This window comes from Symphodus melops (assembly GCF_947650265.1).
Source record: "Symphodus melops genome assembly, chromosome: 18".
Classification (NCBI taxonomy): Eukaryota; Metazoa; Chordata; class Actinopteri; order Labriformes; family Labridae; genus Symphodus; species Symphodus melops.
Genome location: NC_136708.1, coordinates 19,380,227 through 19,441,174, shown reverse-complemented (window position 1 = coordinate 19,441,174; position 60,948 = coordinate 19,380,227). Strand labels below are relative to the sequence as shown.

Sequence of the window (60,948 nt, the reverse complement as noted above, 5' to 3'; positions counted from 1 at the left end):
CTGAAGCTGGTCGTTCTGTTGAGGTGCAAAGCTGTTCTTTATAATCTATTCATTCTCTAATTGATCTGACATGTGGACAGAGGGAGAACAACACCTTTAAGATGGACTGGTACATGACTGTTATTGTATAAACGAACACATTAAAACTGTGTTGACAGCGGTCCCGTACAGCAGCACTTCAAATCTGGTCAGACACGTTCAAATATATTGGTGGATGTAAAATATGTTGTGTTCGATTGAAAGAGCGGAAAACAAGATCATATAAGATAGGCATATATAACAATTGTTGTCTGCAGTGACTGAATGAGCGGTGAAAAAACATTTACTGTATGCCTACCGGAAAGTCAGATATTACATCATCAGTGCAGCATCCCACGCCTTTTATGGGCAGAAAATCAGATCCTCCAAGGTCTAAGATTGCATCAACTAGCATCTGTTCATTTAGAAAAAAAAAAGCTGAAATGTGCAGAAAACATGTGAATCCTCTGTAACATCTGCAAGCCAGAAAGATGTCTGCATCATTTAAATTGTGCTTTTTCATTTGGCAAAGAGGAGCCGCCATGCCCTCCCCCCCTCCCCCCGTGCAGTTTGTGCTCATGGGGTCAATATCTAATCAGACCTGTTTAATTTCTTTGCACCAGGGACTTCCTAGTCCCCTTTAGCCAGCCTCAAGTGTACCCCTCAACGGACTGCAGGATTTTTCACTTCTGCATTGGCTTCACTTTTCAGCATCAGAGGTTACTGATTGGTCCAGTATCAGGATATCCTAGCGTGTTTTAACTCCTCAGCCTAACCCTCAGTTCATTACAGTGTTTCAGACTTTCAGTCTCAGTTTTGGTCATCAGCGTGGGCCATATACCTGGGTGTGAGGCACTGAGTAATAACAAGAGATGGTGACACTGTAGGAATCAGCTAAATGGGTCTAAAGGTTTGACTTATGAAGATAAAAAAAAAAAAAACGTGCAGTTTGAATCCCCATATTGAGTGAGTTCAAGTAAGTAGAGGAGCCTTAAAAGAAACAAATCAATTAACACTGACTTCTATCAAAGTTAAATCAGGAGTTATTACAGAATATTTATGTTACAAAAAGGTAATTCAGCAATTTAGCCATGCAGCTAATAAATTTTACTCCATGGGAACTAATAGGATAAAGTGATCTGTCATTTGGAGCCAACAAAACTCTAACTGTTGAACATTGTCTAAAGTAAAACAGACTTGTGTCCTGAGTCCAGAGAGAAGCAGTAGGGGAATTCCAGCTGTTCGAGGAATAACAATGATTTCACGTTAACTGCCCTCCCAGTAAAAGTGAGATCATTTATGATGTTTGCTTTTATCGCTGCTTATCGCTCTTTACCTCCTTATCGTTATCATTACAACCAGTGTGGGATGCTACAGTAGCAGCCGAGCAAAACAAGTTGAACTCTAGTCTGGGTTATCAAAATGAGATTACTAACTTCTACCTGAAAGGAAAAAAAAAATTGTTATTCTCCTTTTTGTGAATCAACTATTTATTCATCAGTTCATCTGAGTTTTGTTCTCACATCAGAATGGACTAATGCTGTTACAGTATGCAGCTGTCATGGTTGCAGCCTGATAGCGCCCTCTTGAGGCAGAGTACTTCACATGACTATAAAAACCCTGTTTAAGGACAGAGAGGTGGTTTGATTGGGAACAGGTTAACCCCAATGTATTTGTATAATGCAACTATAGATAGTGAAAAAATAATATTTCTGTTAACAAACCCCTGATGAGAATTATAAATGTTATAACAGGACTTTAAACTACCCTGATGGGTGCTGTTGATTTAAAAAAAAAAAGGGTAGTTCAAGTGCATTAAATAGTTTGTTCCTCAAAAAAGTCTCAAACTGTCCCTAATTCTAGCACACTAAAATTTGGTCTTTTGTTAAATATTTCCCCCTTGCGGCACCCCTCGGTCCCCAAACTGCCCCAGCTACGCTTTTCTCTGCTGTGGTGGGTTGCAATGCACGGAGAGACCACAAGATGTCGCCGTCGATTCAGTAAGAATCAGGTAAACGCCCAGCGCAGGTAAAGCCTGGACAAAGAGGGTGAGGCGATTTCAATAACAGGATGTAGCCACTTATTATATAGCCTGTGTTACTTTGTAGGCTACATAAGATATCATTTAAAATAGGCCTGGCCTACTCTTGTGTGTTATCCCTTTTGGTTGACCAGTTGTGTCATTGTAACTGAACCAAAGAAATAAATGGACTTGAACAAAGCTTGTTGCTGTTGCGTTTATCAGCCAAACTTAAACTCCATATCTGACACACAATAGGCCCAGATGGACAACAGCAAAGTGGGCCTACTGTAGGTCATGTATTAGACATTATGAAGCTCCCAAAAGAAAATCAAAAGAGACTCACCCTTTGTCTTTAACTGCAATTGAATCAGGGAGGAATTGTTCGATGTCCTTGATAATAAGCCTTTACATTATAGTATACCCTATAGTCCAATCCAATCCAATCCAATCCACTTTATTTATATAGCACATTTAAACAACAAAGAAATGTCTCCAAAGTGCTGTACATATAATCATAAAAACAATTAAACAAAAATTTCCAAGGTGACTCCATAAATAAAACAATAAAATCAATCAAGTCCGCCTTGCTCTGTTTTTTTTTTTTTTTTTTTTTTGCAGACATTGGGGATGCCTTGTGCCATTCAGAAATTGGCCTTTTAATAAATCATAGTGATTACTGTGGGCTGTAGGTCATTGGGAGGATGTGAGGGTTCTGGGTGTGGCTGCAGAGGGGCGTGTCGCCACACCTGAGCTCTGCGCGCTGCACAGAAAATGAAGCAGCAGGTCCGGAGCAGCTGTCATCTGTCAACAAACGCCACCCGGGGACGTGCTTTTTCACTCGACAACTTTTTCATTTGATTTTTTTAGCAAAGTATAAAGTCGTTTAAAGACACGTCCTCCCCTGCCCCCCCTCGGGGTACATTAACCTGCAGCCGGCAATGGCGAAGAGTTCGTCCAGAAAGTCTCTGAAAAGTTTGTTCTCCAGGAGCGAGGCCAACCTGCGCGACTCGGAGGCGAAGGATGTGGACAAAAGTGAAGGAGAGAAGAAGAGATTTCGGTTCTTTAGGTTCAAGAGGAGGTCCACCGGTTCAGTCCCAGTGAAGCCGGGGGAGAGCCAGCAGGTGTTTCTCAGGTGTGTTTGCAGAACGTCGTGGACATTTACTTCAGTTTGCTTGTTTTCATGCCTGCACACATGTGTCATATATGGCTTCTCGTTGGAGGAGAAGAAATGTCTGCAGCAGCTGCAGACGCAACAGATAGTTATCACATTGAATTAATTTCTATAACCTACAGCGACTTGAATAATGTTAACCCTTTCTTATCTTTCTTCTTCACTGCCACACACCTGCCTTGCACAAACCTGTCTGTAGGTTATCTTGTTTGAAGTCGTGGGCTCAGCAATGTGCCCAAATTTCACCTGAAGATTCTGTGAAATGAGGTCAATGATGGATGTTAAGGCTCACATCCAGCATCATTAGAAGTGCAATAGCTGTCGATTATTCAACTGACAAGCATTTAGAGAGACCTCAAGGACATCTCTGTCTAGACAGTGCTACTGAAAGTAGTAGTGGGTTGTGAAGTAAATCATTATTTTGCAAACAAGCGAATGGAAATACAGTGCAAATAAGCAACATGTAGTTTTCTGGGAGCTTGCAAATCCTTCATGGATTTGCAGTTAAGTAATCTTTGAAAAACAAGAAGAAAGTGTCCTGAATGTACTGGTTTTATTGGTCATGTTTTAAATATTGAATATTTTATCTTTATCAGTTTCATAAATTGCATAGGTATAAAACAGAAAGATTATCCTGTCCGGCTTCCCAATACAAATATTTTATGGTTTGGTATAGTAGGCTTCTCAACACCTATTTCTTGGAGTCGTAGTCAGACGATCTACTGAAATAAGTTAGTTTTTGGGACATTGTGTCGGATATCCTTAACTATTTTCTAACATTTTAAAGACCCTGTTTCATGGTGTGCCTGTAGGGTAGTAGCTCTTGCTTGCGTCTCATTGGAGGCTGCAGAACTCCAAGCAGGTGGCTTGGGTTCAAATCTGACCTGTAGAAAAACAACAGTTGATTAATCATCAATATCAGCAGAACTTCCACAATTTGCTCCAAAGTTACACATAGTGGCTGTTCGCTAAAAGAGAATGGGGACTGAAAGAGTTTCGTATGGTTGTAAAAACATGTATGCTGCAAGACAGGGTACCAGTTTGGCCATCAGCACTTTTAGTCATGTGAACTGCTTTAGGCAGTTAGGCAATAAAGTCATCCCTCTGAACAGAGCCAAGAACACCATCTGTTAACTATGATAGACAGGGCCCTCAAACAGGTAGGCAAACAATGAGGCCTTAAATGAACCTGAATAAAGACGTACGTTTCTCAATTTGTCATAATATATATTTGTGATTAGCCTAACTGAAATAGACTCAAATAGGTAAGTGTCAATACGAATTAGAGAATCCCCAGTATTGCCGGTGTGTTGTACCATTTCAATGAAGAAGAACGCCACACAGTAAACAAAGGAACGTGATCTCTAGGAAGGTCGAATCCTCCAGTGTCGCCCATGAGGAAGTGCAATGTGCTGACATTTATTGGGGGGAAAAAGCCTGAAATTATCTTACAGTTATTTTTCTCGAAATCCAAGGAGAAATGTAAACAAAGGTTGTTTTACTTTATTTCTGTTGTCTAACAGGAAGTGACGATTCTTTTGACCAATCAGCAGATTGCAGTGTCTACCTCCAGCCTTTAGTCACATCGGTATGATTTACACCCCGGCAGAATGTGTACTGCACTGAACCGAACTGAACTGCATGGACCACTTGGTGGAAACAGGTCTTAAGTTCATCAGTGCCATTCTGCAGACTGAACTGATCCACTACAGTGATTATTCTTGTGATGTCATTGTCACATGTGAAAAGACATACAAATTAGGTTCAATATTTTTTGGGTTTTGGTTACTGTAAGAAGTTGATTAAACATTTAGATAATGCATCATCTGGTCTTAATTTACATAGATAGGTTAACTTTTCACATTGCGTACTTTTCACATGACGGAAAGTGGGACATTTTTAAAACCAGTTTAGTTCGTCTCTTCAGCTGTGACCACCACAGTTGTGACCACAGTGATCACATATCTCACTCTGACCTCAAAAGAATATCACTTTTTAAAAACTGTACATTAAAATTGCTTAAAACTGTAGTCTTAGGACTCGAGCCAAATCCCAAATAGCAGCAGGCAAACACACACAGGTGTGTTAATATAGGCTAACCTGGCGGCATGTTAAGCTACAAGCTAGCATGCTAATGCTGCAAGCTAACTTGTTAAAAAAAATACTTTTTCCAGACAAACTGAATGTCCATATAATTTCAATCACACAAAAGAAAGCAGGAACCAATATACTGTAAGCATGGGGGTTAAAAAGTGAACAGTAAACAGCTCCAGCTAGCTTGCCAGTCTAGCATGTAGCAGCATCATAAAACATAAATAATGGTACTGAAAAGTTTTGCTTTATTGAAGTGCAAGTTAGAGTATGTAGACAGAGGGATGATGTTGCACACCTACTGTATGCAGAACATCTTTTAAGTTCAAGTTTGTGACCTGAATTGTTTACAAAGGGGTGAAGACACAGCACTCTATTCTAACCTCTCAGAATAACATGAGCAAAGTAAATAAACTCACAGGTGAGGCAGTGAGTTTGAGCAAGTGTCATGCTTGGACAGGGTAATCATGTTCGCTCAGACCAGACCGAGTGACAGCCTGTGTTTGTACAGGCGATGAAAACTAAACAATTGATGGGTTGAAACTGCAAGAACCGTCTCTGCAAACAAGGGCCGCACACAGGTGTTACACAAGGGTAGAGTTTGAACATAGGACAGTTTGTTATTGAAATAAATGAAAAGGTGAGGACAAGTTCCATGATGTTATTAATTTTAGGACAGGAGTATGCTATGACACATTGAAATATTCTATTTACCTTAATAGCCTCTCACCGGCTCATTGTTTATCACATTCACTTCTTTAAGGTGATCATTAGCTATTAAATTAGCTGTATGAATGCAGTCTGTAATTGTTGACCTTGTAGACGATTGTCCCTGATCAGAGTTAAATCCAGACATGGAGTAAATCTGTTCTTGTTGTTAGTTAAGGATTAAGTTTAAATCCTCGTCCAAGGTTTTATCATGCAAAGATTTGAGGATTAAATAGTCTGGCGTCTTAAAGTGAATTTGTTTGTTTTGATGGCAGCATTTCACACAGTTCAAGAGGATGTCATTGTCGAAAGGGACATATTTGAAACTTAACCTCTGCTGCTGTATGAAATTACAACAGTTGTCTTTCCGAACACACCCAGAGTTTCAGTATGTGGAAAGGTCTGTTGGGCTCTCGAGCTGAGTTATGGATTAATGGATGTGCTTTAGAGAAACCTGCCGCTCCACATGCCAACCGCATTTTAATGAAGCCACTAATCAATGACACAAATGCACACACATACCGTCATTGTGCAAAACGATACACATTGGTAACATCTTCTAGTCACAGCTGAAGCTCAGATTGCAACTGGGTCTACATTTCTGACATTATTCAGAACAATCACAATGACTCACGTCATTGTGGAACTTGTGATCTTTGCATAGGAAGAGATAGACAATGATTACATGAAGAGAGTTTGCTTTAAGTCCATAGCAGAAACATTATGACTGATGAACTACTAGGCCTGTGCAATTCATCGCGACAGAATGCAAAAGTCTGATTTTTTTTTTTTACAGTGAATTTGAAAAATTAATCGACCTTTTTAGCAAAACATTTTTAACCTATGAAGTGGACTTCTGGTTATGGTAATTGGAATTGAGTTTATAAAGTGGTCAGAAGGCTTTACGAGTCTAATTCGGAAGGTTGAGGCGTGAACCCTCGACCTTCCGGTTGAGAGACATCTCTGACAACTGAGCCACAGCTCCCATAAACATGATGGCTACGCATTCATACTATAATGATGGTTTGTATTGAATTGTCTAGAAGAAACATGTAGCAAGCACAGGTATTGTGTAAAACAAGAAGAACAACAGATAGACTGATGTAATGGCACATAATGTGGTCGGATCTTTGTTCCCCCTCTAATATCTCGCTTATTTTGTGTAGATGTCACAGAGGCATAAACATAAGACCAGGTCATCCCACTGATTTGTAGACATTGGAGTTAGTAGCCTCCAATGTCAAGGTGTTACAGGGACAAGACAGGATCGCTGTAAAATGATAGAAATGGCCGATCAGAACAGCACTGTGTGTGAGTGCATGTCTAAATAGTGCAGCGTGTTTAAACAATTTGTCTGACATCCTTCCTGAGGTGGAATTTTTGCTTTACTTTTCTATTGTATGGTCAATATGGACAGGCCAGTTCAATGTGAGAGGAATTCATAGACATGAGGTTAGGGAAGGTAAAAAGCTTTGTTTTTAATATCAATGGTGGCTGGTAGTAACACTGGTGTACGGTACATTTTTTATCAGTCCCATTCAGTCTATTGTTCCCTTTTAAAGGGTCTCATTGATCGCAAATGCCTGGACCTTTAAGTATCAGTCAGACGTAAGGTATAGAGGATCCTCCATCTCTGCAAACAGTATGAGGTAACTTATTGACTAAATATTTAAATGCAGCAGTTTTGCAGGTTTCACCAGTTTGCAAATGATTCAGGAGCAGTGAGCATTCATGAGCTGTCTCTGCAGGGTTGTGTTTTCATCCATGCAGGAGAGCCATGACTATCCTGCATGATTCACTTCACAGAACGCCAGTGCATGCTGCGGTCATCCTTTGGTTGTTTATATGTCCAAGGCGTTGTAGCTGCAGCGGACTGAGGTGACGAGTTTTGACAACAGTTAGTTTTTTTGAGACGCTTCTGTGATGATTGTAGCCCATCTAAAAATTCACTAGTCAGGCTCTCCTTTGAAAACAGCAACATTAAGTTGCAGTTAAAGCCCAATAAAAGAATTCCACTGTGGTAATGACATACTTTTTCCTAAACAAAGTATAAAACAACGTAGAATGACCTACATAGTTATGTGTCATCTCTTGTGTTCTGGTTAAGCATGTCCCACATGCTTAAAAACAATGACACGTTTTACTAGGCACACCAAGGGAACAAATACTGTTTTAGTTCTATCTTTAAAAATGTTATTATTACTCGTAAATTTCAATGGGACATTGGAGTCCAATTTCATCCAACAGGGTTTCAGGGGACAAAGTAATTTAACTTTTACAGAGTTTAATACAATTGGTTAGCCTACACTTTCTGTCTCTACAGTAGATGTAGCTATAACTTGCAGTTATTGTAGGTAGACTGGAAAGAACAGGGAAACAGCTAGCTAAGTTTAAGACAACACCTTCTGTAAACTATTACTCATGAAATGTATTCAGATGTGGCTAGGAGGATTTTTAAAAAGCATTTGAGCAGAGCTAGCTTGCCGTGTTTGCCATGTTTACTGTCCGTATGCTCGGCTAACAATTAGCTGATTCCTCCACATAGACAACAAACTCTTCCTGCTAGCTGACTGATATGTAGAGCCAATAGTAGCCCATCTGAATACTGAAATCCTGTGGTGTGACTGTAGCAAGAGCATGCTAGTTTGTATAGCTTATGAATGCAAATATGCACGTTTCACTGCACTTAGGCCTGACTTTAGCTTCCTCCTCTCCACTCTTGTCTCACCCAGTCCTGTTCTTATGCAAACAACCATTCTCACATTTTAGTACACTGCCAGAGAAAGCAACAAAGGCACTTCTATCTCTCAGTTACATCCTGTTGAACTAAATACTAAATCAAGACGCGCATTAGATTCTTTTCGTAAGAATATCAGGTGTTGCGAGTTCACAGAGTTGAAGCCTGTGTATGTTCCTGGGTACCCTACGTGTTGACATGTCAACAAACATCCCCCGGGGACAAAGATATGACTCTTCCTGTTATCTCTGGCCGTCTAAATGAAAACAAAAGAGCTTTTGAGTCTCCGACTCTGTTTATCAGCTGACTTCTTTAAGGGATGCTGTTTTGCACAAGGAAAGACAAATACAGACATCACGTTCTGTTTTGTGTCTGTATGCGTTCGTAAGTGTGTTTGTCTATCTGTTTTTTGTCTGTGGTGTGTCTATCTGAACCCACTTTAGTTTCCCACTCCCCATGGTGAAGCTGCATTAGGCTTTAAACGTGGAGTGGTCCGAACAGCTGACACCAGTGTAGAAACAGAAAAAGGTCAAAGATTTTCCTATAAAATAGAGAATGAAATCTTGTTTGCCTACTGTGTGCACACCTGTCAATATGCATGGTGTTTAAGATGACATTTGTCTTAATTATGAGGCTGCTACTCATGTGTGCTTGTCATTTGGCTTCCTGTTTGATCCAGTTGCACAACGGAAAACAGCTTTTGTGTTTCAGGTGGCCTTTGTAGCCAATATTTGATGTGGTGACAGCGTGTCATTATTTATGGTGTGTCTCTGTTGACTCTGAAGCTCATTCGGCCTCACACTGGTGCCCACTTCATAAACTATGAGTAGGAGGAAGTAAAAAGCCATATTTCTTCACAGAAAAGGACGGTTAAAGAAAAGTTTTATTTTTGCTTGTAGATGCTTATGCCTTGTTTTGTGCAATGCTTGTGTAACTACTGATTCTGCCATCTTGACCTAAACCAATGGTTTGTGTTTCTGCATTGTGGTGGTTACCATGCTGCTTTTCAAACTATACCAGATCTGGAATAGAGGGCGGGTGTCGGGTGGTTTAGAGGAGTGAATGGTTTTTCAATGCCCTTGGTTAATTTATTTAGCTGGCAAATTAGCTAGCTAACCCGTCTATTTACTACAGATTAAGATTTGTGTTTTGTGTTTGTAGCTTTCCAGAGCTTTTAAAACTAAAGGAAACCAGCTTGTTGAACTCGGCACTCACTTACCCTTAAACACCAGTGGGAGCCAATATCTGCAGAAGAATTAAACTTGTTTACAGCCTGGTACAAAAAAACTACATTAGTCTGATAAGTTATTACCCCTCTTGGCACCCCTTGTAAGAGGGTAATAAAAAAAAAGCATCCTTTTTATTTTCTGAATGATACGTGTCGTCCTTGGTTAGATGCTCAGCTGACATGATTGACAGGTGGGAGTGAAGTAACAAGTTTGTCGGGAGGCTTGAAACCCTCCTCAGCTCCAGCTCTCTGCCTGTCGTTAGGTTGACTGAAAGTTAAGGATTATTATTTACAGTCTATGACAATGAGTTTTAAAGGTTATGTGGCTATAACCCTGGAGTTCACTGCTTGATTTCAAGTCACTTGTAATGTAGCTTCTAGCTAGATTTATTATTAACCCTTGAATTGGTCTTGCATGGGTGCGCCTCTGTTCAAGTGGTTAGTTTGGGCGCCTGTAGAATACTATAATCCTCAAAATACTCTAGTCCTCAAAGCAGGCAGACTGGGTCTGGGTCTCTCTTTAACTCTATCTACTGTCCTGTCTATGAGATAAAGGCACAAAAAATAATGAAAGAGAAGAAAAGTCCATTTTGCTTAGACTCTGTTCGCTTGAACACAATATCACTCTCTGCACAGCCGGTTGTTTTCAGCATTCCTAAAGCAATGATTGACTGCTTTATTTTGGTAGGTGGAATATTTTCCCTGCACCGAGGATTCTGCGATGGGATGACATGTGTCGAGATGTGTGACGCATGTAGTTTCCCTTATGCACAACCTTGATCTAACTGTATACTGTGCTGTACATGGACCAGTACAAAAACGAAGGGCTTCAAATGTTTTACCTATCTGCACTTTTTAAATGCACTTTCCTTTTTCTTCCTTTTTCTGCGAGAGTCTTTTAAGTATTCTTAAATATGTTTTTACATAAAAGCAGTGTGTAGAGACTCCACTAAATCCAACTCTCTAACTGTGTGCCCCTCAGTCCTGTCGTTTCTGGCAAAGAGGATGGAGAGGCCTGGGCTGAAAACAACCTCTCGGACAAGAAGAAGACTTCTCTGTACGCCACTGCACCCAGATCGAAGGTCAGTCCAGCAACTTTCTCAAGTTGTTATCAAAATGACCAACAGTCCCCCCTCTTTGACAACAACAACAAAACAGAAACCCATGCAGGGTTTCTGTTTTTTTTTTTTTTTACCTGTTTTTACAGTGTATATTTGTTTTCAATGATTGCCTCCAGGTTTGTTTTTTTTACTAAAACATTGAAGGTTTAGCATCATAGACACATGCTCTCCCCTCATTTCTGTCTTGTTTAGAACAGTCAATATTTACTTAGCATTAAGGAACGTAATTTGGACAACAAATTAACTGGCTCCGCCCCTTACTACTTGATGGCAGCCTGAGTAGTGAGAGATGCAAGGTCACAGGAGGAGCACTGACACAGTCAAATGATGAGGTGTACATGCAAATCAGTGATCATAGATGTAAATATGCAGTGACATTGAAGAGAGCTGTCAGTGTCAATTGCTATATGGTCAGTTTTGTACTAAGCTGTTCCGGTGCATGTACGTCCATACAATCTGTGGAACTACCTGATGAAGGCAGGAGGCTGAAAGCATTAGTTGCATGCCCTTACAAAGTATTGATGAACTTTGGTAACCTCTTGAGTTTTCCTCAGATCAGGTCAGTGTGAGAAACGCAAGAATTAAGAATAAAATAGGTCAAGCTAAAAATGAACCTAAACTCAGTTGTTGATTTAAACATTCGTGAGCAAGCAGGAAAGAGACACTTATGTCAATGAATCATCAAGGTCAGTGACTAGAGCTATGAATCTGGCCAGGCTTCTGACAACAACCTTTTTTTTTTTTTTGAGTCCTATTTGAGGAAGTCATCAAACTTATCTAACATAAAGCTGACCATTGTTTTGAATTCTGTATCTTTCCATTACATGCACACAATTCTGATCATTATTATAGTTTTTCCTCTTTAAAGGTTTGTATATAATGGGCCTTTTGTTTGGGTGAAATACATGTTTCTATTTTAATGTGACATGCAGACAGCATTTACATTTTTGTCATGCAGACTATGTTCAGTCATCCTTGGCATCAACATTAATCAACGCTTTAATTACAGGTTATCATTATGACCGCAATCATGAGTAATCCAAGTATGCCAGCTATTCTGACAGACTCGGCACTCGAAGGTTTCTAAAATACTGCTTAACACCTAGCTGAGGTCGCCCCCTTGTGGTGGAGTATTACCTGTTTTCTGATCAGTTCATTGCGCTGGAGTAGGAGCTCCATGGCCAGAGGCGTTATGCTTTCAGGCTGTCAAATATTTCTGTCCACCAAAAGTCCTTTTTGTGTACGCAATATCTCAAAACCTCCTGGAGGAAATATCAAGTTTATCACAAAAAGTACTCTAACTCACCGAGTAGAATTTGTTCAGGTCAGCTAGGTATCTACATTAAAAGTGTTTGTGAACTACTTGCAGCAAAAGGTTTGAGGGATGGAGTTCAACCAATGGTTAATACACTGAGGACTTCTCGTCTGTATGGAGCGCATAATCTGTACTCGGCTGTTTGGATTTTCAACATGTAAGGTGTTCCTGTTTCCAGCACATTTGTAGTTGGAGCTGTATTGGCCATTTACATATCAACAGGCTCTGGTGTGTGCAGGAAAAACAGTCCGTGTGGACAGCAATAAAACAGGCAGTTATTCCATGCTGATAACCTGATCACAGAAATCGATTCTGACGAAGGTTATTTTGTGTAAATAAACAAAAATCTGCATAAAAGACAAGGTGACGTTCTGGATCCAAAAACATTCATCTTGAGACACAAATCTGCTCGACTCAGTGTCACAAAGCCAATCAGCTTTTAAATTCACTGACTGCCTGGAATGCAGACGTGATGGAGCCCACCTCAAGTCAACAAAAGTACGCTTCAGAAGTCGGTTTCTTCTCTTCTTGATGAAAGACCTGACAAAGCTTTACAGATTATTCTTAACAAATCTGCATCGTAATGTTGTTATTTTGGCAGACTTCTTTTCCCTCAATTGTTAGAAATCGAAAGGAAACTGATTCTTTTTGGGGGCTCATAACGCTGAAGTGAGCTATGGACTCGAGTCACACGACTTCAACTCAAAATTTCAAAGGTTAGGACTTTTGATTGTTCGACTTGTCTGTCTTTACTAGGGACTCCCCTCGAGACAATGACCTTGTCCCACTTCTGTCCAGCTGTCTCGAAGACTACAGGATGATTCTCAGTTAAAGCATGATTTAGCACATTTTAAATTTACAATCATCTGTTGTCTGTCAATTGTTCCACCTTAAAATGTACGATAAAAATGGAATCACAGAAATCTTTAATCATCTGCAGTATTTCTTTGAAAATATTTGTTTGGGTTTGTGAGTAACTGGGGCACAATACTATTTCTCATGCTTGTAGCTTTCTCTTGGCACCTTTACGAACAGGTCAGAGTGAAACCTGTCTGGACCAGAATAATCCTGGGGGCTAATTGTTGGGTCTTTGACATGGGAAAATGGCTCCATTATGGGGAAAATTTAACGGTTTCTGCATTCCAGCTATACGCCTCAATCTCCCTCAAGGGCTTGCAACATTATGAACCTCTTACACTCACAAGCATGCACTCACGTGAAACCTTTGTCTTCATTAATTGAAAAGGAAAACCGTATTGTTTCTAAAAAAATTTATTTAACTACTTCTGGACATTATCAAAACTATTATCATTTTTAATAAATTTCACCCACAATAAGAAACGTTTGAGTTCAGGTTACTGCAACACATATAACTACCTGTAGAGGGCGCCAAAACTCCAAAAACAGCACAAACAAAACTCATTGTGACTGCTCAGTCTGATGGGATTCAACGCAGTTACATAATGGTTGCATACTTCATAAACATATTTAATACCAACATCTTGTATTCCGTCCAGAAGAGGGCGCCAGAGCTCAACTAAACAACAATGTTGAGGTGAAGCTCAATTACAGTGTGATCTGACTGCCTCGAAGCTGAGACCTGTGTGACACAATGGCATGGAAATATAAATAGTTGTCACTTTCAAATTATGATTTGTAATTCAGCTGTGTTGCAGAAGCTATGTACAGTTCAGCATATGAGTTTGAAATCCAGGAAGTGTATTTTGTAACTGTGACTTCTGATAGCACACAAAATACAGTAATGCTCAAATAGCACAAGCTAACCAAAACATTTGACGCATGAACATGCAGACTGGGTTTGATATAAGAGAAGGAGAACTGTAATTAAAAGCAGGCATGTAGTTGTGTTTGTTCACAAAACCACAAGATGCTGAATGATGTACAAAGCTTTTGCAACGTGTGTAGCGGTGACATGGGTACTTCAAAAAAGTGCATGCTTTTTAAAACGGGTGTTTGGACAAACTTATTTTAAACGTCCAATAAACTGTGCTTAACACTTCCCTGTGTTGTTCTTAGCTATCATGTCACCTCAGGGGATGCATACTTCATTCCGCCCATCCATTGTCTATACTGCTTTTACCGTTCGGGGTCACGGAGGGCTGGAGCCAATCCCAGCTACCATTGGGCGAGAGGCGGGTTACACCCTGGACTTGTGGATGTATACTTTTAATATCAGAAGTATGTTGTTGTGCAACAATCCTCAATGACTCTGCTGGTGTTGAACTATACGCACCGTCAGAAGAGAAGATCTTATGAATTTGTTATTCTTTTTAGTAGCAGTTTGATCCACTTGAGATCAGGTTCACGACCAACAATGAATTATCTTGTTTCTTTTCCCTGCAGTGTTGCCTTAGGACCTGTAGCACATGCAGTCTTAATTTTTATTTATTTATTTTTTTTTCTTTTTCCTTGAAACTGCTCCCTTCACAATGACCTCGAACCTTCATCTCAACAACACACAGCCTGTAAAATGCCAAAATGTATTTATGATCAAACAAAAGAGCCGTGACATTTACATCTTTGTGTGGGCTGAATTCCACTCGCCGATGTCGGAGACATTACGTCATAATAACCATCCGTCATTATTTAAAGTCTAAAATGAAGACTCAAAACGATGCACAAAATAGACGCATGTTGCTTAACTTTTCACCTTTTGATAAGCGGATCAGCAACTTCTCTTTTAAAGGCCCTTTAGACAGGTGATGGAGCTGCTGGATTCACAGTGCTACATTTACAAAGAATGTTGTGTGTGGCTGTTTATCTTTCCATTAACAGACCTTTCATCTCTGCTTCGAGTTAGTGTTCTTATGCACAAACAGATTGACTCTAAAAGCATCTTAGTCGGCAGAGTTATTCTGTCCACCCACCCCAGACTCGACTTAACACTCTTTGATTGTTGTCTATTGCTTCATCTCATACCATCCAAATTATCCATCATAGACGGAGGTATTTAAGCAGGCACACCCTGTTTAAAAAAAAAAAAACCATGGCAGTGACAGACATCCATGTGTTGTCATCGTCCTTTGTCATCGTCATTCAAGAAAACATGCATCCGTAATCACCGGAAAAAAAACAATCCTTTTCATCATTTCAATCAGGGTTTGCCTGCAGGAGCACACTTTAGTATCTTATAATCAAACATGTTATAAGGAAAGCCTGGGTGATAATAAGTGCTCTCCTAAGGTTTTAGGACATATGAAAATGTGGTCAAATATTAAAAAAAAAAAAAAAACGGGAATGACAATGTTATAAAGATGTTTTGTACCTTTACCTCAAGATTTTTGTTTGAAAACAAACCAGCAAGTTGCTCTTTTGTATATGATGATTAACTATCCCCCACACTGGCTGCAATTCTATGATACACCAGAGGCTTCATTATTGGGGCACTGATGGCCTAGCAGTGATGACCCCATGTACAGAGGAAACAGAGCCTCTTGAAGGTCAAGTCTCAACTGTGTTCCCATTCCTTCATGTTATTCCCTACTGTCTCTTCATTTTCCTACTCTGTCCACTGTCCTATCAAATAAAAGCTAAATGCTTTAAAAAAAAAAACAGCTTCATTATGTGCAACAGTTCACAATAGAAGAAATCAAATGTAGTATCTTTCAGGGGCCAAAGTTGGGTAAATCTTCACAAATAGCAACAAGGTTTAGCAGATCACGTTGGACTTGTCACTCATCAGGGTGGAGCAGCTTTTACTGCTTGGAATGAAGTTAGGGTGTAAACCATTTTGCTTGTTTGTAATTCTTGGAATAATTTTTCTTCATGCAACATCCTCATTCTTACCGATGAAAGAGGTAGTGTTTGGTGTCAGGTCATAGTTATTTAGTCAGCGGTAGAGTTTGTTAGATCCATCATCGTTTAAAAAAAAAAATGACAGGAAGAGATTTTCATAGACAGCAGGCCATAAAAATTACAACTCCATAAATCTCATCTGAAGTGTCATAAATCTTCAGAAGCGTTTGACATAATGTTTATATTCAGGAACATGAATATATATGTACTTTTCCTCCCTCTTCTCCCTGCATTTCTTTTTCCCATCCCTCATTTATCCTCTCTCTTCACCTCAGGGTAAAGAGCTCAGCTACTCAGAAATGGACCTCCGTAAGCCCAACAAGTTTGCAACCTTGTCTTTTGGTCTCAAGAGAAGGAAGAAGAGGGATGAAGAGGGTCTGTCTAAGAGCGCTTTTGGCCTTCAAAGCAGCGGGATTGAAGAGCAAGAAGAGGTAACACTCTTCCTTATCTCTCTCTTTTCTAACTTGGGAAATGTGGTGCCACTTATGCAGCTTCATGTTCATTATTTTTTAACATAGCCTCTCTGATGTTAATATAAAATCTTTATAAATGTTTGTACCACTAGTTCAGGGTTAAGCGTTTGTTTTTCTGAGATTAACACCGAGGAAAGTCTTTTAAAAACCCAGAAGGTTGTTTTTCACATCCACTGCATTTTGACGTTTCATCTCAGACATTTAAAAATACACATTAAATATGTCCTGGACAATATGCAGCATTTTTTTTAAAAAAATGGAAAATAGATTGCATTACAATAATTTTCCATCATATTATATCTATATTTTTCAATCTTCATATCTGATTTACTTATTCTGAAATGTATCTGAAAACATCAATATAAAGTTTTAAATAGGGATGCCCCGATTAATCCATTCAACATCGGTATCAGCCAATATTAGCTGTGTTGACAGACATTGGCATATTGGAGGATAATGTGGCATGATCTAGTGTCAGTAGTTGATGGTTATGTTGTGTACACCAAGTTACTCATTCAGAGAAAAGGTTTTTAATTTGGCAGAGGAAGTCACCCATGGAACAAACTCTAATTTGTTTTCTTTGGCAAACTGGTGGCATTGTGGGAGTCTAACATTGAAAGACATCATAAAACAAACATTGTGAATTGGCAAAATTGTTATTTCAAACATCTTGTAACATTGTTACAACTCTAGTTTTAAATTATCTCCTGTCAAAGTATCCTAACAATCAATTTGTCTTTCAACTGAATTGTAATCAATACTTTTCTGTCAAAAATGAATAAATGGAAAAAAAGGTGCCATGATCGTTTCCTTGTAAAGTTTGTCCCTTTTTAAACTGCATTGTCCCCAAAACTATGAAACTATTACTGAGTTTTAACTCATACTTTATATGTCAGGTCTCCAGGATCACTGGAAAAGCTCTAAAACCTAAATGTGACTTACATTTAGCAACAAACGGTAGACAGATACAGCTAGCTGCCAACTGCTGTTAGCTTAAGATGGCTGAAACTCAGAAGAGAACCATAAAAAGAGTCAATATTTGACTTATAATCATCAGGTGAACATGCGCCGAATGATGCTGCGGGAATGTTAAAAGGCTGTTAAGAGTTTTTTAACTAGTTTGCTAACCAACGCAGACATGTAATGACTGTGCTAATTGGAGGGGCGAAAGAGGTTCAGCAGGTTTAGGGATTCCTTTGAACCAGTAGTGGGTGTTGATTAACAACCTTAAGGGATTTTGAAACACCACCAGCGACATTTATATATGGTGACATGATACTCTGTCCTGTGTCTTGATTGCATGCTTAAAGGTCTGGGGATTTTTATAATCTAGACAGGGTCCTTATCGCTACCACTATTAGTGACTATTATTACCTCAACATTACAGTTTTTCTCCTGACATTAATTATGAAAACATACAGTTTTTTTGGTCCGATTTTGAGCACATCACAATGATTTCAACCTTTAATTACTATTTTCTAACTGGGTTAGCTACAAAGTTTGGGTGAGTTTTTTTCAAACAAAAGACAGTCGAAGGTGACTTCATTTTGGTGTATTCAAACACTTTAAACACAATCAACGTGTGTTTTGGCACCAGTGATTTCATTTAATCACTTTATAGATTTATTATACATTTTTGTTGTTTTTAAAATGCAGAACCAGGTCCTGTTTAGATCTGGGTTTAAATCCCCATCCTTACATGCAAAAAAAATGCTAATGTAAGAAAGCTTATCTAAGTCTGGAAATTATATGTATTTCCATAAAGTAAATTTAATACGTGTTACTGTAAATTCATATCTTCTAGCCTCCTGCAGACCTCAGTCAGATGGAGTTGGATAAGGACATCAAAAATAAAATCAGTAGATCTCAACCTGTGCTTGACGCCACCACTAAATTTGACATTCCCTCTCCTCCCCCTGTGGGCCCAAATCAGTCAGATTCATACTTCACTCTACCTGAACCATCCAAGTCATCTGGCTCTATAAACACCCAACCAGAAGCAAAGACACCTCAGACAAATGGTTCTAATTTTCTTGAGATACATACAGAACCCCTAAAAGCACCGATTGCGACCATTCCTGAGCTGCAGATGGATAGTTCAGACGTATCACATGAGAAAGAGAATATTCCTGTTCAAGTCAACTTGGCGAAAAGTGACGCCAGTTCACCTGCCCTCGTAACTCAGACAGAACCCACCTCTGCTATTGATAAGCAGACTCTACCAACCCTCCAAGCCAACATGCCTCCAATGGGGCTTGGCACTTCAGATATCAAGGCAGCAGCTGCTGACTTAGTCCCTCCAACTAATGGCCTGAGTGGCAATGATTCCCTTATGAACACAAAAACAGATACATCTCCTGCAGTATCCACCAGTATTACATTACCAAATCATCAACCATATGCACCTGATGCAGCAGGTAATGAATCCAAAATGAATACCACTGCTGCAGAGACAACTCCCAACCCAGCCACCGCAGATTTGTCTTCTGTCCTCCAAGAAGTCTCGGCTTATAACACCAGGAGTGCTGTTTCCAAAATTGCAGACAGTTCCACCAAAACCTCAACTGTTAGCGATAAACAGAACACCAATCCTGTCAATCAAAATAAAGTTTATGGAGATCTGTACGAGTCACTCTTTCCCCAGAACTTTACCTCAGAGGTATTGTCATCGCTCTCGACCCCTCCATCTCAAATCCGGACAGAGGTACAACATCTCAACACTGAATCCGAAACTCTCCAAACCTTCGATGAATGTCGCACAGAAAGAAGTGCCTTGTACTCTAGCCTATCAACATCATACTCTGCCAACATGAATCCAGCCTTCAGTGAGATAATGGTGACGTCTTCCAGCAAGAACTACAAGCTCACTTCCTACGAAATGTCTACTACTTATGAGCTTCAGAGAGACTCGGATATCAACAACAGATCTCTAACATCCTCTCTAAGCTCCAAACCAGCTGACGGTTATACAGTCCCTTACTCAGAGCTTACACGCTCCCTTTCAGAGGTAAAATCAGACAGTGCTGGCCTTATTCAAGACACTGTCACACCAGCCCTTGTGATCCAAAGCTCTGCCCCTCCTGTTTCGGACTATGTAACATCCCAGGGGACTGATACTCAGGTTACAGATCCCAAACGGAGAGTGATCCTGGTCAAAGAGTTAGTCACAGATGAATTGAGCTCTGTACCTGGCGGTACCTCTCTTGGGCTTGAAGAAAAAATTGATTCAGCTAAGGGTCTTGATTTGAAAATCGAGACAGCGAGGACATTTTCTGCTGTTTCCCCTGAAGAGATGAGTGGGTACGAAGGGCCGTTGAGTCCAACATATCTGAGCGTGGGATCTGACGCTAGCAGTGCCATAGACGTCTACTACAGCGCCGAAGAGGACAACATACAGGACAGCGTGGATGGAGATTTGTTCACATTGGATAAAAAAGAAGAAATTCGCTTGGTTGAAAGGGCGAAAGAGATCATTGGACTGCAGGCACAGAATCCACAGAAAACAGAGATGGAAGTAACGGATATAGGAAAAAAGGAAGAGGGAGGCCTGAAGGTGGAAATGGTAAAAATGCTGAATGAGGGAACACCTGATGAAAAAAACAAGGATATCCACAGCCAAACTGAGGTGTATCAACAGAGTTCCGATACCTGGACGTCTGGGTTTCTTAAAGACAATAATGCGAAGATGTATGAGAAAGAAGTCACAACTATAGTGCTTCCAAAGGCAGCAGAAGAGGTTGTTGGGCTAGGTGAGGAGTTTTCAAAGCAGGGAGGGATTGCAGAAAGAGACAAAAGGCAGACAGACGAGAGGGGGCGAAGGGTGGTGATTGTGAAAATGCGGAGTGAGGAAAGCAATGAGGAACTGAGCCAAACTGAGGTGCATCAACAGAGTTCAGAAACCTTGATATCTAAGTTTATTGATGTTAATAATCTGAATAGTCCGGAGGAAGAAGTAGTCATTACAACATTATCAAGAGCGACAGGAGACTTAAAAGAGGTTGTTGGGCGTTATGACTATTCAGAGCAGGGGAAGATCGAAGAAATACAGATAAGTCAGACAGATGAGTTAAAAATGCAGAATGAGGAAACAAATAACACAAAGATGGAGGATACTCGTAGCCGAACGGAGGTTTATCAACGGAGTTCAGAAAAATGGACATCTAGGCTTCTTGAAGATAGTGGTTCGAAGAGTCAGGAGAAAGAAGAGGTGAAAGAGTTAGCAGAAGACATTGGGGATTTGTCACAGCAGGGGGAGATTGCAGGAAGAGAGAGAAGCCCGACAGATGAGGGAGGACTGAGGGTGGTCATTGTCAAAATGCAGAATGAGGGAATCAATTGTGATATGAAAGAAGATACGAGTAAGCAACCTGAAGTGCGGCAACATTTAAGAGAAACGTGGAAAACGGAGTTTCCTGAAGCCAATGATACAAGGATTCAGATGAAGGAAGAAGTGGTTCCAGAGGAGGCAGAGGATGTGGAAAGGGTTGTCGGGCTGCTTAAGGAATTCTCAAGGCAGGGGGAGATTACAGAAAGAGAGAATAGCAAACAAGATGAGACTGGAAAGAGGGTGTTAATTGTTAAATTAAGCAATGAGGGCGGTGGTGAAGAAAAGAGAGAGGATGTCTATAGCCACACTGGAGTACCACAACAACTTTCTGACCAGAGTTCAGTGAACTGGACATCTAAAAAGCTTGTGGGCAATGATGCAAAGATTCAGGAGAAAGATGAAGTAACTCAAGTGTTTCCAGAGGTGGCAGAGGAGGTGAAAGAAATCATTGGGCTGCATACAGATTTCTCAACACAAGGAGAGATAGTAGAAAAAGACATGAGCAAGAGAGATGAGGATGAAATGAAGGTGGCTATTGTCAAAATGAACAATGAAGAAAAGATAGATGATGTCATTAGCCGAACTGAAGAACCCCAACAACTTGGAAGCCAGAGATCAGAGAAATGGACTTCTGAGATTGCTCACAGCAATGATCCACAGTCTATGGAAAAAGAAGTTCCGACTCCAGTGTTTTCAAGGGTCGAAGAATATTTGACAGAGTTCAAAGAGGTCATTGGACTACGTGAGGACTTCCCAAAGACTGTGGAGATTGCAGAAAAAGAGATAATCAAAAGGGATGTCTGCGACAAAGAGGAAAAGAGAGATGAAATGAGTCGCCAAATTGAAGTGCATCATCACTTCAAACTCGAGAGTTCAGAAACGTCTGGGTTTCTTGAAGGCACTGATGCGACGATCCAGGAGAAATCTGAAGCAACTGAAGCTTTTCCAGAGGTGACAGAAGAGGTGAAGGAGGTTGTTGAGGTGCTTGAGGATTTAACAAAGCAGGGGGAGATTGCTGAAAAAGAGATTGCCAAAAGAGATGAGGAAGGCAAGGATGAAAAAAGAGAGGAAATCAGTAAACCAGCTGAAGTGCAACAACAGTTAAGACTTCATAGTTCACAAACTTGGAAATCTACAATATTAGAAGGCAATGACGCAAAGACTCAGGAGAAAATAGTGGCAATGACTGCTCTTCCAGAGGTGGCAGAAGAGGCGAAAGAGGTCATTGGGCTGCTTAAAGACTTATCAAAGCAGGGGGAGATTTCTGAAAAAGAGATGGGCCAAAGAGGAGAGGAAGTCATTGAAGAAAAGAGAGAGGAAATTCGCCAAACTACAGTGCAAAAGGAAACCACAACAACAAAGATTCTTCAAGGCAATGATGCGAAGATTCAGGTGGAAGAAAAGGCAACTGCAGCATTTCCACAAGCGAAAGAGTGGCGGGATGAGAGAACGGAGGAGTTACCAGCCACACCGGTTGGGCAGGTGAAAACTCTGATGGTATGCGACTTTGCTCCACCCTCCAGTGAGCCGCATGGGTCGGGGGAGGGGTCGGAAGGAAACCGGACCGCGTTATTGGAAACTGAAGCCCACCCGAATGGAAAGCAGCAACTACCCAGGCAAGAGGTACAATATGTGGCCTTCAGGGACACAAGCAGCTCTGTGCATATTCATGCTGCCCCCAGTAACTTGAGTTCAGAGAAGGAGAGGATCGCACCCTTATCTAAAGAGGCAAACAAGCAAGTTTTACTTCTTGAAGAAGCAAACAAAGGAGTGAAAGTACGCTCTGACAGCACAGAAACCACCAGTAGCACTGCAACAAGTGCACTCACAGATACTTCAGGTGCAGTGGAGGTTGTCGAAAACGGCACTGAGCTGCAATCAGACGCCACAGGGATTGAACACAATAGGGCTCCACAGAGTAAGACAGAGTGGGCGGATTCAAGCACTCAGGGCACAGACACAAACAGGAGAGCACAAGAACAGGTGGCAGTTGAGCTGTCAGCCCTGATCGAAGACGCACACCTTCCCGATACCCAAGCTGCAGACGAACACTCGAAGAGACAGCACCCACCTGCAGTAACCAAACCTGACCTGAATGAGGGGTAAGTGTTCAGTCCTTTCTTATCATTGTTTTGAGTCCAGGGCTGCTGCGCTGTCACTGAAGAATGTGTGGATGAACAGGTTTAGTAAATAGTAGTAAACTTGCTGGTGATTCCGGCGCTAAAGATAAAGATCATCAAGCGAAAGAGCAGAAGTCCGTTTTTTTATTTTTTATTTTTAAAGCTGTCCGAGGTGTCGTTAAGGAAATTGAAGCTTTGTTGTTACTGTGCTGGAATGTAGCACATGTTAGCCTTAGGGGTTTGTTTGACACCTTAAACCAGCGTTCATATCTCATCGATGTAAGGCGATATACTTAGGCAGCCAAGATGTTCAGCTCTACATGGGGGACCGCTACTTTCATACCTTTTTAGAAGTGGTGTGATGGGTAAACATTTCCTTTGATTAAATGGTCACCGAATGAAGCTGATTACCAACAGAGCTGGAGCTACATACTTGCCATTTTGAACACTCCCTTTTTTTGATGAACCACATGTTGAGAGGTCTAGCCTATTTTCAGTGGATGCTTTGAGCGCTGACTGTCACCCACCTTCAGCTTCAAGACCTGAAGAATGCAAGCCTGTCTGCAGCTCTTAAAGAATCGAAAGAGTCCATACAGCTTTTATTGACAGCCAGTATTTAATGATGAGGGGCCACATTACTTGTTCTTCAACAAGTAATGTGAAAGGAATCAAGCCCACCTCAGCTGTTGGGTTTTCTCCAAAGTAACAAATCAAATGGTACCCTCTTTAAGCATATCTTATAAGTCAGTGTGCCCTGTGCCCATTGTTCGGGTAAGTTGTCTCGGCCTGTATCCGAGGGAGATCATGCGCCCCTGAACACCTGAGACAACCACTTTAATGCAATGGTTGCAGGAAATCTTTGCGACTTTGACAAACATAGTCATAAGACCAAACTTCATTTAAGCCTCACAGCATTTCCTGAAACCTGTAGCACAGGGTTACATGCCAGATGGATCGTTTGCATATTAACACTTTCATGATCAAACGCAGTTTTGCAGCAGTTTTATCAGAAGCTGGCACTGAAACAAGTGTAAACAAACAGAGTTGAGACTTTTTACATTCCTGCATCTTCTATTGATATTTAGCCGTCAACAGGTGCAGGTGGAGAGCATCGCTTGTTTTCTGTATTGCGATAATGCAAAGACAGATCTCTGAGGAGAAAGAGATTGTTATAGGAAGTCGAAGTGAGAGTTTGATGGAGTTGAATAATAAAAAGACATCAGATACACTTTATCCTTAGTGATTTTTTAAAAATGTAATCCTGCTAAATACGAATCACTGACACTGCACGACTCCTTGCTACTTGAAATGATTTGTTAGTTCCTTAGTTGCTGGATATTCTGTACTGAATGTATTTTCTGCATCCTTTAAGCCAGTAGATGGCAGCACAAGACTTGACTTGAGTGACTGACTGTTGCTGAAAGATATAAGGCACACATCTCCGCAGCAGAAAAGATAGGCTTTACAGATCATAAAAGTTCACCTTCTAATTGATAGGCAAAGAAGAATGATATTTTTCTGAATGTTTGATTTACGAGCGTTGATTTCCCTCAAGCTTCTTCTTCTTCTTCTTTTTTTTGGTCATTAAAAGGCATTGCATGTTTTTTTTTTTTATCTGTCATTTGGGGACTCAATTTTGCCTTTATTGACAGTACAAGAGAGACAGGAAAGTTCGGGACGAGAGAGTGGTGGTTGACATACAGCAAAGGTTTGGTGTCAGATTCGAAGCCACGATCGCTGCGATGAGGATTATAAAGCCTCTGCACGTGAGACGTACAACATAACCACGAGGCTCTCTGGCGCCCCTGCAATGCGCGTTTTTAAACAGTTTTCTACTTGTCGGAAACAGACTTTACTTCTATATTTATATAAGAGGGTTTTTAAACATAGCGTAAGAGCGCTTCTGCTTCTGTGTCATCACTCCATTGACTGGCTTTATTTTTCTTTGATAATCTGCTAACATGTAGGCTGTGTCCGCCTACACTAAAAACATCACCGTTTCAGATGATCAGGTATGCTGTTGCTCACTGTAAAATAAGGCATTTCGGCAGTCCTGCCTGTCTTACAAGCTTGTCACTGATGATGTCCTGATGAGTGATGTACATGTGATCACTAGAATCCCACCTATCCCCCCCCAAGGCTTCAGTGGTTAAAAACATCCAATTTAAAAAGTTCACATTCTGGTCAGCTAATCAAACTTACTATTTGTCTTATACTGTAAACACAGTAGTGTAACAACTGCAACATAGTTTTCAATCATTTTTTCTGTACAACTTTCAGAAGTCCGACACACTTATTGGTGTAACTTTCTTTACTGTAGAAGAGTTGTTTTTTCTGGAGGAGTTTGGAAATGTTTTTGGAAGGTTGACATGTGAAGCCAGTTGAGCCACTTCAGGTCTGAGCTCTGCTTCTGAGCAGTGTCCTTTGTTTTCCTTTCATGTGTGACCGGCTGGCTGCTGTGTGACAGCGTCACTGACACACTGGAAGGAATGACAAGCTTGTGGAGAATTTCCACTGTTAAAAAAAAATGGCTCATGTGGAGGTTTAAAGAGAAAGACTTGAACCTGTATTTGCCCTGTTTCACACCTTCCTTTACTAATCTGACCATCAGAAATCTGTGTGAGGAGTGTCTCTTTTCAAATTCAGTTTAAGGCTGTTGAGCAATAAAAGACACATAATTCAATGCTCATATATTAAATTTATGTCTCCAATATATGAATGTATGCCTTTGAAAATTAAAAAAAAAATAGATGGGAAAAAATAAATTTATGTAAAAAATGACTAAAGTTCTTCTGAGATTGGAAAAAATTTTTTTTTTTTTTTTTTTTTTTTTTTCTTGCAGTCACTTCCCACATCCTGATATTTGGCCAGTCTGGCAGATGAATGGATTAGATCCTGAAGTTTTTACTAACTCAAAAATAAACTTAGATAATAGATTCTAAATCGAATCATTACCCCAAGAATTAGAATCAAAGACTCCCAGTCCTAATAATGAATAAATAAATATATAACGTTTAAAAATGTGTTTTTATTTAGACTAAGATTAGGATAACTTTCTGTAGCATGTTTGACTGTATAGGTTGAGCTGATAAGTTTATATGAGAATCTCTGCTTTGACTAAAATGATACGACTTTTCTTTGTGACTTTATTTCAGTTAATGTCTATTTTATTATGCAGACTATGAGAACTAGAGCACTTCATTTCATACTGACTCCAATGGATACCTCTTTTTTTCAATTGGTCTATCACAATCAAGAATCTAATCAAAACTAATTGTTTTCGACTAGTTGTTTGTTTAACTCCAACACATACAGTGTCAATAAATGAGCAATCAAGACCAAACTTTTTTTTTTTTTTTACAGGTCTGTAAAAGTTTTTTTGCTGTAAAAAAAAGGGTTTTATGTGAATTCCCTTGTTCAAGTACACACCTGAGAAACCTGAGAAGCTTCATTTTTCAACATCTCAGGTTGACACTTGACCCGGGTTTGTAACACTAAAGTATCCTTTAATGTTATCAGCTTGTTCTTTGTTGTCCTTAAACGTAAAGTCTTTGAACCCCAGCTGCTGTTGACTTAAGTGACATCACTTTAAGTTTGCTATTATCAGATTTTGCTATTCAGCTTCTTCTGAATCCACAAGAGGCTTTTAATTCCCCCCCCCCATCACCACAGAACCGTGAACAGAATCTGTAAACTTTCTTAAATCCTGCTGTAGTTATGCTGAGACCCGAGACGCACTGCTTGCAGCCAGTTTGACCGGTGTGTTTTAAAGTTGTCGTCACCGTGCTCTTAATTATTTGGAAAACTTTGCTGCTTTAGTCACGCACATTGTTGAAATCTCTAACATTGTTGCTTTAAAACCCAGTGCTTTTCACACATGTATCATCACTCCACATGTATGTTCTGCTTGTTGGACAGGGTAGGTAGCTACATTCCCACATTGTTTTCGGCACAGGTGTCGAAGAACAGAAGCACTTTGAGGTTAAGTGTAGAAAGAAGAGTATTTGTTATTTTGGAAGGATTAAAATTAGAAACTGCATGGAGGCAAACCTTGAGGCGAGACGTAGAAGTTCAAATAATATCATGCTCTAACATAACCGCTTGTGATGTTCCCCAAACTGGTCTGGGACCTAGTGTACTAAAACGTATAGACAAACAGTCTTGTGCATATTCAAGCGTGTGTGTGTGTGTAGGTGGTAATGTCCCCTTACCTGTATAAAGGTAATGTCCCCTTACCTTTATACTTGATATATTAATTTAAGGCGTAAGCCCATGTCTTTCTGCCTCATTATGTCTGATGTGACATGACTTGAATGTTTATGTGTGAAGTTTAAGAGCAAGTTGATGAGCAGCCTGAGGGGGAGGTTTGCTTGAGCAGCGTGAATGTATACTCACATTGTCTCTCCTGCACCTGGATGATCAGGGGAATAATTAACAGTGGGCTATGACAGAACATTTCCCTGTTACTTGTAATTATTAATGTTTTATTTCTTCCACAAGACTCCCTGGACTTTTTGAGTATATTGAGTGCTGAATAGTCTGGCACGTCTCTGGATACATGCATGTTAGCGCCCTCTTTTTTAAAAGAAATTATTATTAATGCCTACAATTCTCCTGAAAAGTCCTAATCAATAAACTCTTTGTAAGACTAATGTAAATGAATCATTGTCTCATATAGACTCATACTCTCTCAGAGCACACATTTGAAGTACATGTGCACTCAAAGATGCTTTCAAAACCATACAGTCAGATATTTATGTACATTAAATTTAAATATTAGCATTCATCTGTCATTGTTTTGTTATATTGCATGCTTTAACCATTTACTGTATGTACAAATGGACAGCATGTCTCAGCTTCTCCTGTTGAGCAGGATGAAGCCAAAGTCACCCTGTAACAGCTCTAAATCCATCCGTCTTAATACACAGTCTGTAGTTTTCACTATCTGATGAGAGAATAGATAATACCTTAAAGGTCTATTAGTGACCTTTTCAGGACTTTTCTTCTTTCTGGAAAGAAGCAGCAAATGCCGTTAAGTGCTTTAACTATTCTAATGACCTTTAAACAATCCACCTCCAGCACCGGGCTCATGTGTCTTACCACGCATGAAAGGCCTGGGGTGTGATTCCACCCACTCTCTCAAGCAGTACTCAGGTTTAATGTCAAGTTTAATGACAGTGATCGAGTCTTTGTTTGGTTTGAACATCTTTTCACCTTTTACCGGTAGACTGTCCGTTACAACACAAACCTCTTTTTCAATAAGGTAAACTAAGTCTATAATCTAACCTGTAACTTTAAAGCAAAGTGTAGTACACCTCTGAAAGGTCAAAAGGTTCCTTCTTTTGAAGAACAACTTGTAATTACTGCATGAGTTACACAAGCATAGTCAGGGCGAGATTAATGCTTATTTGGGTTATGCAAACATCACTTTAGGGAATGCTGAAGTTTTTATGAGTTTTTATGTAAATATGTGAAGCCTGCAGGAGCATGCGTAAAGTCTAAAACAAAAAAACAAGACCCCACTTTACAGCAGATGCCATTTTAACTAAACCAAGAGCAACACTCATGGCTTGAAACAGAGAAGTCCCAGATTGTCTGTTTGCAGGTCGTTTATAAAGGAGAGCTAATTTCTGAAAACGTATGTTTGTTTTTTTGGGGTTTTTTTGCAACACAGCCGATAAGTGGGACTTACATTCCACTCACTCCGCGTCAGAGAGCTCACAAGATTTATTTCCCTCGTCATTATTTTTATTCTGACAGCCTTAACAGCTGAAGGGAAGAACACCAACTTAATAGTGCAACTCAAGACTTTTTCTTTCTGTGTAAGCATAAGGAAAAAACACAAGATTAAAAATATAGTTTTTTATTACAGAGTTTTTCCATTTAATTAAAAGTCATTCTCCAAGTGTAGACTTTTATATAAGAAATGGACGTATCCACAGCATAGTCAAAAGTGAAGCTTTGAGGTGCTATATAGCCTGACCTTGTCCCAGCAAGCGTAGCTTTGAATCCGACCTCGGCCATTTGCTGTATGCCTTCCCCAAATCGCTACTCCCAACGCTTCCTGTCTCTCTTCTGCGGTCCTGTCTTATAAAAACATTACCCAACAAAAAATGTAAAGTGAAGCCGATGCACAAGCGACTGAGACATCACTCTGCTTCTGGTTGTTTATTTGTAAATTTTGCTTCATTTGAAAGGAAAGTGGTCGGTAGAATGGGGACGCTTTTAGGCGTGGCTAGCTGTGAATGCACCTTTAAGAAAATGCTAAAGACCCAGCTCTTTATAAAGACCTTGGCACTTACTGATACTGATGATTATATCGATGACAATCACAATATTTAGGATGGTTATAAGAATTCTCAAAGGCAGCTGCCGATGTTGTTGTGATGTTGTTGTGAAATATTAGCTTGAATTTAAAAACAAACAACCTGTGCTCTGCCTGTCTGTACGATCAGACTTTCAGTAGTTTGTTTGCACTTACTGATGTTGTTTGTTTAACTCGCTCACTTGTGTTGTACCGACTCTCTGATGTACGTCGCTCTGGACAAAGTCTAGTCAAGAATTGGAGAATTTGAATAACTTGAGGATGACAGGTCATTACCATAGCAACCCGTTTATCTATCGATCCTCTCGCTCCAAAAAATGAAAATAAACCAGAAGGAGTCCACAAGAAATGTGTTATTTAACTATGATTAAATCTTCTTCCTATATAATCCATCGCCTTAATCTAAGAAAAATCCTAATGACATCATTTGGGGGAAAGTTTTTTTTTTTTGGGGAATTTGAAAAACTTTCTCTACATCTTATCAAACACGATGCACAGGCTGAGATCTGTTTCTCATGAGGAGCAGAATTAATCTCATTTCTACTTTAAAATCCATATTTTTCCAAACAATTTCCCTTCAAACTTAGAATGAGTAACTTTCTTATTATCACAATGATCCTGGTGATGTTGACATTAACTGTAAAAATGTATGAAAAAATGCAACCTATCAGTTTTTAAATCTTTAATTATAAAGCCAGAGACTCAGCTCCATGTTATCTGAAAATGAGTGATGCTCTTATCTGATGTCACTTTGATGTTTATGCGCTCGTACGAGTTTAACAAGACTCCAAAAGGAAAAGAAAAACACACAAGTGTTGACTTTGAGTAACCTCCAACCATCAGCTGACTGCGTTCTGCTTATTTGCACACGATCCTCCCAACACAAACCTGTCTTTGTTTTTTTTTATGACTTTTGTTTGTGCATGGAGCGAACTTCTGCAGAACTTTTGGCTTCACTGAAATTCTCCACTTTGTTGTTTTAAACGCTCCGACATGGTTGGCTGACATTTCTTTAAAGCTTTTCATGCAATAAGTGCATATTGCAAAATTGTCATTTTATTATGTATAAATCTCACACAGGAGCGATCTTAATAGCTGCTTTGTGTATTTTGCATCTTTGCAATTGCATGATCACCACACCCTGGATGTATTGCAGCATTTGATAGACTGTGAACAAGCAACTTTTATTAAATGTGACAGTATCTCTTCTGTTTGTGTAATCGTTTTTTTTTTTGTCTTTGTCTCTGTCTCCATCAGGTTCCTGACAGCTTCCAGGGCGCTAAAGGCCGTTTCAGACAACCTTACTTCAGAAAATCCTCCTGCTGACCTCGACGAGGATTCAGATGACAAAATGACTTCAGGCTACAGCAGCCTGAGCACCAAACTCAACATTAAGACCTCATCGGCCCCAAAAGAGGATGAGTCCAGGTATCGCGTCCATAAAATGTCTCTGATTGGTGAGTCTGACACCAAAGAGGACAGAGTGGACTCCACTGTGACTGATTCAAACGGATCAGGACAGGACTTAGAGTACAAATGGAGGAACAGGTTCGAGGGGGTTTCTCAGTATAAACCACCCGAAACAGAGGGATTTTCTTCTTCTAATTCTCTGAGAAACACAGACACCAACTCCAGCCCCTCCTCCTTGTCCTCCTCCTCCTACACACTCCCTGAGGCTACAGCATACAAACATGCAGGCAACGCCTCCTCCTCCTTCTCCCCCTCGTCTGAGGAACATATCACCCTTAGCAACAGGCTGAGTGACAGGAGCGAAGTTTATCTGAGCCGTGTGAGCGAGCCAGCTGGAGAGCGGGAGGAGCCTGCTGCACCTGCAGGACAGAGGGAGAGAGAGGGAGAGTCAGAGAGGTACAGGTCGAGCTGGGAGTCACAGCCGAATCCTGCATCCAGCTCCTTCTCGCCGCGACAAACCAGCTACGACAGGCCGGACAGTTTGAGAAAAGAGGAGGACAACTCGTCCCTTTTTACTGGAGTGTTCAAGGCCACGCTGGTGGAGCTGGTCTCCGACACTGCAGCTCCCCCCTCCTCTCCACCGGCATCCCCCGACGCAGACTCCCTACACCAGTTCGACATGGACAGCCTGGTGGACACTCTGAAGAGCATGGGACCCTCCATGAGGCCGAGGAGCATCGGACCACGAGCACCAGCGCCGGTCCTCATCTCCTCCCTGCCGCCAATCGTGGAGGATGCGTCCAGCCCGATCGGCCTGGACGTCCGTGACTCAAACAGCAGCCTTTTGAAAAAGATGGAAGCTGCAAACAAGCCGACAGAGTCCCTGAACGGACTTTACACTCTGCCTGCTGATCTAGGTCTGAAGAGGAGCTCAGTAAGAGACTCTCGTTCTCCACTGGAGCTGATGAAGCAGAGCCAGCAGGTAGAGTCCATGCAGACCACTTCATTTATCATTATGCATCATTTCTATCATTTTATAAATGCGTCATAAAGAAGCTTAGGTTGTCATGGTTTCACTATTTTCAAACTTCCTGCACACAGCACTCACATGTAGAATTAGTTATTGACTAATGTGATTATTGTCTTGTAAGTAATTAGACTCTTCTGTCTGGACGGGGTTGATTGCTAAAATGAACCTCTGTAAAGTATTTATGTACTTATCTGTCTGGAAGCAGCAGACGCCTAACCCTTAACCTGTTTGTTATTGTCGTCTTTATTTGCATGTTCCACTTGAGCTCCAAAAAAAAATTATAGTATTTCATGCTCTTCAAAGATGGAAGACTGGGTGTGTCAGGACGATAAATTAGAGCTATTTTCCGTCGAAACAGATTTGGCAAGTTGGTCCTGATGTAAAAGAGGCCTAAGGCTTAAATGTCTATCCGACTCACTGGAGCTTTGGCATCAAGAAAAATGCAATGATAAAGAATTGAATGCTACAGAGCTCACATGGAAACAAGCTCTAATTTACATTTATTTTCAGGCTACATTTGCTAAACCAAATTGATGAGAAAGTTTGATAAAATTTTGCCTTAAAAAAAACTTGGTGAAAACTTGGTTGCTAATTCTGTAAAGCTCTGTATTCTTTTTTTTATTTTATCTGCGGGTTTTTTAAACTGTCCGTCCAACAAATAAAAAGTCTATTAACGTCTTTTAATAAACAATGATGGCAGCAAACTCAGAGATAAATAACCTTTGGAAATAATCTCAAACAATCCGTCTGACTAGATAACTTCCTGGCTAAATGTTGATTGTTTTTTTGGTTTTGGTGACTAATGCTCTTCTAATTGCATCTTCTGTCTTCTCCATAGGAGCAGCTCATTAACTCGCCACAGAGAGCGACTGCCGCCAACAGTATTGTGATGAGAAGATCCTCTGACTCTGCTCTGGAGGACTTACAGTCCCCGCTGCTGAATGGAAACGGAGGACTTCCATCTCCAAGCACGACCTCCCGTCTTGACAACAGTGTGATCTTTGGGAGCTACAGATCAGGATCCATCGATCTGAAGCAGGAGAACAAACAAGCTCATCGCCCTCTCTTCCGCACCAGCTCGCTTCCTGACTCGGGGCTTTCAAACGACCGTATGAGCGTGGGGACAAAGGACTTGAGTGATCCGAGCACTGGAACGGACCAACCTGGGTCCCGCTTTGAACGCTTCTCCTTCCTTTTAAACAACTCCCCCTCCACAACGAGCTCCTTGAGTGGAGCTGAAGAACCCAACATGCGTATGAGTCGACCTTCATCGCTGGGCATCATTTCGCCGCCCTCTAACAACAGCCCTAATCGCGTCCTGAGCCCCACCGGCTCCGTAGACCTCCAACGATCGCTGAGCACCCCGGACTCGCCCTTATCCATGTTTTCTCAGAACCAGGGGATGGGGATGGGGATGGGAATGGGAATGGGAATGGGAGGGGGTATCGGTACAACTCCCCTCCTGCAGAGGAGCTTCAGCAACGAGGGCACGATGGGGGTCCAGCAGACTTCATTGTTCAACGGCATGTACGGAGGGTCCCAGATCCAGAACCAAGAGCAGGAGAAGAACCTCGCATCCAAGTACAGAGCCTTCCCTGACGCCTACGTAAGTATTACTGGCTGTTAAACTTCAAGTTCAGAGCTTAACAACGTGTATTTAAAATTCTATTTTAATGATAATGCACTTTATGACACAAGTTAGTCAAAGCACATATAAACCAAACTAGCCAAGACGTTAGACCTCATTTCCCTCCGTCACCATCACTTCATAAGCACTCAGGAAATAGCTCTTTGTGTTGCTTGTGCGAGTTCTTGCAAACCTCTACATACTTTTACACGCACAGTTTGCTGTCATTCACAGAGCTTCTGAATTTGAATATTTTGTTTGCCATTACATGCTAAGAGTTGATGCTCCTGCAGCAGCACCTGGTGCATGAATAGATTTAGAACTGCACTCGTGAAGTCACGCACCGTTAACGGGGTTCAAAGCCCCAAATGTCAAGAACAAGATATTCCCACTGAGCATCATAAACCGACACAGATAAGGGCGTGTAGCATACCCGTTTATGCATGCACTTGTTCGAACATGTAAGCGTTTTGTATTGGCATGTGGAGTGCTAAACCCATTAGGAAAAAAAGTCGTAAATGATTTTTCTTAGGAAAGGAAAGAACATCTACTTACACATGCCGACGCACACACACACACACACACACACACACACACACACACACACACACACACACACACACACACACACACACACACAAACAAACACAGATTCATTCTAACGCTTGTGCTCTCAGTTGCTCCTCCTGTTTCACACATAACGCACTTCATTTTCAATTTCACTCCAGTCTAATCTATGACAGATTTTAATTAACGGTTATGTAATAGGAGTGTGCAGTTATGCCAAAAGTTAGCAAACAGAAAACCTCAGATTCGATCCCTGAGGGGAATGATGGGGCTCTCACAAGCATTGTAACCAGATCCTTACATTACCCTTCAATGTTGCTCTTCTCTGCACTATATCTCTTGTTAATACTTGCATACGATACATGCACGTAGCGCTGTTCTCTTGATTTTAGAGGTGTAACCTCGTATTGGTCTCCAGCTGTCCGGTGGAGTTTTAATACAAATGTTTGCACAGGGTGTTTGTTCAGGCTCTAACAATGCTCCCTTTGCCTCTGTGATGTTCAGCAGTAAGGATGCAGCAGCTCTTGTTTTCCAGGCCAAAGTACACACACCTGACCACAGCTCATATTACTGACCGGGTCACTGACTGTACACAGGATGTCTGGGCCTCGGCCCTCTTTAGTTCCCAAGGTGGAGAAGCACTGCAGCCGAATGCAATCCCAAGACAGAGGGAGTTCAGAGTAAAGACAGGAAACATAATGTTGAATGCACTACACATGGAAGAAAGGACCCCTTAAAACCTTCTTGGATAACTTCTACAGAGACCGCTAAATACAAATATCCACTTTTGCTCTGGTGATCTTAGTCTGGATGGTTAATAATCTCAGACTGAAAAAAAACAATGGACTTTAGCATCGATGCATTTATACATGAGATGGATGATTGTTTTGCCGCTAATTACGTGTGTTTAGGCTTAAAATGTTTCCATTTGGGAAGAATGTTCAAAGTCAAAACACATGCAAGTTCAAAGTCAAGCAACAACTGAAGTGTGCTGCAAAAGAAAAAAACAAATGCTTCAGAAAGCAGACACTAATACATGTAAATAATACATAAAGTATAATGTGTTAGATTCCTGTTCTAAAGGGGTGTTACTGGGGATGTGATGTACAGCTTAACCTGCTGTGAAGACGGGAATCATTGTTTGTAAAAAAAAATGATATACGACATGGAAGAGAAATATGTGGCTGGTGCTGCAGGACTGATGTTTCTCTCTGGAAGCATTCGACTGGATGTTGAAGAGACTGTTTGAAATTAGGCATGTCGTAAAACTCCTTCATGCAGTTAAAACCATCAGTGACACTTTCTCAGCGGGTGGGAGTTACTCCTCTCAGTCAGTGCAACTCTGGCAGAGCTCTCCTCTCTGTTGTTTCTGTCTCTCGGCTGGGCTCCCCACCCATCCCAGCTATCTGCCCGTTCCTGCAGAGACGCAGCCACACCTCACCTTCACTGTTTATTCGCGCGTTTCTCCGCTTGTTTGCTTGATATTTGATGGAGCAGAGCTGACAGCAGAGAAAGTCTGAAGGTGGAAAGGGTAATTGCAAAATGACAAAGAGGATTATCTGTTCCTTTCTGTGAGGGTTTGATTCGCTTTGTGCCTTCAGCTTTATGAATTTCATCACTTCATGCACTTTTTTTGTTTTTTTTTGGTTTTTTTTGCATATGGGATTTGCTGAAACGGCACATTCCATCTGCAGTAAGTCACTTGATGAGAGCAGATCTCGTGCCCAGGCTGCTGAGAGGGACAGGAAGAGAAAGGGAGGGAGTGTCTGTTTGAATTCATGCATGAATTTGACATTGAAGCAGCAGCACACACATCGCAAACCCCCGAAGTGAGACATCTGTTCTGCATTGTTCTCAGCGACGTGGTGAAAGGCAATCCAGTTTACCTGCAGCACTTTCAGCATCAAGAAACCACATGAGGATTATATTCAGAATAAAGACATGTTGTAGCTGCTTTTGCAGAATCTTTATCAGTAAAATGGATCAATTAATCAGTCAGTGTCTAAAGTGCTCCTCAGTACAGTAAACAGACACGTTTTGCATATGAAGGTCTAGAACAGTAAAGGTTGACAAACGTCTGCTGTGACCAAACTTTTACTACATTCCCTCAGACATATTTCAATAGACTCTTCTTTGAGGCCTGTTAAGCAAGTTAGCCTCTTCTAAAGGTGTCATTTACATTTTAATTCTCAGATTCTCAGTAACAAGCATGTCCCCGCTTTTATTGGCTGAGAGGAAATTATGATAAAATATATTGGTTTTATGTGACCTAGCGAAGAATTGGAAGTTACTAGAGTCTCACTCTTCCCACCAGAACTGTCATGTAAATGTAAGCAAAAACCTGTGAGATCGACTGAAGCGTCGCGACACAGCATGTTATGGTACCGTGTCAACACACTTCTCAATTGTCTTAGTGTTTGTCACTCGGCGGTGGGGATCAGGTTTTTCTGCCCTAAAGCATCAACACAGACGGTATACATGTTCCTGTGACATGCTAGAGGAGTTGACATGTTGTAGGATTGTGTAAGTTCAATCCATTGTTGCACTGAGACATCAGGAAATCATGATGAGGCCACATGGGGACCATTCCCAGGCGTTTGTTACATCACGCAGGCTGCGTGGTGTTGGCATGACAACACACTGAAAGCTAAGGCTGAATCTTTTTTGATTCAAGGAAAATGTCTTCTACTGATTTACCGAAATTTACCTCACACACTACAGAACAGGATGAATCCCTCAAGCAAGAAAAGACGAACCCCATGTTCGTTCCAAAATACAGTGGCCAGTGGTTCGACCTGCCATGTGCACCACCAGTTGCCTCTTTCAGTAGAAACTCCGACCTGCCACTAAAACGCGCCTCACATTTATATCAAAAGTGGCTCATCCATGACTTTAATTCACTCATCTTTATTTCACTCATTTATTCAACTTCTTGAAGTAAATGTTGGGTTATTTGACTTGAAAATTAGCCTGACATTGAGGAATTTCTCAGTGAAAAGACTCGGTGAAAGTAAGACTTTCAACACAATCATTAATTGTCTGAGTATGGTAAAGTAACATTTGACAGTTGTTAAGTCATTTATAACATACTGGTGTATCAGAACTATTAAGCAAGTGAGAGAATCGACTGTGGACTTCAGAAACACAATCCTCCATCGCGGCCCTCTTTGGCCGGGTAATCTGATCCACATGATAACCTGTTTCCTACACAGCTTCCAGAGAGACATTGACACCGGAGAGCAAACACTCACAGAAACGTACAATCTTTTCTCCATCTATGTGCACATCACACACTGCTACAGTAATCTGTGAACACATTCCTGCAGTAGTTTTGTGAGTAAACGTCCCAGAGGTCCTGCTGCATTCCAGCCGTGTCTCAGCGACAAGGATACACACACTAAACATACACACGCAAAGGGGGAAGACAGTGAGTTAATTCATCACCTGCTGGGTGCGCTGAACATTTTTCAGTGCAGACAACAGGTGAGCTCACTCTGTTGTAATAATGGTGTGGGGGGACACACACTAAAAGCCTCCTGTTACACAGGTAGAGGTGAGGAATGTGCTTTCACCTGTCAGAGAGGTGCTTGTTCTGTCATTAGGATGTCCTCTGTCATCACTTTTCCTCCCTGATGCCCTCAGACACCGCTCAGCAGACGGAGACATAAACAATGTTTGGATCGTCTAGCTTGGTTAGAATTTAAAAGCTAGAAACTACTCTAGGGGAACTCTGTATGATCGATGCGGTAACTGCGGGATAAAGTGTTATAGCTGTGACGATAAATCTTGGCACGTGCTGCTGTGTTTTGTAATTCTTTGCGATAAGAAAACAATTATATTCAGCCCAAAGAATGTCATCGGGTCTAAATCTACCATTGCTCTGGCAATCTTAGTGGCAGGAGAAAGTTTTTTTATACCACATTTAAAGACGTGATAAAAGTCCACACAGCTCTGAATGTAGGCTAGTTAGATAGATAGATAGATAGATAGATAGATAGATAGATAGATAGATAGATCGATACTTTATTGATCCCGAGGGAAATTCAGGATTTAGCTTGTGTGTAGTATTCTACAGTACTTTGTTACATTATTAACTTGATTAAATAGCTGGAAAAAAAAGAAAGTGCACAGCTTTATTCATATGGATGGAAAACCTATTGATTGTTGTTTTTTTTGTGTCCGCAGCTCACCAAAACGAAGGAACACGGGAAGCTGAATCCTCGTCCTGGGAAGGTGAGTCGATACCTGAAAAAAAAAACCCACACGCCTCTGAACACAACTGAAACACAAGCAACTCAGTTACCAGCTCACCTTCGAAGTTTAAGCTTCTCTCAATGATTAACCTTTCACAAAGTTATATTTTTACCTAAAAAGCTGTGTTTCTGTGGAAGTAGCCCCAACACACGGCTACATAATCAATCCCTCCTTTTTTCTATTTCTGACAAAATGTACAAAAAGAGCACATTCATCTAAAGTTCCATGAATAGAAATGAAATGATGGAGAATAGATCGTGTCAATGCTTTTCCCCTAAACAGATTTTTCTCAGAGTCTTATGGAAGTCCACTACTGCTGCTCTGAAGTGCATTTTAAGCTAGCTATGCTACAGTGAACATCTCACCAGAAAAGTACACGTCATTTTCGATGCTAAAGTTCGCATTTAGTTTATGGTGGAAACAGTAAAAACAATAAAAGGGCATAGTTTGGATATCTCCAAATGGTGTTGAACAAAGAACATAATGATGATAGGTGTTTTAGCCTCATTAGATGGCAGAGGAGCACGTCTATGTTCCCTTTAGCCCTACGTTGCCTCCTCTCTATGTTCCCTCAGAGTAAATGGTAAAAAGACTTGAGCATATATAGCGCTTTTCTAGTTTTCTGACTACCGTAAATTCCGGACTATAAGCCGCTACTTTTTTCTCACACTTCGAGCACTGCGGCTTCTACTCCGGTGCGGCTAATGCATGGATTTTTTATGGGGGACAATGAGCTTCTGCCGCAAAAACATTTGACTTCGTCACGTCGGATCTTAATATCAGTCATTTTGCGCTTCATGCACGCACCCTCATGATGGAAAACACACGGAGAAATACATATGATGTAGCTTTCAAGTTAAAGGCGATCGACCTGGCTGTCAAAGAAGCTAACAGAGCTGCTGCACGTTAAGATGACACTGACAGCGACAACAGAGACTGAGGAAGTGAGTAATTAAGTCATTCTGAGGCAGTGAATGGATGGACTTTTTCTTGTGAAATATATTACGGTCATCTTTTTCATCAGCCATGTTACAGACACCGTCGGCTAGGCTTCGTATTGTAACAGTTCATGTTGTAAAGTCAGTAGTTGATAATGTGTTCATAATTCCGATTATGTGGAGAGTCAGTGAATGCACCAGCGCGAACGTGTTGAGTGGCTGTATGAGAGAACGCTGGGGGAGAGAGTTGGATTGTTACGGCAAGTTATGTGTTGCTCTCTGCTGTAAACGGCGTGGTCACGGCCGACAGTGATCGGGTTAAGTAAAAGTTATTATTTGAACGCTCTCGTCGTCCTTTAACGTCCGTACGGACGCTACAGTATTTGCGGATGTTACCGGTAGCCTACGTCTGTGTAAATAGCTCTTGTTATAGCGTGGACACCTGCGGCTTATAATCAAGTGCGGCTTATATATGTACAAATACATTGATTTACTTATTTTTAGCCGGTGCGGCTTATATCCAGGTGCGCTCAATAGTACGGAATTTACGGTACTCAAATTGCTTTTACATTGCAGGTCACAGTTACCCATTCACACATTGATAGCAGTGGTCGCTATGTAGTAACACTATTAGAAGTAACTAATCCCATTCATACCCCACCAAAGAAGCAGTGGGAGCAATTCGGGGTTAAGTGTCTTCCCTTCGGACATGTTGCTGCAGCAGCTGGGGATCGAAACCCCAACCTACCTGTTGAGAGACGACACGGTTCATGTGGTTAGACATTTGACGATTCATAACACCTCTTCCCCTACCTGCTCTGACTCCATTCAGTAAAAAAACTGCAGACACTGGGTTTAAACCCTTTGTTCTTTACCAGATCACCAAAACTCTTCCCAGGCGCCTTCAGTGGCACGTCAGCTTGTGATTGATGTCATTAAACTGCACACCTGATACTTTTACCCACTCCAACCTTCACGTCTTTTTGACCTTTAAATGTTAGGCCTGCTCCTGCATGTCAAGGATGAGCGTATATTCTCATTGAGATGTGATGATGGAACATGAAATCAGGAGGAGGAGCTGACATTTAGGTTCAGCTCTTGAGTAGTCTTCCATGCTGCAGGCCCCGGGCCCGACCGGACTGAACATGCCAGTCCTGTCGAAGGAAATCAGTTTTTTTTAGAAACCTTTGTAGTCAAATTGAGCCTTAAGACACAGAACATTTCCAAGAGAATGTTAACAAATAATGTTGAAATGTTCTTCGATAATCAGGAGTAATACTACTGAGCAACTTACTAGCTAGCATGCTTCAGCTTCTACCTGGCACAATTCTTGGGTCCAATGTTTTAAAAAGGATAAGCAGGAAATGTAATATTCATGCTTGAATATGAAATTTGAGATAAAGCCTTGGGTGGTAATAGTGCCATTATTAAATTTCATATAATAGACCAGATTGTGCTTGTGCCTACAGTAGTTCCTGGAATCTTATCAAGTCTGCCATAGTTTTATTCTCATTGTAACAGTTAATTGCTTCTAATGTTGAAACTTGACCATCAACTCAGGACGTTTTACCTGCTAAATGTCTCTGTTTGGAGAGGTGCAGGTTTGTAAGTGAGACTGTAGAGTGAGAAGAGAAACACTCTTCAGCTGCTCCGCAAAAACTTCAGAACAAAACTGTGAATACGCATTATTATCATTTTTCACATGTCGTCACTTTTTTGTCTCCAGATGTACATCTTCGACCAGCCAGGGATGTGCGGCCAGAGGATCGAGATACGCAGTGATGTCATTGATGCTACGTCCTGGGAATTGCAGGACACAATCTCCATCCGGGTCGTTAGAGGAGGGTAAGCGGATTACTGGTTACATTTTGCCTTCAATCTGAGTGTGAGGCGCCATAATGGGGGAATGAAGTGACTTCACAGTAGGTTAACACAAACACAAAAATAAAGGAGTAAATAAAAGAAGAGAACAAGAGACATATTGTCTCACTTGTATGTACTTTTTGTTCTCTCAAGCTTTCTCTAAATATTCAGCCAGGGTGATTACCTTATAATCAAAGAACCATGTTTGTCTATCTGTGTCATTCATCCACATTAATTCAACAGTTTTTACACCTGTCAAACAACTTCTGACGCAATTCATGATACAATGGGCAACAAAACACAAAATGGAACTCATTCTCGACGTCGACGTTACAACCCCGCTGTAACGTCCTGTTCCCATGTGTGGAGCTCCCGCTGTGCTGCAACACCAAAAAGCAATGTGAATTCACAAACTAGGACGCCAGTGTTACGCCATCGCAGAATCAATATGAATGTACAAAGACGTGATGAGGGCTTGAGCGTAGTTACTGCCTCAAGGTGATTTTTCTTTAAATGTTATTTGTGCATGATCCCTTTGAATGCTCCACAAATAGTAGTCGGGTAAAATCAATCTACATGCATGAGGGAGCCATCTGCATGAAGCAAATACCTTCAAGTTATAGCAGCAAACAAACCACAATGAATCTGCATCTTTTCCTCATACCACCGTCACATAGTCACTTTATTGGCTTCCTTGGAAGTGCAGATGTGGTGCCTCCTTTCTTGTTTTTCCTGCATGTGAGGTGTGTCATTAAACATTAGTGTTCAATAGAAAACCATATCTGCGGACGCTAGCTTCAGAACAAAACAGCTATTGATGTCCCGTGTGCAGGCAAAAGCCTTCCAATAGTGAACGCTCCCACGCACACATGTGTCACAGGGGGAATGTTTGATCCCATGTTTTAAACACTGTCTGCAGTAACACTCATGCTAGCTCTCTGACCTGTTAACCACAGCAAATAATTATGCTGTCAACACAAGCGTCACCCTCCGCAGGCCTGCCCAAACCACAGCTAATGCTGTAATTAATGAGTTAATGTATCCCATTAGTCCGGGCTCAAACCAGGATCTAGTACCTTTATTATTAGATTTACTTTGGCCACACAGCCAAGGCTTCAGGACAATACAACCTGTTGCTGTTTGATTCAGCTCTTCTTCATCACATTTAAAAGAAGATTATTAGGCTAAACTTCCTCAGTTAGCTTTTAGATCACGGTATTATTGAAAACATTGAATAAGCTTGGCAAAGCTCCAAACTCGACACTAGTGACCCTTGGAAAAAGAGCAGTGTACAGCTGGTGCCTCTTTTCATGATGACTGCAACGATGAGAGGCTTTCATCTCTACAAATGAAACCATCGGAGATTTGTTCACAATAAATCTGTATCGAGAGACATGCTACTACACACATACGTAATGCACACACATGCACAAACAGGAAGTACTGTTTGGGGTTACATTAATGAAGAGATGTCGCAGTGAGGAGGCTGCACACACGGGGCGACCTCAGCAGTGTGGGGTCTGGTGACTGGCACAGCTTGAGCAGTGCTCGGGAAGTGAACTGGCACCTCGACAGCATCCAGATCAACTTTCATAAGTTGGTTAGCACCAGGACTGTAAGCAGAGACCCTCCAGTTCCCAACACAAGTCCCTTCAGACTGACCTTAGCTGCCCCTAAATTACTAAGTAATGTCACATTCAGAGTTTTGTAGCATTAGCTAGAATTAGCAACTGTAAGCTAATAGACTGAGCTAAACATCTGAGTAACATTTTAGATGTTTAAGTTGATTTTGGAGGACAAAGACACCGTATTTAGACAGGAGGTTGGAATTGCTCGTTGCAGTGTCTCTATCCTGGATGACATGTCAATCACAGGTAGCCATGTATGATGGCATATCCCGTTTAAAAAAGCAGATAATCACTTCCAACAATAATATCAGTCTCATGTCCTTTCTGGCCCTTTTTATGCCTAGATGGGTGCTGTACGAGAAGCCAAACTTTAAAGGGGAGAAGGTCGCTCTGGACGAGGGAGACATCGAGCTAACGTGCCCCTTCAGCCCTCCAGAAGAGCAGCTGCAGAACGGCGTGCAGGAGGGCGAGAAGCAGAACGGAGAAACGAGTGAAGTGCAGACAGAGAACGAGCCACCAAGGAGGTTTATCATCGGATCTCTGAGAAGAGCCGTCAGGGTACGTTTGGTTGACTCTGTATAGATCTGAAATAAAACAGGCAGAGCGGAGTTCCTTTCTATTTTAGTCTGAAGCGTTACCACCTTTACTTCTGGATGCATAAGCGGATGAATAGTTTCCAAAGATATGTTGCACTGCAGCTTGTCAGTCATTGTGCTCTTTAACTCAGTAGCACCATCTAGTGTCAGAAGTAGGAGCGAGCACCTGTTGCTCTGACCAGTAAGAGAGAGCTATAGATGGATACTTTTTCCCTTTCTGATTCCAAATCAAATGATTCCAATGCTTAAACAAGCAGCAACCTCGGACGTTGCATGTGGCATGAATGGCTGCTCTCTGTGCTCTCTCAGGACTACAGCGTACCAGAGATCAGTCTGTTCCCAGAGGAGAACGCAGAGGGGAAGAAGGTCATCTTCAGAGACACGTCTGAAGACGCCAGGATCTTTGGCTTCCCCATCAAGGCCAACTCAATCATCATCAACGCTGGGCTGTGAGTTATTGTTATCATTTTTTTAATTCATGTTTCATATGATCTGGTTTGTTTTGCCTTTATTTGTTCACTCTTGATGTGTGTTGAATATGTTTGTTTTGTTTTGTTTTGTTACCTGCTCAGATGGCTTGTGTACGCGCACCCCTTCTTCCAGGGTATACCCCGGGTCCTGGAGGTGGGAGGATTTCCTACCCCTGCAGCCTGGGGCGTGGAGCATCCCTATGTGGGATCACTACATCCTCTCAAAGTAGTAAGTGGCACTTTTTTTTGTAAAGTGTTTACAACTCGTGCTCTGCGTCATGTGCAGAAAGTGAAATAAAGTCTGTTTTTTTTTTTATATGAAAGGGTGAACCAAGAGTGGAGAATCTGAGTGAACCGAAGGTGAGAAAGACAAATGTGATCCAAAATTCTTTCATGGAGTTTCAGAACATCTTTTAAAGCAGTGGTATTAATGCAACTTTTTTCACACACCCAAGTAATAAATCACGCTTTTTTTCCTCCAGATTGTGATCTACGACAAGCCGTACTTCTCCGGGAAATCGAGAACCATAACAACCAACTTGAGAGACTTCATGACCAGAGTGGAGCGGCAGCAGACGGCCTTCATGTACAACATCGGCTCCATGAAAGTGCAGGGAGGAATGTGAGTGCCGTGATTGTGTTTACTCGACCTTTAAAGACATCGAAGTGTTGACAGGGGGATTATACATGCATAAAGCAGCTCCCAGGTTTCAGATGCGTGTTTTGTTTGTTTTTTCAACCCTGTGTGCGTGCTTTTGTTTTTTTGCAGATGGGTGGGCTACGAGAAGGAGGGCTTCAGAGGACACCAGTATCTACTGGAGGAGGGCGAGTACCAGGACTGGAGGGTGTGGGGAGGCTGCAATGCTGAGCTGCGATCTGTCAGAGTGATACGAGCGGTGAGATGCACAGAATATTTCTCTGCAGGTAGTGTGCGCTGATAAGTAATATTTCAAATTGCTGATTGAAGCGACAAAGACATCACTGCCAGAGAAGGGTGAAATTGATTTTGCTCTTTTTTTTAAAATTAGCGGTTTTTCATTTTGAACCTAAAGTGAATGAATCCATGTGCATGTGGGCAACATAATCTTACCAACAAGACGAGAATAAAGCCGCATATTCTCAGTTACTACATGTAATTTGTTCTCATCAGTGAACCCATTTTCTCTCTCTCTTATAGGACCTGACGGAGCCTTTGATGGTGATGTTTGAACAGCCAGAAGAAGACCAGGAGGGCATGCCGGAGGACAACACCTTCGAGGTGACGGAGGCCATCCCTGACGTGGAACTCTTCGAGTACAAAACCTCCACGCGCTCCATCGAGGTGGTCAGCGGGGCGTAAGTTGACGAAGCTTCGCATTCCACCTCTGTTTCTCCATTTGTTCTGTCATACATTAATCTTGAGATGTTGTTTTTTTTTTTTCCCAAGATGGGTGGCTTACTCTCATGTCGACTTTTCTGGACACCAGTACATCTTAGAGAAAGGCTTCTACAATAACTGTGCGGACTGGGGCTCTCAGGACAATCGAATCTGCTCGGTTCAGCCCATCCTGCTGGTGAGGAACTCTGGGAAGAAAGTACGAGCTGGATTTCATGTTGGGATGTTACTCATGTGTTGTTTGTTTGTGTTTTAGGCTCCGAGTGACTGCACAAGGAATAGGAATGAGGTGACTATACTGTATTGGCTTTCTCTGTCAAAACATACATAGATATTTGAGTGTGACACTTCCTTCCTACGCTTCAAAAAGAAGTGTGTTTCGACACGGTACTGTACAGTTCACAAAGTCAGTGAAGTAGCTGTCATGTTCTCTGTTTTGTTCTATGATGTGCAGGTGTGGACTTGACCGCGCGTCCCTTTTTTTTTTTTTTTTTTTTTTTTTTTTCAAATCCGCCTGTTTTGCAAACTGAGCATGCTTCATGATCACATAAAGCCATTCATGTGTTGTATTATGATGTTAGTTCTGGAGCAGCGTGAGTGCAGGCCCACGGGGGAACGGGAGAGGGGGGCTAAAGCACGATTACGGGTCAACTTTGCTCGTGATAGTGCGCCTAAGACTACTTTTGCATATTTAGTTAGAGTAGCCAATGAGAGCGAGTGTGTGGAGGTTCATCTCCTCACCAACTTAGGAGGGAAAAAAAGTCACAGCATAGTACTGAAGATTGTCAATCAATCATCGGTGTGAATCAGACGAAATTTGGAAGCGGATGTACCAGGAAAAAACGTGTCACTGCATATACACTGCACCACACCACTGCTCACAACAAACAGTGCGAAGGTTTCACTCAGCTGTGTGGCATGTGCTGCTGCTTCAGGAAAAGGTTTCTGCACTTTGTTCCATGTGGGGAAAAACCCCTTTTGTTTCCTAAAATGCCACTAAAATAATTTAAAAAAAAACATTTGTCTCTGTTTGGACCTTTCTTAATATTTAAATGTTGTTGGTGAAATGTGCAGCGAACCACACTGTGAAGAGAATGTTTAATCCAAACACAAGTGGACAAAACTTTATCTCTGAACAGCTGGGAAAAAAAGGGGCGAATAATTCCCTCTTAGTGTCAAAGAACCACTGAGGTAGACTCACGATTAAAAGTGCTTTGAGGGCAGCAATAACAAAAACATAAATAAAGGGCCTCTGTGTTCATCTGTTGTCACTTTATTTCTCTGAACTTTTTAAATTTCTTTGTCAGGTTATACTGTACACTGAGCCAGACTTCAAGGGTGAGTGTCACGTCTTCGATCGTAACCAGGAAGCACTGCCAGAGAAACTCTCGACCAAGTCCTGCCGAGTGTCGGGGGGAAGGTGAGGAGCCTCCAGCAAAGCATTTACATATTTGACACCTTAAGAAAGTACAAATAAAAACAGAAAACAAGTGGAGAAAAATACAAAGAAAATGTTTAATGTTCAGAAAATCAGAAAATGTCCCCATAATGTTAGAGGCGGGTCGGAGGGGCCAGGTAAACAGCCGATATGCTCTGGCTTATTACAAATCATGTTAATTTCTCTCTCTGTTCTGCAGTTGGGCGTTCTATGAGGATCAAAAGTTCTTGGGGAACTTATATGTTCTGTCTGAAGGAGACTACCCAAACTTAAACAGCATGGGATGTCCGCCCAGCACCAAAATCCAGTCTGTCAAAGTCGTGCCGCTGGTGAGAAAACACTCAGATATTAAAACTCTTCTCTTTGGTTTGATTTTCTCTGACCTCGTTCACCTCCTGTCTAGACGTTCTGCGTTCCCTCCATCTCTCTGTTCGGCCTGGAGTGTCTAGAGGGCAGAGAGATCACCATAGGCACGGAGATCCTCAGCATGGTGGAAGAGGGCTTCAACAACCACATCCTGTCTGTCAGAGTCAACAGCGGCTGGTATGTGTTCAAGAAGCCTGTTTGGCCAAACACTTGTGTTGGACTGTTCAAACACACTTCAACATAACCAGTGCTGCAATCCTTGATTCAGCTCTCCTTGCATGCTAAATAATAAGTAACAACAATGTCTGGTTTGCAGTTGGGTGATATGTGAACACAGCAACTACAGGGGGCGCCAGTTCCTACTGGAACCAATAGAAATCACCAACTGGCCCAAGTTCAGCTCCCTGCAGACTATTGGCTCCATGTTTCCAGTCAGACAGGTTTGTTTACACATCACCTCTGCAGCCTTTTTTTTAATTATAGATTTGTCTTAACCCATTTAGAGCCAAGGACGCCTGTAAGAACGCCTTCTTAAACCCACGTAATGTTTAAAATCAACCTCCGCTTCTAAATCTCGTCCAAAGACAATCTTTGTCTCTGTATCAGTTAAGATCTTAAAACAAAACATTTGAAAACTTAAAACTATGGCTTTAACTTTAAAATGAAAATGTCCTTTGCACTAATGTTCATTGCCTTATGAGACGTCTGCATCTCATCATGTGCATCAGAGCCAACATGTACGAAATGTTACTACTTGATAACTTATGAAATATTTTTAAAAAATTTTAATTTATTTATTTATTTTTTTTTTAACACCATGCAACACTACGTCGGGTTGGGGGAGCCTAGCTTAAATGGAAAACCCTCTTTTTGTTTTGGAGGCTTGTTATCCCTTCAAAGAAGGCAAATCTAGCCGAGTATTAAGACCTCCTTTAGACCTTTAGTTACAAATATTTGATATTAAATCTTACAATTTGTTCAGAGCATTGGATCCCCTATGTTCAAACTTTCCTATCTTGCAAACATGGGATAAGAGTACGCAACAGTGTTCAGGGTCCGTTTCATGCAGTTGCAGCACTCAACATCTTGAACCCCTGTTGTTCTGTTCCTCCTACAGTACAGAGCATGTTCTTTAACATTTGGTTTTCACAATAAAATCAGTCAACAACTCTCCAATCTTTAAAAGGTAACTTGATGTTTTCGGTTGTTTGTTTTTTTTGCCTGCTGCAGAAGCGACACTTTTTCCGCATCAAGAACCAAGAGAGTGGTCACTTCCTGTCCATCCAGGGCGGGGTGGAGGAGATGAAATCAGGACGAGTGGTGGTGACACCAGAAGTGGAGGGCATGACGGACATCTGGTTCTATCAGGACGGCTTAATCAAAAGCAAGGTAGTGAATGACTTGAAGTCTGAAATGAAGAAAGCCCTTTTCAATCCGATCCTCCACGGGAACTTTGAGCCTGATGTGACGACGTACTGCATGTGTGCCCTGTAGATGTCCCAGACCATGAGCCTCCAGGTGATGGGCAACGTCGAGCCTGCGTCCAAGGTGGTTTTGTGGAGCGAGACCCGGCAGCCCATCCAGACCTGGACAGCCAACATGAGAGGCCTCATCACCAGCCTGACTTTCCCCGGCATGGTCATGGATATCAAAGGTAGAGGGGCCGTGTAACTGTTACTTGACTGACGATGTCCTGCAGTTACATAGATCTTATTAACTTCACATTCTATTATCACTGATCTGATGCATTAACAGGTAATTTACATTTTACTATTTAAGTGGTTGTAGAAGGGGCTGACCACTTTACTTACTCATGGATAGTTCAGCACTAAGTCACAGATGTCATACAAATATACTTAATTAAATGTTTGATGTAGATTCATGTCAAAAGGAAGGTCCATTTCACTGGCATTGTTTTTCTAAATGATCATTTTAATGTTACCATGTGAAGACTTTTCAACAAGATACACTATCTTTTTCTCCAGGAGGTAAAACTTACGACAAGGACCATGTGGTGATCATGCCAGAGAGCGAGGAGAGGCCGAGCCAACAGTGGGAGATAGAGCTGCTCTGAACATTAACGTCTTGTTTCTTTTCCCACAAAGCTTTCCCCGGCAGTTCATCCACGTCACGCCTTTTCAAAATAAAACTCCTTCAAGCCTCTGGGACTAACACTTTTGCTGCCTTATCATGTAAATAATTTCAGTGCCTTGAAAGTGTTTTATTCTTTTCTTTCTGATTTTTATTATGTCTGTATGGAAGGACTTAAAGAAAAACAGGAAGCTGTCATTGACTTGACCTGTGGCCGGGTTCATCACACAAGCTTGTAAGCAAGAATAAAAGTATTATTCATTGAACTGCTGTATATATATATATATATACGATATATGTGTATTTGTATGCAGTAACTGGGGCTTTGTCTTTGACTCTGACCTTTATCTGGAGTTATCGTCATCACTATTTGGGTATTCAAACTATGATGACTCTCTTTGTTTAATTCCCCGGCTCATGTAAATCCTCCAGACTGTAGAAGTTCTTAGTCATGAGTGTGTTCCTCACTTTATTTTTATACTGGAGCAAACCGACTTATCATTTCCTCTGGACATCGCAGAGCAGCAGCAAGCGGCTGCAAATGCTTCATACAGACAGATGAATGAAGCCAAAGGGAAGGGAAGTGTGCAAATAAATGTATATGTTAAAAGTCTGCTTTGTACTGTACTGTATGAACTCATGTTAAGTAAGAGGGAAATATTGCAATTATAACAATGGGTTGTGTGTGTGTCCTGTTACTCTTTCTACTCCTTGATGTATTTTTGTTATGAGTTACATGTTAATATTTGATACAGAAGAAATTATGTCAAAGGTCATGTAATGGGGAGTGGTTTTAAAGTGTTAAATAAAAAACCTGTTTAATAAAACTATGCTGATGTGTTTTGTCATTAATCGCTGATATTTTTGTGGCATGTTTCACAACTATCCATTTCTAGTTCACGCGCTTCAAACATTTATCCACATTTTTTGGGGTTGTTTGAATTAAAAAAAATGATATGCAATAAAAAATGCACTTTACCATGTTTTTCAAACACTCATGTCCCTAGTCGGTCCACAAAACCATCCACTAATGACAAAAGTCCATCCTCTCCGTCTTTTGTCTGCTCCACTTTTCAGAAAATGTGTGCTCTAACGAGCCGTTTGGAGAGTTTCCCTTCATGACATCACAAAGCGCAGTAACCCCTCCCCCAGCTAGGTGACACTCCGACAGCTAGGTGTTTGTTCTGCCCAAGCCACATCCCCTTGTAGAGAGGAGGCGTGGTCATTTTGATTTAAAGCTACAGACAAAATGCACATTGCCTGACGGGGGTCGTAACTCCACAGTTGCAGCCTGAGACCTTCAGAGGTCGCCAAAGTACACCAAACCAAATTCTCACATATTGATGCTTTATTGTCTACCTCTTTTATTATAACATTTCAACTGCTTTTATGTCTTGTGCTTATAAACACAACCACTACTCCACTAACAATGTCATCCCTCGCTCTATATCTTTGACAACTGGCAATACTTTCAGTTTGTAAAAGTAAACTCAAAAGTTTTATACTCTACATTCTGGATTACTTTAAGTGGCTACGCATGAACTCAAACTGTCACTGCTTTCATCTGTTTCTCTTTCACTGCTGGTTCAACAGCTTGATCTTAAATCAACAAATCAAGAACCTTCAACAATTTGGCATCAGCTTTTTCTGACCCACCTACAAGGACACAACATTCAGCAGCTGTTTTCGCTTCATTAAGCGCTTGTGTTTTGGCTGAAATTGTACTTATTTTTATTTTTATACTTTATTTTATTTTTTATTTATTATTTATCTGTTTCACATGTGCCATCAACATGTTCTCACTAAGCCCTTACTGTGTAGGATGTATTGTCTTCATCGAATGAATAAAAAGCCCTGTTGCTGTAGAGTAGTTATGCTGTGTTTGTACTAAACACACAGGTCTCATATTTCTCTTAGCTCTGCATGTGAAAAGAAGGTTGAGCTGCTCAAACCACTTTTAACAGATTTAAACCACGAGGGGTGAATTTGTCTAATGATATGTAGAATTGCGTTTTCTGTTAGACGTTACATGATGACTACCTTGACGTACCTTCCTAAATTTCCTGAGGGAGTCATCCCAAAAGGATCAATAAAGTTCAGTCTAAGTCTAAGTCTAAGTATTTATTAAGAAACTATCATTTGATTTTTTTTTTGATAAAAGTGAATGTGATACCTCTGCCTGGGTCTCTCTCTGAGAGGGAAAAGGGCGGACGAGGGTTTCTGAGAATCAGATTGTTATCACAAAGGCAGGTGCTAAAAAGATACAATCAAGTTATACATGAGCCTGCCACTCTTACCCTGAAACCAGTCAGCCTCATACTGACAGAGATGAGACTTGTTGATATCTGCTCCATCTTGCTGAAAATCTGCAAAAAAAAATAATTTTAAATTCTGTAATTTAAACATTTGAAAACTACAAAAAAGACACACACTTGATTATTTATATTTTCTAAAATCAACCACAAAATCTACATCCAGCGGTCACTTTCTTTATCAGCTTTAAAAAAAATAAAAAACTTGATTGTCTGGATTCTTTCTTTGCCAGGAATGTGAGTAGTTTATGAAGGGGGTTGTCATGGTGATACTACAACGGGGTTGACCATGCAGAGCAGTGATTGGTCAGCTGTTTGATTGGCAGTCAGCTTGTTGAACTTTAGCAGGCGTGGTTGTATTAAAGGGTGGGATGGACTGAGATACAGAGCTGATTATGAAAGGGGTTGTAAAGAAAGAAAAAAAAAAAAAGCTCCACTACACTTCCACACCTTCTTACAGCTGAACCACCAGCACTCTGTTACAGGTAAGAGAAATGAAAATGTTGCATTTGTGTCATTCTGTTTGAGCATTTTAGAAAAAACACTTCAGGTTTTGGAGAAGTTTTGTTAACAATGCAAACAGTTTATTGACTGAAATTGTAATCAAGCGTCTGATTCATCCAAACTGTAGCTTCTCTGTCCTACTATTCACTGCAAAGTCAGTACTTTCATATGTATCTCTTTCTCCACGTTCTTTCTTTCAGTTAAAACACAACAATGGACCCTGGCTACTTCAAATCGTATGTAAGTAAGACTTTCCTCACACCCTGTCGTCTCTCCATTGTTTCATTATGACTGTATTTACCAAGATGCCATAGATAGATAAAGTAATCTGCTGGCTGGTGTTCTCGGGTTATCTGCATGCTTTGTAATGTTATCTGCAATCCTCATTGCATGTCTACTTCAGGCCAACTGGAATGCTGTATTGTGAAATCGGGCTTCGCCTCTGATTTGAATGTAAAGTCAGTGAAGTTGATTCCGAAGTTGTAGCTTAATTAGTAATTAAGTCTTCTCTTAATTTAGTGTTGTTTTCAAGATGGCCTTTTACTCGTCCAATTTTCCCTGCTTTACTCCGAATAAGTGTAGAATATTTAACATTTTTTACATTCAAACATGCTGAAAAATGCCTTGTCGCTTCACTCATCTTTTGCCACCGTCTTCATGGTATGTCTACCTGTCATCTCTTCTTTCTTTCCATGTTTCACACCTCCCTTTGCTCCCTGACACTCAATGCACATCTTGTTTTATAGAAACAGAGAGAATATGGACTCTATGTCAAGCTCTCTGCACCATGTTAAATCTTTGTCCAAATGTGTTTTCTCCGTTTATGAACAGGACATGTGTTGGGGTACCCTTGGAACAGTGCGACCCTTTTCTAATTTCCATCCTGACCGAGATGCAATCGAGATCCAGGCAGCTCTGGAGAAGAAAGGTTGATACTTCTGCTGCTTTTAAGTGGTTTGGAAAGCCATTGGTGGCTTTGTTGGCACAAACCATTATTCTTTTTCTATGTGTCATTCCCAGCCCTATTATCAAATACTCTGAATCATAGTTGGTGTCCTAACATCGCGTTCATGTTTCAGACGCAGGGACTCTGGTGAGGATCCTGACTAATCGGAACAACGCTCAGAGACAGGTGATCGCCGAAACCTTTGAGGAAATAACACAAAAGGTAAACAAAAAATACAAAAAAAAACTCTACCCCTGATGATGAATATATAAACTCAACATTACAAACCTTTGCCCCTGGAGACTTCAGGCACTCAAACGTGATGTTCACGTAAACACGTTGAAGCTTCTCTTCAGCAAAGCAGTAAATGATTCCCTCCATTCATCCGACAGAATGTCGAGTCTCAGTGACTGTATGTTGCAAATGTGTTTGCTCTCCAAGTGACTCTTCATGTTTGCAGATCAAATATTATTGTAACTGGTCCCAAAGGGTTGAACACACCTTTGTTTAGAGAGGGAGTAGCCGTTCTTTGTTGTTTGTATTTGGTTGTGCCGGGAGGTTTAAAATCAGCAACATCAAAAACCTGGCAATTGATTTTCCCTCCCCTCTTGTTGGAAATTCAATTTCTACCGAACTCTTATCTCCTCGACACCTACAAAGCTCTGCTCTCATTACGCCTTAAGATTTTCATATTGATTCTACAGCTGCGTAATATTGGTTTTAAAGTCTATGAATTCACTTTGTGCAAACATAGCGCAGTACATGAAATAGATTTATGAATGCTATGCTAATGGGAGTATGGTAGTGGCGGGAACATGATTCTTCATTTTAGCCTTTAGGGTTTCTCTACAGTAAGTCCATCATGGTACATTGAGAGAGAGAGAGAGAGAGAGAGAGAGAGAGAAGCATGGCAGGATATGGGAAGACTTCAATGTTTCTTGTGATTTCGCAGGACCTGTCAGCCGGTGTGAAGAAAGCTCTGTCTGGAGAACTGGAAGGTTTACTGCTGGAGCTGCTGATGCCTCCTCTGCAGTACGAGGCTCACCGCCTGCAACAGGCCATGGCTGTGAGTGTTTTTCTGTGTTTGTTTACATATTCGCAATGCCTTAAATGACTATTTTCATGTCCCCATTCCTGAATCCTTCCAGTCGTTGACAAGGTTTTATGTTACAGTTTTACTGGATTTCAGAATGGATGTGTTTGCTTGTTTGTTTGTAGGGTATAGGCACGGATGAGGAAACGCTGCTCGAGATTCTTTGTACCCGATCCAGCAAGCAGCTTAAAGAAATCCGAGCTGTATACCAACAATGTGAGCCACAGAAATGTTTTTGATGATTTTTTTGTGGACATTTAAATGATTAATTCATAATCTCACCTGTCTCATTTGGTGCCTCAAGGTTTGATTGTGAGTTTGGCTGGTTGTCTGTCTCTAAATGTTAGTCCTGTGATTGGCTGCCCAACAGTCCAGGGTGCACCCGTCTTCTCGCTTCCTTGACCCAAACGGCAAAATCGGTAAAAGATAATGAATGGATTGATGGACGTGTCTCATAATTGTCACATTTATCTCCCAATTTAGTGTATAAGAAGGACCTGGAGAAGGAACTGAAAGGAGAAACCAGTGGAGACTTTGCTAAGCTTGTTTTGGCTTTGCTAAATGTAATTTGAGTACTTATTTCCTTTTCTATCATCTTAACATTATTTATATAGCAAGCAGGGGCGTGTCAAGAGGGGTGGCATTGGCCCCCCCCCTTGAAATCTGATTGGCCACCCCTGATGCCAATTCAAAAATCTTAAACTGTGATTAGTTATTTGTACTGTCAAAGGCCAGAGTTATGTTACTTTTAAATATCATAACAGAACATGTTTTTCAGTCTTAAGTGTTCACTTTCTTGTGCCTCATAACAGAAAGAAGATGTTGCTGGTGTGGTTCGAAGAGATGTTGAGGTATTTTAATTTCCCGAATCCTTTTATCATTTCAATACATGATGGTTTCTCAGCTGACGTTAGCTATCATTGTTCAGAATAAACACTACTCTCAAGTACTTGAGACACACGACAATGATCCAAAAGCAGGTTCAGGAAATGTCATATCAGGGGCAGCCATCTTGGTAGTTTATGCCTTAACAGCCCCTTAAGTCTCCATGAAACAGAACTTGGAGACTGTCTGACTGCTGAGTCGCAGTGCAGGCAGGATGCATGTTGGGATTTATTGTATTGGATCGCTAGCTTCTGCAAGTCAACAGATCTTTGAAACATGCTACAGGTAGAAAACAACAACGTTATATGCAGATAAAGAACATTTAACACAGTGGTGCTGGATTAAAACTAGCAAAATGTATTTTTCACCTAAAATGTCATTCCACAGCATTGATATTGGTTGGTGCTGTATGAAAGGCAGGCAGAAACACCATTTCACTATTAAAGAAGAAATTGTGTTCTAAAAACCTTCGTCAGTGTCACAGTATTGTTTTTATCTTTTCCTCCAGACTCTCGTTGCATCACTGAATGGGAAAAAAGCAGATCCAGGGCCGTGGATCGACATACTGACTTCTAGAGACTTAAACCATCTTGAAAAAGGTAAAGCTGTGACATCTTTTTAAAAAAGACTTTTCTTGTGTTCATGGTGGTCACGGACTGAAATTGAAACGTGTTCGATCCCTTGATGTGTCCTTCACTGTCAGTGCTGATGGGGCTGGAGCTGGAGAGCGGACAGATGGTGACTCAGACTGTGGAGAAACGCTTTTCCGGAGATGTGCAACTGGGTTTATCAGTTTTAGGTATATATTGTGTGAGAATTTTTTATATGCTTTGTGCATGTTGGTGGGTCACTGATTTTGTTTTTCCTATGCTTTGACAGTGCAGTGCACTGAAGGACCTTACGTCTACCTCGCCAAAAGACTGACAACCATGAAGGTAAGATGCTGAAATCCAATGTCTCCTTTATTCGAATGAGAAAAAAAATAAGATATTGACTTATTTTAGGGATGGCTAAATTGATTCTTCACTTTACATATCACATAATAACCATAAATGTAAAATAAACTTATTACAAAAGGCTTGTTTTTCTGCAACAAAATTATTATGGAAAATAAATTGTTGTGATGTCTTGTGTATTGGATATTCAATAGTAGCTCTGTTGTTTGTTTTTGATCTTCATCTAAAAATTTCAAGGGTGTAAAATAGATATTGTTAGAATTATAGACCCAACTGGTAGAAATGATACGTATGTATGATACACACTAAGTTTAGGCTGCATGATTAGGCCCAATTCCAGATTTGTCACAACCAATTATTTATCCAAACTATCCTCAAGTGTGGTGTCAATGGGATTATTTTACTGCTCTCAATTACTGCTCCAATTTTGAATCGTATATATGTGTTGTTATGGTCTGGCATACCTGCAAGTGTATCGCTTTGGACTATTTTAATGGAAAAAATTGGTATACACAATTTGGAAATCGAATATTATGCATTTGTTTGTGCTTTATAAACAAATATGGATTGGACTGGATTAGTGCTGCTAAACCTGAACGTGTGAGAAAGAAATCCTCCCAATAGGCAACTTTACCACTAGATGGCAGTCAATTCTACACAATGGTCCTATGTCTGAAAAGACTGAGAGAAGCGCAATTCTTATGTATACACCTTTGAAGGCACACCTGCCTGAAATACAATAGACATGTTTCACTCTGAGATTGCAAGTAAAAAGACTCTAAACACACCCAATATGTCATTCTTTCAGGCACCTTTAGTGCAGGGTATTATGGTGTCTCACTGTGAGGAAGACCTGCTGTGCATCAGAGCTGCCTTCCACAAATTAACAGGAACTTCTCTCTACACAACTTTACAGGTGGGTGACTCTCATGATAGTGTAAAAAACACAAAAATTGTTTAATATGACAATATGTTTTCCCCATTATAATGTTTAATAAGAAATTTATTTCCAATTACAAATCATGTTTTTCTTATTTTCTTTACAGAAATACAGTCTTTTTTACAAGTTTATTATTTTTCCTACAGAACAAGTTCAAAGGAGATTATCTACATGCTCTGCTGGCCATCTGTCGATCTGAAGACTAATATAAATATAAATAAATGTTTAATAGACTCTCATGCATGCTTTGCCTATACTTCTTTAATCAACCTTAACATGTGGCTAACTGTATGGAACAACTTGTGTTGGAGTTCAGTTTAGGTTGTTTGTTTTTACTGATTCATATTCACCACATGATGGACAATCATACAGTATTATTTTCAAAACAGCAGGTATGAACACTGGACATTTTACCCTCTATGATAATTATTAAATTGTGCTTTTTTTGGACAACACTGTTCCTTTTTTTACAGATGCTACAATTCAAGATCGAATTATAATAAATAATTTCATATTGTAGGATGTAATAATATATAGCAGAAATATATTATTTAAAAAATAGAAATATTTTTGCTTTAAATAACTTTAAAACACTGATTTGAGAAGATACGATCCCTGCTCCTACAAATAATTCTGAACTACATGTTTCTATTGACCTTTAAATACCTGAAGTTTATGTGCACAGTAAATCTAACAAAAATCTGCCCCATCTTTGGAGTACATCTTCATTCACTTCAATTTAACATTCACCCTCTTCAAAAAGTCAACTTTTACCAGTTACTGCTTGGTGGCAGAGTATGTACAGCAAATATGGCATGACATAAAACAGCAAAGAAGCTCTGACATCTGACCCCCCATTGTGTGTGGTGGTAAATGGGGTTGTCAAAGTCTCTGTCGTTGCTAATGTTGTGTTGGTAGGAGGCTCTGTTGGTCTTAGGGTGGCACAGCTGTCTGAGGAAGTTGCATTCATGGTTGAACTGTTTGTGGGGGAACATAGCGTAGTATTTGATGTAGTGGAGGTTATAGTGGGTGGGGTTTCAGATGAAGCACTGGTTGGAGAAGAGGATACAGTTGTATACATTGAAGAGGTCATTCCACTTGACGAAATGGGTGTGGTTGCAGGTGAAGCACTGGTTATAGAAGAGGATGAAGTCGTATACATCGAAGAGGTCATACCACTTGGGGGTACGGGTGGGGTTGCAGATGAAGCTCTGGTTGAAGACGAGGATGTAGTCGTTTGCATAGAAGAGGACGTACCACTTGAAGCAATGGGTGGGGTTGCAGATGAAACTCTGGTTGGAGGAGAGGATGTAGTCGTTTGCATAGAAGAGGACGTAGCACTTGAAGCAATGGGTGGGGTTGCAGATGAAACTCTGGTTGGAGGAGAGGATGTAGTTGTTTGTATAGCAGAGGTTGTACCACTTGAGGGAATGGGTGGGGTTTGTGATGAAGCTCTGGTTGGAGGAGAGGATGTAGTCGTTTGCATAGAAGAGGTTGTACCACTTGAGGGAATGGGTGTGGTTGCAGGTGAAGCACTGGTTATAGAAGAGGATGAAGTCGTATACATCGAAGAGGTCATACCACTTGGGGGTACGGGTGGGGTTGCAGATGAAGCTCTGGTTGAAGACGAGGATGTAGTCGTTTGCATAGAAGAGGTTGTACCACTTGAGGGAATGGGTGGGGTTTGTGATGAAGCTCTGGTTGAAGACGAGGATGTTGTCGTTTGCATAGAAGAGGTTGTACCACTTGAGGGAATGGGTGGGCTTGCAGATGAAGCTCTGGTTGGAGGAGAGGATGTAGTCGTTTGCATAGAAGAGGTTGTACCACTTGGGGGAATGGGTGGGGTTGCAGATGAAGCTCTGGTTGGAGGAGAGGATGTAGTCGTTTGCATAGAAGAGGTTGTACCACTTGAGGGAATGGGTGGGGTTTGTGATGAAGCTCTGGTTGGAGAAGAGGATGTAGTCGTTTGCATAGAAGAGGTTGTACCACTTGAGGGAATGGGTGGGGTTTGTGATGAAGCTCTGGTTGGAGAAGAGGATGTAGTCGTTTGCATAGAAGAGGTTGTACCACTTGAGGGAATGGGTGGGGTTGCAGATGAAGCTCTGGTTGGAGAAGAGGATGTAGTCGTTTGCATAGAAGAGGTTGTGCCACTTGAGGGAATGGGTGGGGTTGCAGATGAAGCTCTGGTTGGAGAAGAGGATGTCGTTGTTTGCATAGAAGAGGTTGTACCACTTGGGGGAATGGGTGGGGTTGCAGATGAAGCTCTGGTTGGAGGAGAGGATGTAGTTGTTTGCATAGAGGTGATCACACGTCTTGCAAGAGTTGTTGGGGATGCAGTTAAAGTGGTCATAGAAGCAGGTCTTTGTGGTATGGTTCTAGTCCTTAGGGTAGTGGTACTCGTCTGGGTGGTAACAGTGGAGATGGTTGTGGTGTTTGATGGAGCAACAGTTTTAGTGATGGTTGTAGGTATAGCTGTAGATGTGAAAACTGTTGTAGGCATGGTCATAGTACTATGTGAACCATTATTTGAATCAGTGACGTTGACATATGGTTTTGTGGCCACAACATCGGTATTAGTTTCTTCAGCCTAATTTGGAAAAAAATGAAAAATTATTTTCATGTGTAGACACCAACAACATAAATGTTTTCAATTACCATCAGTCAAAAAATCCTTGGATTGGATTGGACCTACCTAATCATTGAAATATAGAAAAGTTTTTAACTTTAACTTGTCTTATCCTGTCATTTAAATAAAAATGTATATTTATGTACATTTGTTGTGTATCAGCACTAAAGCAGTTTTTCCATTAATTAAGCCAATTAAAAACCAGAGGTTGAAACTATCGACAAAACAAGTACTGTAAATTAAGAAGTTTTGTGACTATCACAAGTATATAACAAACCAAAAAAGACACATTTAAAGGGTGTATACAACTTATCAAATTACATGAACACCTTGCATGACCTTTTCAGGACAATGAAACAAGTCACCATTGACTCATCCACACTTACTGTGCCAGCAGTCGTCCATTGTCTGTTGATTCATTTGTTAATTTAAACAAAGGTATCTGTGCAAGTTTATCAACATAGGGTAATCTTTAAAATATTGTGAACTTGTGAGTAGTTACCTTTCCAAAAGCCAGAAAAGCAAATATGTAAAATCCCAGAGCCTTCATGATGGAAGTCCAAACAGAGAAGGTGCAGTAGAAATGTAAAGGAAAATGTCTGGTTAAAACAGAAATTTGACACATATGTTTTCTAGTGCGGGGAAAATTCTCCCACAGTGGCCTGGTCTACTTCCAGTCTCTTCTCTGGTAAACTGAGCAGATACTTTTTTCACCCCCTTTTATACAAAAATATCACGTTTCAGTGACCTACAATATAAATCTGGCTCTGGGTCCAGGAAGTTAGTCTGGGATGAAAGTTAGAGATGCAAATGTGTCTGTGTGACTGTGTGTGTGTGTGTGTGTGTGTGTGTGTGTGTGTGTGTGTGTGTGTGTGTGTGTGTGTGTGTGTGTGTGTGTGTGTGTGTGTGTGTGTGTAAGAGTGTGCGTGCGTGTGTGTGGCAAGCATGGTTTGTTTATTTCAGTAATTTCTTATGACCCATATTCCCATTTTAATTTGCACTAATAAATGTTTACAGTCTATTCTGACACAATTCCTGCTGCTAAAATATTTGAATCAATACAACTATAAAGCAATGAACTATCAATAATCTCAATGTTTTCATTAAACAGATAAATTTCAATTTAGCCTCATTTATACAAACATCATATTACCCCTTTAGCTAGCTCCTCAAAGTGTCTGACAAGACTTGCATATCTGACTACCTCACCTTCATGTCAACACCTGGTTTAATTTTTAACCTAAAAAGATCTGTATGACAGGCCTCTAAAAAAACATTCCTGTGCTGGTAATACACTCATTTCCTCCTTTGTGGTCAATTGACAAGCTGATTATTAAACAGGTCATTTCTCCAAAACATAGTTTTCTGCACATGGTGAAAGAACAACCTCAGTCAGGACATAATGTTTATAAGGTTACTGATTTAAGCTCATTTTATTTTGGAAGGAACGTTAACCAATAACACACATGAGGAGCGTCCTTCGTTTATCAACTGGTACTCCCTACCCAGTTCTCACATGATCATCAACACACGAAACCTTGTTCACCTCTGTCTTATGTT

General features: G+C 40.9%; 2 protein-coding genes across 2 annotated transcripts; both read left to right on the top strand.

Moving 5' to 3' along the window:
* The first annotated feature begins 2,894 nt into the window (after positions 1-2,894).
* crybg2 (crystallin beta-gamma domain containing 2) lies at positions 2,895-49,953 on the top strand. Its single transcript, XM_079367645.1, has 24 exons — positions 2,895-3,173; positions 10,959-11,058; positions 16,504-16,659; positions 18,506-23,130; positions 30,731-31,865; positions 32,752-33,519; positions 38,293-38,340; positions 41,026-41,144; positions 43,135-43,348; positions 43,696-43,835; positions 43,959-44,085; positions 44,181-44,216; positions 44,339-44,478; positions 44,626-44,752; positions 45,034-45,191; positions 45,283-45,409; positions 45,488-45,520; positions 46,539-46,651; positions 46,869-46,998; positions 47,073-47,212; positions 47,352-47,475; positions 48,266-48,424; positions 48,530-48,689; positions 49,021-49,953. Exons 1-24 carry the CDS (start codon positions 2,980-2,982, stop codon positions 49,107-49,109), a joined length of 9,162 nt encoding a protein of 3,053 aa, XP_079223771.1. The 5' UTR covers positions 2,895-2,979; the 3' UTR covers positions 49,110-49,953.
* Positions 49,954-51,779: 1,826 nt separating this feature from the next.
* anxa14 (annexin A14) lies at positions 51,780-57,001 on the top strand. Its single transcript, XM_079368306.1, has 13 exons — positions 51,780-51,923; positions 52,143-52,182; positions 52,774-52,870; positions 53,022-53,110; positions 53,841-53,954; positions 54,107-54,197; positions 54,465-54,544; positions 54,794-54,832; positions 55,375-55,465; positions 55,570-55,665; positions 55,746-55,801; positions 56,631-56,738; positions 56,909-57,001. The coding sequence occupies exons 2-13, from the start codon at positions 52,156-52,158 to the stop codon at positions 56,966-56,968; spliced, it is 948 nt and encodes a 315-aa protein (XP_079224432.1). The 5' UTR covers positions 51,780-51,923; positions 52,143-52,155; the 3' UTR covers positions 56,969-57,001.
* The last annotated feature ends 3,947 nt before the right edge of the window (positions 57,002-60,948 follow it).

Bases quoted from the DNA above. Each gene is read 5' to 3' on its own strand.
- crybg2 (XM_079367645.1), top strand. From the start codon at position 2,980: ATGGCGAAGAGTTCGTCCAGAAAGTCTCTGAAAAGTTTGTTCTCCAGG. The intron at 45,410-45,487 runs GTGAGGAACTCT...TTTGTGTTTTAG, and splicing joins CGGTTCAGCCCATCCTGCTG to GCTCCGAGTGACTGCACAAG. The intron at 46,652-46,868 runs GTGAGGAGCCTC...TCTGTTCTGCAG, and splicing joins TGCCGAGTGTCGGGGGGAAG to TTGGGCGTTCTATGAGGATC.
- anxa14 (XM_079368306.1), top strand. From the start codon at position 52,156: ATGGACCCTGGCTACTTCAAATCGTAT. The intron at 52,871-53,021 runs GTTGATACTTCT...TTCATGTTTCAG, and splicing joins GGCAGCTCTGGAGAAGAAAG to ACGCAGGGACTCTGGTGAGG. The intron at 53,955-54,106 runs GTGAGTGTTTTT...GTTTGTTTGTAG, and splicing joins GCCTGCAACAGGCCATGGCT to GGTATAGGCACGGATGAGGA.